Source organism: Triticum urartu, chromosome 6, assembly GCF_003073215.2.
Source record: "Triticum urartu cultivar G1812 chromosome 6, Tu2.1, whole genome shotgun sequence".
In the NCBI taxonomy this organism is placed as follows: Eukaryota; Viridiplantae; Streptophyta; class Magnoliopsida; order Poales; family Poaceae; genus Triticum; species Triticum urartu.
The window spans coordinates 136,126,519-136,198,607 of NC_053027.1; the positions used below are offsets into that span (position 1 = coordinate 136,126,519).

At 48.7% G+C, this 72,089-nt stretch overlaps 2 protein-coding genes across 3 annotated transcripts; one reads left to right on the forward strand and one right to left on the reverse strand.

Annotated features, from left to right (window-relative positions):
• The first annotated feature begins 19,335 nt into the window (after nucleotides 1–19,335).
• LOC125517272 (protein ALTERED PHOSPHATE STARVATION RESPONSE 1-like) lies at nucleotides 19,336–21,814 on the forward strand. Its single transcript, XM_048682453.1, has 4 exons — nucleotides 19,336–20,334; nucleotides 20,504–20,664; nucleotides 20,778–21,001; nucleotides 21,103–21,814. The coding sequence occupies exons 1-4, from the start codon at nucleotides 19,443–19,445 to the stop codon at nucleotides 21,719–21,721; spliced, it is 1,896 nt and encodes a 631-aa protein (XP_048538410.1). The 5' UTR covers nucleotides 19,336–19,442; the 3' UTR covers nucleotides 21,722–21,814.
• On the reverse strand, nucleotides 21,761–24,275 carry LOC125517273 (bZIP transcription factor RISBZ4-like). Of its 2 annotated transcripts, none has more exons than XM_048682456.1 (5): nucleotides 23,910–24,275; nucleotides 23,118–23,223; nucleotides 22,712–22,865; nucleotides 22,540–22,615; nucleotides 21,761–22,450 (listed from the first exon to the last, which is right to left on the reverse strand). In XM_048682456.1, the coding sequence occupies exons 1-5, from the start codon at nucleotides 24,069–24,071 to the stop codon at nucleotides 22,010–22,012; spliced, it is 939 nt and encodes a 312-aa protein (XP_048538413.1). In that variant the 5' UTR covers nucleotides 24,072–24,275; the 3' UTR covers nucleotides 21,761–22,009. The 2 variants fall into 2 exon arrangements, with proteins under 2 accessions (XP_048538413.1, XP_048538412.1); XM_048682455.1 differs by having other exon boundaries at nucleotides 22,712–22,868; nucleotides 23,910–24,272.
• Nucleotides 24,276–72,089: the final 47,814 nt, after the last annotated feature.

Below are 72,089 nucleotides of genomic sequence, written 5' to 3' on the forward strand. Positions count from 1 at the left end.
TTTTAACAGAAATAACAGGCACGCCTACCACGGGTCTATGTTTATCTTTAGCACAAGGTTTAGCAATTCTAGCAGTTTCACCTTCGAACTAAATAACATGCCCATCAATATTATCAGACAAGAGATCTTTAACAATAGCAATATTAGGTTCTACTTTAACTTGCTCAGGAGGTGTATAAGTTCTAATATTGCTTTTACGAACAACAATTGAAGCTTTAGCATGATCCTTTATTCTAATAGGGAAAGGTGGTTTCTCAATATAAGAAGTAGGAACAATAGGATCATTATAAGTGACAATCTTTTCTTCAACTTTAATAGGTGCAGCTACTTTTACTTCTATGGGAGGATGATATTTAAACCACTTCTCCTTAGGGAGATCAACATAAGTAGCAAAAGATTCACAGAAAGAAGCTACTATCTCAGAGTCAAGTCCATATTTAGTGCTAAACTTACGGAAAATATCGGTGTCCATAAAAGATTTAACACAATCAAACTTAGGTGTCATACCTGACTCCTTACCTTCGTCGAGGTCCCAATCTTCAGAGTTGCGTTTAATTCTATCCAATAAATTCCATCTGAATTCAATAGTCTTCATCGTAAAAGAGCCAGCACAAGAAGTATCGAGCATGGTGCGATTGTTATCAGAAAGCCGAGCATAAAAACTTTGCATAATTATTTCTCTTGAGAGCTCATGATTGGGGCATGAATATAACATTGATTTAAACCTCCCCCAAGCTTGAGCGATGCTTTCTCCTTCGCGAGGCCAGAAATTATATATATAATTGCGATCACGATGAACAAGATGCATAGGGTAATACTTTTGATGATCCAGCTTCAATCTTTTATAGTCCCATCATCTCATATCATCACATAGCCTATACCATATCAATGCGACTCCCTTCAAAGATAAAGGGAAGACCTTCTTCTTAGCGACATCATCGGGTATACCTGCAAGCTTAAATAATCAAAAACTTCATCCACATATATTAAGTGCTCATCAGGATGCTTTGTTCCATCTCCTGTAAAAGGATTAGCTAGCAGTTTTTCTATCATACCCGAAGGATACTCATAAGGAATTTCATTTTCAATAGGTTCAGTAGGTTGAGGAGCAACTCTTTGCTCTACTGGACGGGGTGAAGATACCCCGAACAAGCCCCTCAGAGAATTACTTTCCATAGTAACAAGTGACAGTAAATTTCAGCACACTATATAAATTTTTCCTTACCAAAATCCACCTACCAAAGGCGCTACACTCCCCGGCAACGGCGCCAGAAAAGAGTCTTGATGACCCACAAGTATAGGGGATCTATCATAGTCCTTTCGATAAGTAAGAGTGTCGAACCCAATGAGGAGCAGAAGGAAATGATAAGCGGTTTTCAGCAAGGTATTCTCTGCAAGTACTGAAATAAGTGGGAACTGATAGTTTTGTGATAGGATAAATTGTAACGAGCAACAAGTAACAAAAGTAAATAAAGTGCAGCAAGGTGGCCCAATCCTTTTGTAGCAAAGGACAAGCCGGAACAAACTCTTATAATAGGAAAAGTGCTCCCAAGGACACATGGGAATATCGTCAAGCTAGTTTTCATCACGTTCATATGATTCGTGTTCGATACTTTGATAATTTGATATGTGGGTGGACCGGTGCTTGGGTGCTGTTCTTACTTGAACAAGCATCCCACTTATGATTAACCTCTATTGCAAGCATCCGCAACTACAACAAAAGTATTAAGGTAAACCTAACCATAGCATGAAACATATGGATCCAAATCAGCCCCTTACGAAGAAATGCATAAACTAGGGTTTAAGCTTCTGTCACTCTAGCAACCCATCATCTACTTATTACTTCCCAATGCCTTCCTCTAGGCCTAAATAATGGTGAAGTGTTATGTAGTTGATGTTCACATAACACCACTAGAGGCTAGACAACATACATCTTATCAAAATATCAAACGAATACCAAATTCACATGACTACTCATAGCAAGACTTCTCCCTTGTCCTCAGGAACGAACGTAATTACTCACAAAGCATATTCATGTTCATAATCAGAGGGGTAATAATATGCATATAGGATCTGAAAATATGATCTTCCACCAAATAAACCAATTAGCATCAACTACAAGGAGTAATCAACACTACTAGCAACCTATTAGCAGCAATCCCGGACTTTGAGACAAGAATTGGATGCAAGAGATGAACTAGGGTTTGGAGATGAGATGGCGCTGGTGAAGATGTTGATGGAGATTGCCCTCTCCTGATGAGAGGAGCGTTGGTGATGACGATGGTGATGATTTCCCCCTCCCGGAGGGAAGTTTCCCCGGCAGAACAGCTCTACCGGAGCTCTAGATTGGATCCGCCAAGGTTCCGCCTCGTGGCGGCGGAGTCTCGTCCCGAAAAGTTCCTTCTTATTTTTTTCTCATCGAAAGACCTCATATAGGAGAAGATGGGCGTCGGAGAGCCACCAGGGGGCCCACGAGGTAGGGGGCGCGCCCTAGGGGGGGCGCCCCCCACCCTCGTGAGCAGGGTGTGGGCCCCCTGGCCTTCACCTTTGGCGTAGATTTTTCCTTATTTCTTTTAAGACGTTCCGTGGAGTTTCAGGACTTTTGGAGTTGCGCAGAATAGGTCTCTAATATTTGCTCCTTTTCCAGACCAGAATTCCAGCTGTCGGCATTCTCCCTCCTTATGTAAACCTTGTAAAATAAGAGAGAATAGCCATAAGTATTATGACATAAAGTGAAATAACAGTCCATAATGCGATAAATATCGATATAAAAGCATGATGCAAAATGGACGTATCAAGGAGCTCGTCCAGATCCAGCAAGGAATGGTAGAGGCAGGCGCCGGCGAGGGTTGCCTGAGGCATGGCGACGTCAGGCGGTCTTGCGGAAGAGGGAACGGGGTGAGAGGGAGCGCGAGGGGAAAACGAGAAGAGGAGAGGGAGCGGGATCGGCCTGGGAGGTCCTTCGGCGGAGCTTGACGGCGACGAGATCTTTGGTGGCCGCCGATGACTGACGGGGTGCGGCGCAGACGCGAGGTGGCGCTCGGGCGGAGGCCGTTGCCTCGATCCAGATTGGATCGAGCGTTGTGGGAGGAGCAGCGGCGCGCTTCGGGCGGAGATGGGCTTCCAGGGCCCCGATCTGGGTCCTGGCGGACCGCGCGGCGGCGCAGGGGTGTGGGAAGGCGCTGGCGACAGGTGGCGTGGCGCGATAGGCCGAGGGTGGCGGCGCTGGTGGTGGCTGGCAGCGGCTGGCGAACGGCGGCGTGCCAAGTGGCGGCGGGAAGCAGGCAGGCGCGGAAATTGAGGAGGGTAGGTGGATGGAGGTAGGTGGAGTCTAGTGGATGCCAAATTTGGAAGGAGGGTGTCCATATATAGCAAAATGGCTAGGGTTTGGGTCTAGGGGTTGTTTCTGGACCCTCCGATCTCGATCGAACGGCACTGGACGCGAGGAGGGGTAGGTTGGGCCTTGTGGGCTATGAAGAGGAGGTTGGTCTGAGATGAGAGGGAAGGAGTGCAGCCCGGCAACTGTTTCCGGAGACCGAAAACGTCCGACATTTGACCGGCTATACTGCCGCTATAGTTAATCGTTGGGGCATCAAACGGACTCCGAATGCGATGAAACTTGGCAGGCGACCTACTAACAACATAAAAACACCGCATGCCAACTTTCAACCCATTCTGAGAACATTTTCTGGCCACTTATAAAAATAATATTTCGGACATGCTGCGGGCGCGTGCAAGTGTGTCTGGGCTCAGAACGGATAACGGAAAGGACTGGGAGACCCAAACGGATGCAAGTTTTGAAAACATGATGATGCAATGTGGATGATGACATGGAAAGATGCAACACGCAAGCGAATGACATGGCAACAACAACGAATAATGGAAGACACCTGGCGCAACGGTCTCGGGGCGTCACATGGAGGCAGGAGTAAAGTTGTGCAGTTGGAGGCCGTAATACTCCAGAAACCCTTGGAGGAACGGATGAATTGGAAACCCGACACCTCTTAGCCGATAAGGGACGAAGCACACTCATTCCCCCCTGGATGGATTGGGGAAATTTTCAGCCTGAACCCCGCCATTGAAGGAGGTCAATCCAGCTCGAACATGGACTAGATCTGCGGGGGGAAGGAATCCCTATGTTTGCAGCTTCACCAGCTGACTGTGGGATACGGAACACCTCTCCCATTCGCCTTTTTCGGGAACGCCAGGGCGGGATGAAGAGCTGGGAGCGTCAGCCATATTGGAACAGACTATCCTAGCATGCTCAAAGGATTTCTCCGTGTGGTGCTGAATGGATCTGAGATCCAATCTCTTTAAATAGACACTCCTCCTTACATGGCCGTGGTGTTATGAGTAAAAACTCCCTGACCTCTCACCTTCGCTCGACATGTGGAAATTGAAGTTGTTGACACACATAAGCCAAGGGGTACGACATTAAATGGGAGGCCGAGTACATCACTTTGAAGTCATCGGAGGAAGAACCCGCCTTGCAATGCTGGAGACAATCTGCACGCCGGACACCTCATCATTGAAGTCTGGTTCGGGGGCTACTGAGGGAGTCCTGTACTAGGGGGTCCTCGGGCGTTCGGCCTGTTAGCCATGGGCCGGACTGTTGGGCTGTGAAGATACGAAGACCGAAGACTCTACCCGTGTCCGGATGGGGCTCTCCTTGGCGTGGAAGGCAAGCTTGGTGACCAAATATGAAGATTTCCTTCTTCTGTAACCGATTTTGTGTAACCCTAGATCCCTCCGGTGCCTATATAAACTGAAGGGCTAAGTCCATAGAGAATAATCATAATCATAGTCATACAGGCTAGACTTCTAGGGTTTAGCCATTGCGATCTCGTGGTAGATTGATACGTCTCCAACGTATCTATAATTTTTTATTGTTCCATGCTATTATATTGTCTGTTTTGGATGTTTATGGGCTTTATTATACACTTTTATATTATTTTGGGGACTAACCTATTAACCGGAGGCCCAGCCCAAATTGTTGTTTTCTTGCCTATTTCAGTGTTTCGAAGAAAAGGAATATCAAACGGAGTCCAAATGGAATGAAACCTTCGGGAGAGTTATTTTTGGAACAGAAGCAATCCAGGAGATTTGGAGTATACGTTAGGGAAGCTTCGAGGTGGCCACGAGGCAGCGAGACATAGTTGCATAATTATTCGACTACTCATTGATCTTCACTTATATCTTTCGGAGTAGTTTGTCATTTGCTCTAGTGCTTACTTATATCTTTTAGAGCACGGCGGTGGTTTTATTTTATAGAAATAATTGATCTCTCATGCTTCACTTATATTATTTTGAGAGTCCTTTAGAACAACATGGCATAATAAAAACTATCATAAAAAGTGCATTGAATACTATGAGAAGTTTGATACTTGATGATTGTTTTGAGATATGAAGATTGTGATATTAGAGTTATGCTAGTTGAGTAGTTGTGAATTTGAGAAATACTTGTGTTGAAGTTTGTGATACCCGTAGCATGCACGTATGGTGAACCGTTATGTGATGAAGTCGGAGCATGATTTATTTATTGATTGTCTTCCTTATGAGTGGCGGTCGGGGACGAGTGACGGTATTTTCCTACAAATCTATCCCCCTAGGAGCATGCGCATAGTACTTTGTTTCGATAACTAATAGATTTTTGCAATAAGTATGTGAGTTCTTTATGACTAATATTGAGTCCATGGATTATATGCACTCTCACCCTTCCACCATTGCTAGCCTAGTACCGCGCAACTTTCGCCGGTACCATAAACCCACCATTTACCTTCCTCAAAACAGCCACCATACCTACCTATTATGGCATTTCCATAGCCATTCCGAGATATATTGCCATGCAACTTTCCACCGTTCCGTTTATTGTGACACGCTCCATCATTGTCATATTGCTTTGCATGATCATGTAGTTGACATCGTATTTGTGGCAAAGCCACCGTTCATAATTCTTTCATACATGTCACTCTTGATTCATCGCTCATCCCGGTACACTGCCGGAGGCATTCACATAGAGTCATATTTTGTTCTAAGTATCGAGTTGTAATTCTTCAATTGTAAGTAAATAAAAGTGTGATGATCATCATTATTAGAGCATTGTCCCAGTGAGGAAAGGATGATGGAGACTATGATTCCCCCACAAGTCGGGATGAGACTCTGGAAAAAAAAAAAAAAAAAATAAAAAAAGAGAGAAAAAAGAGGCCCTAAAAAAAGAGAAGGCCCAAAAAGACAAAAAAAATGAGAGAGAAAGAGAGAAGGGGCAATGCTACTATCCTTTTACCACACTTGTGCTTCAAAGTAGCACCATGATCTTCATGATAAAGAGTCTCCTATGTTGTCACTTTCATATACTAGTGGGAATCTTTCATTATAGAACTTGGCTTGTATATTCCAATGATGGGCTTCCTCAAATTGCCCTAGGTCTTCGTGAGCAAGCAAGTTAGATGCACACCCACTTAGTTTCTTTTGTTGAGCTTTCATACACTTATAGCTCTAGTGCCTCCGTTGCATGGAAATCCCTACTCATTCACATTGATATCTATTGATGGGCATATCCATAGCCTGTTGATACGCCTAGTTGATGTGAGACTATCTTCTCCTTTTTTTTTCTCCACAACCACCATTCTATTCCACCGTAGCCACCGAAAACCAATCTAGACCCGTTCCGGCACCCTGCCGGAGGGGGGGATCCCTCTCCGGTGGCCATCTTCATCATCTCGGCGCTCTCCATGACGAGGAGGGAGTAGTTCTCCCTCGGGGCTGAGGGTATGTACCAGTAGATATGTGTTTGATCTCTCTCTCGTGTTCTTGAGGTGATACAATCTTGATGTATCGCGAGCTTTGCTATTATAGTTGGATCTTATGATGTTTCTCCCCCTCTACTCTCTTGTGATGAATTGAGTTTTTCCTTTGAAGTTCTCTTATCGGATTGAGTCTTTAAGGATTTGTGATCCACTTGATGTATGTTTTGGTGACCAACTTGCGAGTTCTGTGACCTCGTGAACTTACGCATAGGGGTTGGCACACGTTTTCGTCTTGACTCTCCGGTAGAAACTTTGGGGCACTCTTTGAAGTTCTTTGTGTTGGTTGAATAGATGAATTTGAGATTGTGTGATGCATACGTATAATCATACCCACGGATACTTGAGGTGACATTGGAGTATCTAGGTGGCATTAGGGTTTTGGTTGATTTGTGTCTTAAGGTGTTATTCTAGTACGAACTCTATGATAGATTGAGCGGAAAGAATAGCTTCATGTTATTTTACTATGGACTCTTGAATAGATCGATCAGAAAGGATAACTTTGAGGTGGTTTCGTACCCTACCATAATCTCTTCGTTTGTCCTCCGCTATTAGTGACTTTGGAGTGACTCTTTGTTGCATGTTGAGGGATAGTTATATGATCCAATTATGTTATTATTGTTTTGAGAATTTGCACTAGTGAAAGTATGAACCCTAGGCCTTGTTTCAACGTGTTGCAATACCGTTTGTGCTCACTTTTATCATTAGTTACCTTGCTGTTTTTATATTTTCAGATTACAAAAACCATTATCTACTATCCATATTGCACTTGTATCACCATCTGTTCGCCGAACTAGTGCACATATACAATTTACAATTGTATTGGGTGCGTTGGGGACACAAGAGACTCGTTGTTATTTGGTTGCAGGGTTGCTTGAGAGAGACCATCTTCATCCTACGCCTCCCACGGATTGATAAACCTTAGGTCATCCACTTGAGGGAAATTTGCTACTGTCTTACAAACCTCTGCACTTGGAGGCCCACTGTTGGGGAACGTTGCAGAAAACAAAAATTTTCCTACGGTTTCACCAAGATCCATCTAGGAGTTCATCTAGCAACGAGTGATTAGATGCATCTACGTACCTTGTAGATCGCGAGCGGAAGCGTTCAAAGAACGGGGATGATGTAGTCGAACACGACGTGATTCAAATCACCGATGATCTTAGCACCGAACGGACGGTGCCTCCGCGTTCAACACACGTACGGAACGGATGACGTCTCCTCCTTTCTTGATCCAGCAAGGGGGAAGAGAGGTTGATGAAGATCCAGCAGCACGACGGCGTGGTGGTGGATGCAGGGCGTCACAGTAGCAGGGCTTCGCCTATACTACGAGAGAGAGACGTAACGGGGAGAGAGGGAGGCGCCAGGGGGTGCGGTCTGAAATCCCTCCTCTCCCCCACTATATATAGGAGGGCCAAGGGGGGGTGGTGCGCAGCTAGGAGATCCAATCTCCTAGGTGCGGCGGCCAGGGGAGGGTTTCCCTCCCCCCCAAGGCACCTCGGGGTGCCTTCCACCACTTGGACTCCTCCTTGGTGGAAACCCTAGGCGCATGGGCCTAGTAGGGCTGGTGCCCTTGGCCCATGTAGGCCAAGGCGCACCCCCTACAGCCCATGTGGCCCCCCGGGACAGGTGGCCCCACCCGGTGGGCCCCCGGGACCCCTCCGGTGGTCCCGGTACAATACCGATAACCCCGAAACTTGTCCCGATGGCCGAAACAGCACTTCCTATATATAATTCTTTACCTCCGGACCATTCCGGAACTCCTCGTGACGTACGGGATCTCATCCGGGACTCCGAACAACATTCGGAGTACTGCATATACATATCTTCATAACCCTAACGTCACCGAACCTTAAGTGTGTAGACCCTACGGGTTTGGGAGACAAGCAGACATGACCGAGACGACTCTCTAGTCAATAACCAACAGCGGGATCTGGATACCCATGATGGCTCCCACATGCTCCACGATGATCTCATCGGATGAACCACGATGTCGAGGACCTAATCAATCCCGTACTCAATTCCCTTTGTCAATCGGTATGTTACTTGCCCGAGACTCGATCGTCGGTATCCCAATCCCTTGTTCAATCTCGTTACCGGGAAGTCACTTTACTCGTACCGTAATGCATGATCCCGTGATCAACCACTTGGTCACCTTGAGCTCGTAATGATGATGCACTACCGAGTGGGCCCAGTGATACCTCTTTGTTTATATGGAGTGACAAATCCCAGTCTCGATCCGTGTCAACCCACCCAGACACTTTCGGAGATACCTGTAATGCACCTTTATAGTCACCCAGTTACGTTGTGACGTTTGATACACCCAAAGCACTCCTACGGTATCCGGGAGTTACACGATCTCATGGTCAAAGGAAAAGATACTTGACATTTGGAAAAGCTCTAGCAAACGAACTACACGATCTTTGTGCTATGCTTAGGATTGGGTCTTGTCCATCACATCATTCTCCTAATGATGTGATCCCGTTATCAATGACATCCAATGTCCATAGCCAGGAAATCATGACTATCTGTTGATCAACGAGCTAGTCAACTAGAGGCTTACTAGGGACGTATTATGGTCTATGTATTCACACGTGTATTACGATTTCCGGATAATACAGTTATAGCATGAATAAAGACAATTATCATGAACACAGGAATATAATAATAATGCTTTTATTATTGCCTCTAGGGCATATTTCCAACAGTCTCCCACTTGCACTAGAGTCAATAATCTAGTTACATTGTGATGAATCGAACACCCATGGAATTCTGGTGTTGATCATGTTTTGCCCTAGGGAGAGGTTTAGTCAACGGATCTGCTACATTCAGGTCCGTATGTACTTTACAAATCTCTATGTCTCCATTTTGAACATTTTCACGAATGGAGTTGAAGCGACGCTTGATGTGCCTTGTCTTCTTGTGAAACCTGGGCTCCTTGGCAAGCGCAATAGCTCCAGTGTTGTCACAAAAGAGTTTGATTGGCCCCGACGCATTGGGTATGACTCCTAGGTCGGTGATGAACTCCTTCACCCATATTGCTTCATGTGCTGCCTCCGAGGCTGCCATGTACTCCGCTTCACATGTAGATCCCGCCACGACGCTCTGTTTGCAGCTGCACCAGCTCACTGCTCCACCATTCAACATATACACGTATCCGGTTTGTGACTTAGAGTCATCCAGATCTGTGTCGAAGCTAGCGTCGACGTAACCCTTTACAACGAGCTCTTCGTCACCTCCATAAACGAGAAACATGTCCTTTGTCCTTTTCAGGTACTTCAGGATATTCTTGACCGCTGTCCAGTGTTCCTTGTCGGGATTACTTTGGTACCTTCCTACCAAACTTACGGCAAGGTTTACATCAGGTCTGGTACACAGCATGGCATACATAATAGAACCTATGGCTGAGGCATAGGGGATGATACTCATCTCTTCTATCTCTTCTGCCGTGGTCGGGCATTGAGCTGAGCTCAATCTCACACCTTGCAAAACAGGCAAGAACCCTTTCTTGGACTGATCCATTTTGAACTTCTTCAAAATCTTATCAAGGTATGTGCTTTGTGAAAGACCTATGAGGCGTCTTGATCTATCTCTATAGATCTTGATGCCTAATATATAAGCAGCTTCTCCAAGGTCCTTCATTGAAAAACTCTTATTCAAGTAGGCCTTGATGCTGTCCAAGAGTTCTATATCATTTCCCATCAAAAGTATGTCATCTACATATAATATGAGAAATGCTACAGAGCTCCCACTCACTTTCTTGTAAACGCAGGCTTCTCCATAAGTCTGCGTAAACCCAAACGCTTTGATCATCTCATCAAAGTGAATGTTCCAACTCCGAGATGCTTGCACCAGCCCATAAATCGAGCGTTGGAGCTTGCACACCTTGTCAGCATTCTTAGGATCGACAAAACCTTCCGGCTGCATCATATACAACTCTTCCTTAAGGAAACAATTAAGGAATGCCGTTTTGACGTCCATTTGCCATATCTCATAATCGTAGAATGCGGCAATTGCTAACATAATTCGGACGGACTTTAGCTTCGCTACCGGTGAGAAAGTCTCATCGTAGTCAATTCCTTGAACTTGTCGATAACCCTTAGCGACAAGCCGAGCTTTATAGATGGTCACATTACCATCCGCGTCTGTCTTCTTCTTGAAGATCCATTTATTTTCTATGGCTCGCCGTTCAACGGGCAAGTCAGTCAAAGTCCATACTTCGTTTTCATACATGGATCTTATCTCGGATTTCATGGCTTCTAGCCATTTGTCGGAATCCGGGCCTGCCATCGCTTCTTCATAGTTCGAAGGTTCACTGTTGTCTAACAACATGATTTCCAAGACAGGGTTGCCGTACCACTCTGGTGCGGAACGTGTCCTTGTGGACCTTCGAATTTCAGTAGGAGCTTGATCAGAAGTATCTTGATCATCATCAATAACTTCCTCTCTAGTCGGTGCAGGCGCCTCAGGAACATTTTCTTGAGTTGCGCCATTTTCCAGTTCAAGAGGTAATACTTCATCAAGTTCTACCTTCCTCCCACTTACTTCTTTCGAGAGAAACTCTTTCTCCAGAAAGGATCCATTCTTGGCAACAAAGATCTTGCCTTCGGATCTGAGGTAGAAGATATACCCAATGGTTTCTTTAGGGTATCCTATGAAGACGCATTTTTCCGATTTGGGTTCGAGCTTTTCAGGTTGAAGTTTCCTGACATAAGCATCGCATCCCCAAACTTTTAGAAACGACAGCTTAGGTTTCTTCCCAAACCATAATTCAAACGGTGTCGTCTCAACGGATTTTGACGGAGCCCTATTTAAAGTGAATGCGGCAGTCTCTAAAGCATAGCCCCAAAAAGATGGCGGTAAATCGGTAAGAGACATCATAGATCGCACCATATCTAATAGAGTGTGATTACGACGTTCGGACACACCATTACGCTGAGGTGTTCCAGGTGGCGTGAGTTGTGAAACTATTCCACATTTTCTTAAGTGTGTGCCAAATTCGTGACTCAAGTATTCTCCTCCACGATCTGATCGTAGAAACTTGATTTTCCTTTCACGTTGATTCTCAACTTCACTCTGAAATTCCTTGAACTTTTCAAAAGTTTCAGACTTGTGTTTCATTAAGTAGACATACCCATATCTACTTAAGTCATCAGTGAGGGTGAGAACATAATGATAGCCACCGCGAGCCTCAACACTCATTGGACCGCACACATCAGTATGTATGATTTCCAATAAGTTGGTTGCTCGCTCCATTGTTCCTGAGAACGGAGTCTTGGTCATTTTACCCATGAGGCATGGTTCGCACGTGTCAAATGATTCATAATCAAGAGACTCTAAAAGTCCATCTGCATGGAGCTTCTTCATGCGTTTGACACCTATGTGACCAAGGCGGCAGTGCCACAAGTATGTGGGACTATAGTTATCAACTTTACATCTTTTGGTATCCACACTATGAATATGTGTAATATTACGTTCGAGATTCATTAAGAATAAACCATTGACCATCGGAGCATGACCATAAAACATATCTCTCATATAAATAGAACAACCATTATTCTCAGATTTAAATGAGTAGCCATCTCGTATTAAACGAGATCCCGATACAATGTTCATGCTCAAACTTGGCACGAAATAACAATTATTGAGGTTTATAACTAATCCCGTAGGTAAATGTAGAGGTAGTGTGCCGACGGCGATCACATCGACCTTGGAACCATTCCCGACGCGCATCGTCACCTCGTCCTTTGCCAGTCTCTGTTTATTCTGCAGCTCCTGCTGTGAGTTACAAATATGAGCAACGGCACCGGTATCAAATACCCAGGAGTTACTTCGAGTACTGGTAAGGTACACATCAATTACATGTATATCACATATACCTTTTGTTTTGCCGGCCTTCTTGTCCGCTAAGTATTTGGGGCAGTTCCGCTTCCAGTGACCCTTCCCTTTGCAATAAAAGCACTCCGTCTCAGGCTTGGGTCCATACTTTGACTTCTTCTTCCCAGCAGCTTGCTTGCCGGGCGCGGCAACTTCCTTGCCGTCCTTCTCAAAGTTCTTTTTACCCTTGCCCTTCTTGAACTTAGTGGTTTTATTGACCATCAACACTTGATGTTCCTTCTTGACTTCTACCTCTGCTGATTTCAGCATTGCAAATACTTCAGGAATGGTCTTTTCCATCCCCTGCATATTGAAGTTCATCACAAAGCTCTTGTAGCTTGGTGGAAGCGACTGGAGGATTCTGTCAATGACCGCATCATCCGGGAGATTAACTCACAGCTGAGTCAAGCGGTTACATAACCCAGACATAGTGAGTATGTGCTCACTGACAGAACTATTTTCCTCCATCTTACAGCTGAAGAGTTTGTCAGAGACTTCATATCTCTCGACCCGGGCATGAGCTTGGAAAACCATTTTCAGCTCTTCGAACATCTCATATGCTCCATGTCTCTCAAAATGCTTTTGGAGCCCCAGCTCTAGGCTGTAAAGCATGCCGCACTGAACGAGGGAGTAGTCATCGGCACGTGTCTGCCAAGCGTTCATAACGTCTTGGTTCTGTGGGACGGGTGGATCACCTAGCGGTGCTTGTAGGACATAATCTTTCTTGGCAGCTATGAGGATGATCCTCAGGTTCCGGACCCAGTCCGTATAGTTGCTGCCATCGTCTTTCAGCTTGGTTTTCTCTAGGAACGTGTTGAAATTGAATACAACGTTGGCCATTTGATCTACAAGACATATTGTAAAGATTTTAGACTAAGTTCATGATAATTAAGTTCATCTAATCAAATTATTAATGAACTCCCACTTAGATAGACATCCCTCTTCTAGTCATCTAAGTATAACATGATCCGAGTTGGCTAGGCCGTGTCCGATCATCACGTGACACGGACTAGTCAACGTCGGTGAACATCTTCATGTTGATCGTATCTTCTATACGACTCATGCTCGACCTTTCGGTCTTCTGTGTTCCGAGGCCATGTCTATGCACATGCTAGGCTCGTCAAGTCAACCTAAGTGTATTGAGTGTGTAAATCTGTCTTACACCCGTTGTATGTGAACGTAAGGATCTATCACACCCGATCATCACGTGGTGCTTCGAAACGATGAACTGTAGCAACGGTGCACAGTTAGGGGGAACACTTTCTTGAAATTATTATGAGGGATCATCTTATTTACTACCGTCGTTCTAAGCAAACAAGATGCAAAACATGATAAACATCACATGCAATCAAATAATAATAGTGACATGATATGGCCAATATCACATAGCTCCTTTGATCTCCATCTTGGGGCTCCATGATCATCCTGTCACCGTCATACTCATCGACATGTAAGTTGTGATTCCTATTACAATAGCATGAACATCTCATACATCACATATAGATCATTCATCATTCATCAGCCGCCAGAAGCCTCCGTAGCCACCGAAAACCAATCTAGACCCGTTCCGGCACCCTGCCGGAGGGGGGGATCCCTCTCCGGTGGCCATCTTCATCATCTCGGCGCTCTCCATGACGAGGAGGGAGTAGTTCTCCCTCGGGGCTGAGGGTATGTACCAGTAGATATGTGTTTGATCTCTCTCTCGTGTTCTTGAGGTGATACAATCTTGATGTATCGCGAGCTTTGCTATTATAGTTGGATCTTATGATGTTTCTCCCCCTCTACTCTCTTGTGATGAATTGAGTTTTTCCTTTGAAGTTCTCTTATCGGATTGAGTCTTTAAGGATTTGTGATCCACTTGATGTATGTTTTGGTGACCAACTTGCGAGTTCTGTGACCTCGTGAACTTACGCATAGGGGTTGGCACACGTTTTCGTCTTGACTCTCCGGTAGAAACTTTGGGGCACTCTTTGAAGTTCTTTGTGTTGGTTGAATAGATGAATTTGAGATTGTGTGATGCATACGTATAATCATACCCACGGATACTTGAGGTGACATTGGAGTATCTAGGTGGCATTAGGGTTTTGGTTGATTTGTGTCTTAAGGTGTTATTCTAGTACGAACTCTATGATAGATTGAGCGGAAAGAATAGCTTCATGTTATTTTACTATGGACTCTTGAATAGATCGATCAGAAAGGATAACTTTGAGGTGGTTTCGTACCCTACCATAATCTCTTCGTTTGTCCTCCGCTATTAGTGACTTTGGAGTGACTCTTTGTTGCATGTTGAGGGATAGTTATATGATCCAATTATGTTATTATTGTTTTGAGAATTTGCACTAGTGAAAGTATGAACCCTAGGCCTTGTTTCAACGTGTTGCAATACCGTTTGTGCTCACTTTTATCATTAGTTACCTTGCTGTTTTTATATTTTCAGATTACAAAAACCATTATCTACTATCCATATTGCACTTGTATCACCATCTGTTCGCCGAACTAGTGCACATATACAATTTACAATTGTATTGGGTGCGTTGGGGACACAAGAGACTCGTTGTTATTTGGTTGCAGGGTTGCTTGAGAGAGACCATCTTCATCCTACGCCTCCCACGGATTGATAAACCTTAGGTCATCCACTTGAGGGAAATTTGCTACTGTCTTACAAACCTCTGCACTTGGAGGCCCAACTGTTGGGGAACGTTGCAGAAAACAAAAATTTTCCTACGGTTTCACCAAGATCCATCTAGGAGTTCATCTAGCAACGAGTGATTAGATGCATCTACATACCTTGTAGATCGCGAGCGGAAGCGTTCAAAGAACGGGGATGATGTAGTCGAACACGACGTGATTCAAATCACCGATGATCTTAGCACCGAACGGACGGTGCCTCCGCGTTCAACACATGTACGGAACGGATGACGTCTCCTCCTTTCTTGATCCAGCAAGGGGGGAAGAGAGGTTGATGAAGATCCAGCAGCACGACGGCGTGGTGGTGGATGCAGGGCGTCACAGTAGCAGGGCTTCGCCTATACTACGAGAGAGAGACGTAACGGGGAGAGAGGGAGGCGCCAGGGGGTGCGGTCTGAAATCCCTCCTCTCCCCCAATATATATAGGAGGGCCAAGGGGGGGTGGTGCGCAGCCTAGGAGATCCAATCTCCTAGGTGCGGCGGCCAGGGGAGGGTTTCCCTCCCCCCCAAGGCACCTCGGGGTGCCTTCCACCACTTGGACTCCTCCTTGGTGGAAACCCTAGGCGCATGGGCCTAGTAGGGCTGGTGCCCTTGGCCCATGTAGGCCAAGGCGCACCCCCTACAGCCCATGTGGCCCCCCGGGACAGGTGGGCCCACCCGGTGGGCCCACGGGACCCCTCCGGTGGTCCCGGTACAATACCGATAACCCCGAAACTTGTCCCGATGCCCGAAACAGCACTTCCTATATATAATTCTTTACCTCCGGACCATTCCGGAACTCCTCGTGACGTCCGGGATCTCATCCGGGACTCCGAACAACATTCGGATTACTGCATATACATATCTTCATAACCCTAGCGTCACCGAACCTTAAGTGTGTAGACCCTACGGGTTCGGGAGACAAGCATACATGACCGAGATGACTCTCCGGTCAATAACCAACAGCGGGATCTGGATACCCATGATGGCTCCCACATGCTCCACGATGATCTCATCGGATGAACCACGATGTCGAGGATTAATCAACCCCGTATACAATTCCCTTTGTCAATCGGTATGTTACTTGCCCGAGACTCGATCGTCGGTATCCCAATACCTTGTTCAATCTCGTTACCGGCAAGTCACTTTACTCGTACCGTAATGCATGATCCCGTGATCAACCACTTGGTCACCTTGAGCTCATAATGATGATGCATTACCGAGTGGGCCCAGTGATACCTCTCCGTTATATGGAGTGACAAATCCCAGTCTCGATCCGTGTCAACCCAACAGACACTTTCGGAGATACCTGTAATGCACCTTTATAGTCACCCAGTTACGTTGTGACGTTTGATACACCCAAAGCACTCCTACGGTATCCGGGAGTTACACGATCTCATGGTCAAAGGAAAAGATACTTGACATTTGGAAAAGCTCTAGCAAACGAACTACACGATCTTTGTGCTATGCTTAGGATTGGGTCTTGTCCATCACATCATTCTCCTAATGATGTGATCCCGTTATCAATGACATCCAATGTCCATAGCCAGGAAATCATGACTATCTGTTGATCAACGAGCTAGTCAACTAGAGGCTTACTAGGGACGTATTATGGTCTATGTATTCACACGTGTATTACGATTTCCGGATAATACAGTTATAGCATGAAAAGACAATTATCATGAACACAGAAATATAATAATAATGCTTTTATTATTGCCTCTAGGGCATATTTCCAACACCAACAACGCCTACAAGAAGAAGGTTATGTAGTAGACATCATAGATCAACTCTTGTAATACTCATATTCATCAAGATCAATCAAACAGGAAGTTAGGGTATTATCTCCATAGTGAGGGCCCAAACCTGGGTAAACATCGTGTCCCTTGTCTCCTGTTACCATCGACCTTAGACGCATAATTTGGGACCCCCTACCCGAGATCTGCCGGTTTTGACTCCGACACTCAACGCTATATATTATTTCCCAATGATGTATGGCTATCCTATGATGTTTGAGTAGATCTGTTTTGTCCTATGGGTTAATTGATGATCGTGATTGGTTTCAGTTGCATGTTTTATTATTGGTGCTGTCCTATGGTGCTCTCCGTGCCGCGCAAGCGTGAGGGATCCCCGTTGTAGGGTTTGCAATATGTTCATGATTTGCTTATGGTGGGTGGCGTGAGTGATAGAAGCACAGACCCGAGTAATTGTGTATGGGAGTAAAGAGGACTTGATGCCTTATAATGCTATGGTTGGGTTTTACCTTAATGATCTTTAGTAGTTGCGGATGCTTGCTAGAGTTTCAATCATAAGTGCATATGATCCAAGAAGAGAAAGTATGTTAGCTTATGCCTCTCCCTCAAATAAAATTGCAATAATGATCACCGTTCTAGTTATCGATTGCCTAGGGACAAATAACTTTCTTATTGACAAAAGCTTTCCACTTTTATTACCTTGCAATTTATCCGTATTTTTATTCTCGCAAAGTACTCATAGTTTTATCCTTGCAAAATAGTTTCATACTTGTTTTCGGTAAAGCAAATGTCAAACGTGCATAGAGTTGTATCGGTGGTTGATAGAACTTGAGGGAATATTTGTTCTACCTTTAGCTCCTCATTGGGTTCGACACTCTTACTTATCGAAAGAGGCTACAATTGATCCCCTATACTTGTGGGTTATCAATTAGCGTTAGAAAGACCTAGAAATATCGAAAACCCTTCGAAAACCACACCAAAACCCTCTTATAAAAGTGACAAAATATCGAGCCATTAGGCAACTTTAGCCCGGACTCCAAGGCTACCTCAAACGCAACGCCTGGTCGAAGCGTTCCAGATCAACCACCCCAAGACCACCCAAGATTTTAGGGGTACACACCATCTTCTAGTTCACCAAGGAACACCCACCACTGGCGTTTTCACTATCATCAACATGTCAATTAAAATTCCTGGCCAACTTTTCCATCTTTGAGTGCCCATATGGGATGCAGGATGACCACCGAGTAGTAGCAATGAGAACCGACTTTGTCAGATCGACCCAGCCAGCCCACGTTAGGTTTCTTCCCCTCTAGCCATGAATGTGAGCACTAAACTTGCCGATGAGAGGTTGCAATTCCACCTTCCGGGGGCGTTGAATGTGCAGGGGGGATCGAGGTATTTGCCGGGGAAAGCGGACATCTTAGCTGGGAAGATCGAGAGGGTGTCAGCTAGGTCAATGTGCTCGCAACGAATAGGAAATACTTCAATCTTGCTGATGGTCGTTCTTAGACTAATGGCATCGGCGAAAACATCAAGGATGTGGCGGATGGCTGATAACTTCTCCTTGTTTGGGTGGCAAACATTCCAGCATCATCTACGTACAAAGGAGTTCTTAGTCTAGCATTACGAGGCTAAACAAGCTTAAGAACCCCCATTTCTGTAGCCATGTTGTGTATCTGTTGCAGCAGTGGGTCAATGGTGAGGATGAAAAGCATGGGTGAAAGCGGGTCGACATGACGAAGCTCTCAAGCATGGTGGAATGGGGGCGGAATCTCGTTAAGCAAAACGCTAGAGGTCAAGGATGACAGGAACAAAGAAATCCAGTCGCGCATATTCTGGCCAAAACCCAGAGCTTGCAACACCTCAAACAGGTACGCCCAATCAACTGAGTCGAAGGCCTTAGATATATCGAGCTTTAAGAAGTGGTTGGGTTTTTCTTTGTGTGCAAAGTTTCGATAAGATTCTAGACATGGAAGATTATTGTATCTCCATTGGAGATTCTTCCTTTCATCGGTCTGAGCCAAGAAGCAATGCTAAGATGCAACTTTCGCCAGTCTATCTATCAATAAAGAAGCACAGCGTGTGAAGCGTTACGACCATTTCTTGTCAGCGAGAGATTCTTTGCAAGCCTGAGCTCTTCCATGTTTCCCTCAGCTTCAGTTCACCTCCCCAGGGAATTCTTCGTTTCTTGCACAGACCCAACGCAACCAAAGCATCTCAAGACGTACTGATCCCTACTACAAGAACACGTAAACAGAACGAGACAGTAATCACGTCCGCCTCTCGTCCTCGTACCGACCGACCCAACGGCAGCAGCAAGCAATCTGGCCTGCCGGGACCGATGGGCTGCTCCTCGTCGAAGAAGCTCGACGAGGAGGAGGCCGTGAAGGCGTGCCACGACCGCCGGAGCTTCGTCAAGAAGGCGATCGCGCAGCGGGACCTCCTGGCCTCCTCCCACGTCGCCTACCTCCAGTCGCTCCGCCGCGTCTCGCTCGCGCTCTTCTACTGCCTCGCCGAGGACGAGCACCTCTACTTCCTGCAGGACACGTCCGCGCAGTGCACCCACCGCCCGTGCTCGCCGGAGAAGAGGGCCGTCCTCCTCGTCGTCAACCGCCTGAGGCAAGGAGGGGCGCCCGTGCACCCGCTGGTAGGGCGGTGGGACGGCGAGGCTGGAGCTGCCGAGGCCGCCGTGGTTGACGGGTTCTTCGGCGTGGATCCCCGGCTCTTCCGCCCTCCGGCGAACGACGTGCCGGTTTCCTCGCCGTCGCACCTGCCGTCGGCGTGGGACGTGTTCTGGGTCGACCCCTTCTCTTCGCTGCCGACCGATCGCGTGGGCTATGTAAATCACGGCGTCCAAGAGGCGAATGCTGATCAAGAAGATGGTGAGATGCCGGAGCTGGAAGAAATAAGCGAGGATGGCAGCAATGGAGAAGGCGAATCAGAGGAGGAGGAGGCGCCTGGTCATGAGCAGGCAGAGGCAGCGCAGGTGGTAGTGGAGCCAAGGGAGCGAAAAGAAAAGAAGAAGGTGGCGGGTGTGAGCAACAAGCTGAGGGTGCGGGCGAGCGCCGAGGTCGAGCAGCAGAGCACCCCCGGCCGATTCACGGTGTTCGTCGACAGGCCGCCGGCGAGCGTGGCGGAGGCCATGAGGGACATCAAGGGCCATTTCTCGAAGGTCGCCGAAACCGCCGGCGAGGTCTCGGTGCTGCTGGAGGTCGTCCCCTACCAGAAGAAAGGTACAGTCATCAGTCATGCAAAACCTCTTCCCCTACCTCAAGCCTGAACTTCTGAATTATACCCTGTCATGTCAATTGCTTTTCTATTCTTCAGACTAGAACAATGTGAATTATTCAGAACATGCCATAGAGCTGTAGCATTGATCATTGCCGTCTTGTACATAGACAGTTCGACCACCTGCTCCGAGAGGGGACGTCGAGGGGGACGACGGCGGCGAGCAAGTCGGCGCCCGTGAACCTTCGCCGGAGCCATTCCAACTCTTCCAGAGCCACAAGGAGAGCCTCGACAGGCTCTACGCGTGGGAGAAGAAGCTCTACGAGGAAGTCAGGGTACGTTCGACCGATCACACGCGCTTCTCTTCGAATTCAACTCCAACTCTCGTAGAATGATCATAAGTTCAGAACCAGTTAGGATGAAGTTGTGATATGAAATGTATTTCCAGGCAGGGGAGCGCGTCCGGCTGTCGTACGAGAAGAAGGTGGCGCAGCTGAGGAGCCAGGACGCCAACGGCGCGGAGCCGTTCGCGATCGAGAGGACCAGGGCCGCCATCAGGGACCTCCGGACCAAGCTCAACATCTCCCTCGCCTCCGTCGACGCCGTGTCCCGGCGGATCGTCGCCGTCCGCGACGATGAGCTGCTGCCGCAGCTCGCCGAGCTCATCCGAGGGTACGTGTGTTTATTATGGCGTGCTCGATCGGTTCCCCGGACAATGGTGACGCCGCAAGTGTTTGATCGATGTTTCTCGTCGGCGTCGCTGTGCTGTTCAGGCTGGCAAGGATGTGGCGCGTGATCGGCGACGCGCACCGGGTGATGAAGCGCACGGCGGACGAGGCGAGCGCGCTCCTCTCCTCCTCGGCCGCCGGGGCGGAGGGAGGCATCAGGGGCCCGCCGCCGCCGCCGGGGCCGACGCGCGCGGCCACGGCGGCGGGCGCGCTGGCGACGGAGCTCCGCGGCTGGCGCGCGGCGCTGGAGGCCTGGGCCGAGTCGCAGCGCGGGTACGCGGCGGCGCTCTGGGGCTGGGCGCGGAGCTGCGTCAAGGACGGCGAGGACATGCCGCGGCTGATCGTGGCCTGGGCCCGCGCGGTCGAGGCCGTGGACGTGGACGCGGCGATCCGGGCCGTAGAGGGCGTCGCGGCCGAGGCGGCGGCTATCGCGACGGCCGCGCGGCGCCGCAACAGCAGCGCCGAGGAGGAGCCGCCGAACGAGGAGGAAGGGAAGCGGAGGGTCTGCGTCGGGCTGGCGGCGGCGCTGGGCGCCATCGCCGAGGCCGCCGGCCTGGCCTCCGCGGCGTACCGCGAGCTGGTGGCCGAGATGGATGACAGAGAACGCGAGGCAGAAATGGCGGGAAGGGACGACGAGCCGTCCATCCAAAACAACCTACCGTAACCTGTAAATGAAATGGCGGGAAGGGAAGTGCACCGTGTGTAATCTGTAAATGATGAAGCTTACCGCCGACTGACAGATCACAGTTAACTGACATGGTCTCACCATTACATGTACTCTGGGTAGAAAGTTCTATTACATAGCTATAGGCACGGCGAAGACGCAGAGTTATTACCGACTGACGCGACACGAGAGGACTCTGAAAAACTCAAGTCCATCAAGAGTTTTCATCAGCTCAAACACTTTGATGTACGTAGGTAGGTACGCGGGCAGGGAGGGACGTGCATGGCTTCACTTGGACATGGCGCCGTTGGAGCTGGAGTCCCAGCCCCAGACGTCGACGGCGTCGCTGCCGCCGCCGTGCTGCATCCTGCTGCTGTGCTCGAGGCTCTCCAGGCTGGCCATGCTCTGCATCGGCGAGCTCTGCACCTGCTCGGCCGGGGACAGGCTCCCGAAGCAGGCGTCGTCGGGGCCGCCGGGGAGGAAGTCCAGCCCGGCCAGCACGTCCGGGACGCGGCACGGGTTCAGCGCCGCCGGGGACAGACCCAGGTGGCCCAGTCCGCACGACATCGCGCCGCGCGCCACCATGTCCTCCGCCAGCTTCACCTTCACCCGCAGCGCCTCCACGTCCGACTTGAGGATCCGGTTGTCCGTGACCGCCGTCGTGAACTGCTGGTTCGCGTCCGTCAGCTGCTTGAAGATCGACGCGTTGTCACCCCGGAGCTGATCAACCTGCAGTCCAGTCACCCACAAGCCATAATGAACTCAACTGAACCTTGAAAATTACTCCTAGTCAGTACGCACGCCGTAGCCTATCTTACCTGCGTCTCCAGCTCAACCAAGTGAGCTTGCTTCCTCTTCCTCGACCGTCGGGCCGACTCTCGGTTCGACACCATCCTGTAGTAATTGGCAAACAAGGGTTTATGATTTGAGCAGTGAATGAAGAACACAAGGGGAAAAAAAAGGCATAATGGTTCATGGTTGTTGATGTACCGTCTCATCCTTTTCACGTCTGTTGGGTTCGTGCCGTTGTCGCACAAGCCACCGTCGTCGAACATCGACTCGCTGTCGGAGTCCGAGCCGCTCGTGCCTCCGAAAGCTTGGCTCTCTTTGATGCTTAGATTGGTCGCCGACGTGGGACTCGCCGCTGCTGCATAGATAGAGAATTCAACAGAGCATGAGCAAGACACACTAGTCGTCTAGTCATGTGTTGTAACCAAGCCCGGTTTAGACGCAACAGCACCTACTATGTCTGCCCAAAAATCTGAATATCATGTGATTCAGTGTGCAGTTTAGTACTGAAAACCATGGCACACAACAATGAACCATTCTTCTTCTAAACACAATCATATGAACTCACTGAAAACTGTGGAAGAGGAACTATGTTGGATGCATTTACCATAGATTGACGACTGCGACTCGATTGTCGTGGAGACCGCGGGATGCCGTGCGCCGAGGTTCGGGGACTGAGACCACAAGTGATTCTGAATTGTTCCATTCAGGGTCTGCTTAGTTGGGAAAAAACGAAAGAAATTCAGTACAGTGAAAACAATCGCCCAAGTGGAGCTCTACATCAGAACATATCATGCATAGCAAAGCTGTATTGTTCGTTTGCATCTTCTAGTACTACATAGAATTCAGATGTTTGACAAAATTTGATAATTTTTTGGTTGAATTTCAGTCAAATTCGAACACAACTTTTGGTGTTGGCCGAATTGAAAAAGCCAAAATCACCATAGAAGCCACTGATTTCAGTTGATGACCGAAATTCGAATGAAAGAAAAGAAAGACTGAACACACACACACACACTCCTAACTTTGGCATATGGGAATCTTTCGTCCACCTCCAAAATATAGTTATTTTTTTAAATAGATATGATTTCTTTCTCAAGGATGTTAAGCGTGCATGTTGCCAAGAGGAAAGGCTAGGTCGCATCGCATGGCCCGCATCTCACCCACAAGCCGCAGGTGGTTCAATTAATTCTAGTCGGCAGGAATGATGCAAGCACCATCTCATGCCATCAAGGGGAAAAAATATATGCATATGTCGCGTATGATCATCAGAAATTCAGAACATGCCATGCCATAAGCATCCAAAAATTCCGTGCTATGCAGTACGCGCCACAGTTTCATCAGCTCCTCTGCTGCGCTACGTTAACAGGAGGAGATCGATCGAGGGCGACGGACTCACCGCGTCGGCGAAGCCGAAGGCGCCGGAGAGGTCGGCGGCGGAGAAGAGGCCGTAGGGCCCGTTGGCGGTGCCCACGGCGGCGGTGCCGGGCTTCTGCTCGGCGCCGAGCCCCCGCCCGCGGATGAAGGCCTCGAGCTCCAGCTCCGACGCGCACTTCTTCATCGCCGGTCGCTCGCTCGCTCGCTGCGCTGCCGCTGCGGAGAGGGGGAGGGAGCTGAGGTGAGCTGAGCAGAGCTGCGGAGGAGGAGTCTGGTGGGTGCTCCGGTACGTGGCGTCGGCGTCCGGTGCTTCCTTTTAGAGGGGAGATGCCGCGGTGAGGCGGAACGCTATAGAGAGAAAAAGCTCTTTTCGGCGGTCGATCGATCAATCGGATAGAAAAAAACCAAAGGAAAAGAAAGGTGGCTGGCTGGCTGGAAGGAGTGAAGTCGGGCGTGGAAAGCGGTTCGGCTCGTCTCTGGGGCGCCTTCTTCGGGGATATCTACGGCTCTGCCACTCGACCGGCCGTATCCAGGCCAGACACGCGGGACCACGGTTTAGGATCCTCGTCACCGCGAAATTGCGAGGCAACGCAAAGAGGAAGTGACGTCCGTGCATGGGTGTCGAGCTCCGGTGGGTTCTCTCTTCTCTGCTTCGAAGAAAATAAAAACATATCGTAGAGCATCTACAATCAGACTTTACAAAGTTTGCCCCACAATGTCTGGGATGCGTCCGCGGACAGCGCCCTAGTCACTCCTCGTTCCTCGCCTCACATTAGAACATTTCCAGCCGCGTCCCCAACAGACACCCCAGGACACTTTTTCGGCACCGGCGCCGAAAAAATAGCTCAGTCGCGCCTTCGGGAATCCGTTTTCCGCCGGATTGGGCAGAAATTGACGCCGACGTATCCAACTCGAACCGGGCGCGCTGGGGATCGCCTGGGGGCGCCGGACGGACCGTTTTGGCGCGAACTGTGATGGACCCGTCCTGTCAGCGACGCGCCGCTTCGTCGTCCACATCGCCTCATTTCCCGCGGGAATCAATGCTGAAAGGATCGATATGGTTGACTAAAGGGGGGTGAATAGGCAACTAACAATTTTTAGCTTTTATTTAGCAATTTAAACTTTGCATCAAAATAGGTTGTCTAGATATGTAACTAGATGAGCAACCTATATGATGCAACACGAATAGGAACACAAGCAAGCAAGATATATGAAACAAATAATCTACACAAGTAAAGGCACGAGATAACCAAGAATGGAGACGGTGGAGACGAGGATGTGTTGCCGAAGTTCCTTCCCTTTGAGAGGAAGTACGTCTTCGTTGGAGCGGTGTGGAGGCACAATTCTCCCCAAGAAGCCACTAGGGCCACCGTAATCTCCCCACGCCCTCACACAATGCGAGATGCCGTGATTCCACTATTGGTGCCCTTGGAGGCGGCGACCGAACCTTTACAAACGAGGTTGGGACAATCTCCACAACTCAATTGGAGGCTCCCAACGACACCACGAAACTTCAGCACAATGGACTATGGCTTCGCGGTGACCTCAACCGTCTAGGATGCTCAAACACCCAAGAGTAACAAGATCCGCAAGGGATTAGTAGGGGGGAATCAAATATCTCTTGGTGGAAGTGTAGATCGGGGTCTTCTCAACCACTCCCGAGCAAATCAACAAGTTTGGTTGGCTAGGGAGTGAGATCGGGCGAAAATGGAGCTTGGAGCAATAATGGAGCTTTAATGGTGGAAGAGGTGAGTCAACGGGGAAGAAGGAGATCCTTTATATAGTGTGGAAAAGATCCAACCGTTACCCACCAACCAGCCCGCGGCCAACGGTACTACCGCGCCTGGCCAGCGGTACTACCGCAAGGCCACGCGGTACTACTGCTTGCAACCAAGCGGTACTACCGCACGGCAGGGCGGTACAACAGTACCGTCCCACGGTATTGCCGCGACCCTAGCACAGAAATAGACGCAAGCTGGGGGCGGTACTACCGCGCCCCCATGTGGTACTACCGCAACGTAAAAGTCCCAGCCAGTGGGAAGGGAAACTACCATGCCTACTTTCGCAAATAAACGGAAGTAGCAAAAACCCGACACAGTAGTACTGCCGAGGGGCGGTACTACTGCCTGACCGCATAGCGCGGTACTACCGCACGGCGAAAGCGGTACTACCACGACAGGTGCAGATGTAAAAAATTACATCCGCTCCTACTACCGCAAAGGGGCGGCACTAGCCTGGTGGGCATCGGTAGTGCAGCTCCAGGGGAGCGGTACTACCGTGAGCACCAGCGTACTACCACGCCACCGCGCGGTACTACCGTGGATGCCTATGGTACTACCGTTGATCCAGGAGCGGTACTACCGCAACCACAATAGCAGCCAGTCAAAGGAGGCAGGAAAAACGGAGGAAGCTCCAAGGAAGAAGGAGGGGATAAAAGGAGACGTGTACGTGATGATTCCACCCAAACCTTTCCAACGCGGACCCCCTCTTAATAGTACGGCTTTCCTACGACTCAAATCCACCAAAAAGAAATGTAAAAGACGCCGTCTTCGCCAGTCTTCGAGGGGCACCCAATCGTCCTGTGCCTAGCAAAGAAGTGTCTGGAAAACTCATGGCACATGATTAGTCCGCAAATGCGTTGTCATCAATCACCAAAACACTTAGGGATAAATATGTCCTTACAATCTCCCCCTTTTTGTGGATTGATGACAAAACGGGATTTACACAAGGAAAAATACTATTAAGTAAAAGCAAACCCCTCCTCTCTATAATATAGACGGGCTCCCCCTAAATGTGTGCCACCTAGATGAGCACGAATACTAGGAACAGAGCTCCCCCTATATTATAGAGACAAGGCAAATTTATCACTAGACAAGATAGTACAAACATAAGATAACTAAGATAGATAGAGTGCATATGTCTTACACCATATGGAGGAAAGGTCTCGAAGGCACAAACCGAACAAAAGCAAACGAGGCAAACGAGGTCCAAACGACAAAGCAAACAAACACACCAAGCACGACACAACGCAAATCCCTACACTCTCTCCCCCTTTGGCATCGAGACGCCAAAAAGGCAGAGAGGACACCTACACACATGGGGTGGCTCAGGCAGAGAAGTCGTCCCACTGCTCCTCGTGCTCCTCGTCAGACTCAGCGGCGGGGATAGTCTCCTCGATGTCATCCTCTGAACTGGTCCACTTGTAGCCCTGCTTTGACATCCAGGCAGCCTCAGGTGTGATGACGTCCTCAGACCCGCCAGACACATCCTCTCCAAAGAGCCTCATCACCTTCTTGTCACGGCGGCGACTCTCCTTGTCAGTCACGTGAGCCCTGTACTGTCCCTTCGCCTGCATGCAGAAGAGAGTCTTCATCTTGTCCTTCAGCTTCTTGGCCCATGACGGCTCAGAGGAAGAAGTGGTGGACCTAGCAGCACGGTCCTCAGCAGCAGTCTCAGCAGCAGCAGCCTCCCCCTCACCAGCAGCCCTCCTAGCAGAAGATGCCTCAGCATGGGTAGTGGTGTTGGCCCAGTTGGGCTTGACGCGGAGGCTGATGGACTCATGGCGAATCCAGTCTGGAGCAAGGAACTCATCACCTGGATACGTCTTCTCCCAAGTGGTGGAGAGCAGCAGAAACAGGTACGGTCCATAGATAGGTACCTTGCGAGTGAACACCGCAAACCGAAGTTCACACCACATGATGTGTGAGACATCAAGTGGCTGAGTCTGAGAAGTACGTGCCTCTGCACACAAGAGCAACATGTCCACTAGATATGCATGAACCTTGTCCTTGTCGCCAATGCGTGGGAACAGAGTGTTGCGGAAGATGCGATGCATGATATCCAGAAAGGAGTTCAACACCCAAGATGACTTGCCATTGGGGAGTACCTTCTCAACAAGGAAGGGCTGAAGCTGGTTCTTGTTGGCAGACTCAGAATTGGCATGGGGGCGAACGCCAACGGGGGTGTGAAGCCCGTCATCAGGAATGTGCAGCAGATCCATGAACCCTTTCCATGTAGCAGACAGCTGACGGCCATTGGTCATCCAGGTCATCCAAGTCATCCTCCGCTCCTCCCCGGGATGAAAGTACACTGAGGCAAAGAACTGACAGATAAGCTCAGGGTCATAGTCAAGGTGAAAGGAGATCACCGGCTCAATAGCAAACTGCTCCACCAAGTCCAGAGCCTCTCCAAAATAGTCACGAAACTTGTCTTTCCGCAGGTGATGCATGTCTATCCACTTGACATCCACGAAGGTATTCTACTTGTTCTTGATCACATCCAGATAGATGAGAGCTTGTTGCTTGGTCCAGAACAACTCGGTGCCTCTAAGGATAGCCCGAGGATTCACATAGGGATTGATCTTCCGGCACTCGACATACTCAGTGGTTGAAATCTCGTCCATGCCCTTAGCCGGTTCCTTTTGCTTGCTGGCAGTGGTCTTGACATTGCGCTTGGGGGCATTGGAGCCCTCTGGGGCTTCATCTTGGGGGTTGCGCAGACGCTTGGAGCCAGTGTCACGACTGGGATTGGAACGGCGAGAGCCACCACCTGAGACACAGAACGCAAAAACACCCACAACAGCCAAGAGAGATTAATGCAAAGACCACAACAAAGCAAGTGAAACAAGTAGAAAGCACACATGATAAATGCCTAGAGAGAGATTTGATCCCTACGGTAGTACTGCCAAGAGCTGCGGAGCTAAGAGAGTAGTACGGCTCTTAGACGCGGTAGTACCGTGCAAGACATGGTAGTACCGGGTGTAGGAGCAGTAGTACGACCTTAGCACCGCGGCCGGCGCGGTAGTACCGCACGATACGGTAGTACCGCACCTGACGGGCGGTAGTACCGCAAGAGCGGTAGTACCGCACATCGGGCACGGTAGTACCGCACCGCGTCAGATCTGAACGGGTTCAAATCTGAGAAAGCCCGCGAAACCACGACGGTACTACGGTTGGACAAAGCTACCACAAGACAGCATATCAAGTATGTTTCCTACGCATCACGAGTCTCCTACATCCTACTCTTGCATAGATTTGGCCTAAAATCTCAAGAACGACAAGTTTCTCCCCAAAAGCCTAGAAGCAAGAGAACAACCAAGAAAAAAGAGGGATTTGGGGAAAAACCTTGGTCCATGGCAAGAGGAAGTGGTGGGGAACGATCCCACCGGTCGGAATCCGAGGAGAGTGGCCGGAGACGGAGATCCGGCGAGGGCCTCCGGCGCCGTTCTTGAGAGGGAGACACGTGGAGAGAGAGACAATGAATGGGTATGGGGAGTTGGAACTCCCCTGCCCGAGTCATAACCCCCACGCGCCCTTAACGGCGCGGTAGTACCGTGCCCAGACACGGTAGTACCGCATGGTGCGGTACTTCCGAGGTACCACACCAGAGCGGTAGTACCGTGCTGTGGCGTGGTAGTACCATGCCTCCCAAAGCGGTAGTACCGCGCCCAGACGCGGTAGTACCGTGGGCTCAAGAAGATGCACGTTTCGAGCGCGAAAAACTGGATCTTTGCACAAACCACTCCGAGCCAACACGACACCACAAGACCACGCAACACACAAAACCAGAAAGGCACACGACAAACGAACCAACCACGAGACACCACCTCTCCGAAAGAGAGGGCAGTGGCCGTAGCCACCTATGTTTGAGTCAATTGGTATGGCACCATGAAGAATTATCCTTGGGTCCATGACCAAAACTCGTCTTTGAAGCACAAGTACCATCAAACATGGCTAATGTGAAAGACTTGATTGATTTATGCATAATGGGGGAGGGAGAGTTCATTGAGAGAACATCACTCCCCCTATGTCCATGCCTACATCTAAATAGGACAACACGTTGAGTATGGTGGGGTGTGCAAGGGTTCAAGCAACATTGCTCGAATCGATGATATTTAGCTCATGCCTTAACTCGCGAAATCTTGCTTCATCCAAGGGCTTCGTGAAGATATCTGCAAGGTTATCATGAGTGTTGACGTAGTTGAGCTCGATCTCTCCTCGCCTAATGTGATCCCGGATGAAGTGATACCGGATCTCAATATGCTTCGTCTTGAAGTGTTGCACCGGGTTGAGAGAGAACTTGATGGCACTTTCATTGTCACACCAAAGAGGCACTTTGTCACAAGTGACACCATAATCCTTTAAAGTTTGCCTCATCCATAAGAGTTGTGCACAACAACTACCGGCCGCCACATACTCCGCTTTGGTGGACGAGAGAGACACACAACTTTGCTTTTTGGAAGACCAACTTACCAAAGAGCAACCAAGGAATTGGCACCCTCCGGAAGTGGACTTCCTATCCACTTTGTCTCCCGCCCAATCAGAATCCGAGTACCCTACAAGCTTGAAGTTTGATCCTCTTGGGTACCATAAGCCAAAGTTTGGCGTATGAGCCAAATATCGAAAGATTCGTTTGACCGCCACATAGTGACTTTCCTTAGGTGCGGCTTGAAACCGTGCACAAATTCCCACACTCAACATGATGTCCGGTCTAGATGCACAAAGGTAAAGCAAGGAACCAATCATGGAACGATATACCTTTTGATCCACCACTTCACCATTGGGATCTAAGTCAAGTTGGCACTTAGTGGGCATTGGAGTGGAAGCCGGCTTGACGTCACTTAGCTTGAATCTCTTGAGCATGTCTTGAGTGTATTTGGATTGATTGATGAAGGTTCCTTCTCTTCTTTGCTTCACTTCGAACCCTAGAAAGTGTTGGAAATATGCCCTAGAGGCAATAATAAATTAGTTATTATTATTTCCTTGTTCATGATAATCGTTTATTATCCATGCTAGAATTGTATTGATACGAAACTCAGATACATGTGTGGATACATAGACAACACCATGTCCCTAGTAAGCCTCTAGTTGACTAGCTCGTTGATCAATAGATGGTTACGGTTTCCTGACCATGGACATTGGATGTCATTGATAACAGGATCACATCATTAAGAGAATGATGTGATGGACAAAGACCCAATCCTAAGCCTAGCACAAGATCTTGTAGTTCGTATGCTAAAGCTTTTCTAATGTCAAGTATCATTTCCTTAGACCATGAGATTGTGCAACTCCCGGATACCGTAGGAGTGCTTTGGGTGTGCCAAACGTCACAACGTAACTGGTGGCTATAAAGGTACACTACAGGTATCTCCGAAAGTGTTTGTTGGGTTGGCACAAATCGAGACTGGGATTTGTCACTCCGTGTAAACGGAGAGGTATCTCTGGGCCCACTCGGTAGGACATCATCATAATGTGCACAATGTGATCAAGGAGTTGATCACGGGATGATGTGTTACGGAACGAGTAAAGAGACTTGCCGGTAACCAGATTGAACAAGGTATCAGGATACCGACGATCGAATCTCGGGCAAGTATCGTACTGATAGACAAAGGGAATTGTATACGGGATTGATTAAGTCCTTGACATCGTGGTTCATCCGATGAGATCATCGTGGAACATGTGGGAGCCAACATGGGTATCCAGATCCCGCTGTTGGTTATTGACCGGAGAGTCATCTCGGTCATGTCTGCATGTCTCTCGAACCCGTAGGGTCTACACACTTAAGGTTCGGTGACGCTAGGGTTATAGATATATTAGTATGCGGTAACCCGAAAGTTGTTCGGAGTCCCGGATGAGACCCCGGACGTTACGAGGAGTTCCGGAATGGTCCGGAGGTAAAGAATTATATATAGGAAGTGCTATTTCGGCCATCGGGACAAGTTTCGGGGTCACCGGTATTGTACCGGGACCACCGGAAGGGTCCCAGGGGTCCACCGGGTGGGGCCACCTACCCCGGGGGGCCACATGGGCTGTAGGGGTGTGCGCCTTGGCCTGTATGGGCCAAGGGCACCAGCCCCAAGAGGCCCATGCACCAAGACATAAGGAAAGGAAGAGTCCTAAAAGGGGAAGGCACCTCCGAGGTGCCTTGGGGAGGATGGACTCCTCCCTGGCCGCACCCTTCCTTGGAGGAAGGGCCAAGGCTGCGCCCCCCCTCTCCCTTGGCCCTATATATAGTGGGGGGAAGGGAGGGCAACCATACCTGAGCCCCGGCGCCTCCCTCTCCCTCCCATGACACATCTCCCTCCTCCCGCAGCGCTTGGCGAAGCCCTGTTGGAATCCCGCTACTTCCACCACCACGCCGTCATGCTGCTGGATCTCCATCAACCTCTCCTCCCCCCTTGCTGGATCAAGAAGGAGGAGACGTCGCTGCTCCGTACGTGTGTTGAACGCGGAGGTGCCGTCCGTTCGGCGCTAGGATCATCGGTGATTTGGATCACGACGAGTACGACTCCATCAACCCTGTTCTCTTGAACGCTTCCGCGCGCGATCTACAAGGGTATGTAGATCCACTCCTCCCTCATTGCTAGATGACTCCATAGATTGATCTTGGTGACACGTAGGAAAATTTTGAATTATTGCTACGTTCCCCAACAGTGGCATCATGAGCTAGGTCTATTGCGTAGATTCTATGCACGAGTAGAACACAAAGTAGTTGTGGGCGTTGATTTTGTTCAATATGCTTACCGTTACTAGTCCAATCTTGATTCGGCGGCATTGTGGGATGAAGCGGCCCGGACCAACCTTACACGTACGCTTACGTGAGACCGGTTCCACCGACTAACATGCACTAGTTGCATAAGGTGGCTGGCGGGTGTCTGTCTCTCCCACTTTAGTCGGATCGGATTCGATGAAAAGGGTCCTTATGAAGGGAAATAGCAATTGGCATATCACGTTGTGGTTTTTGCGTAGGTAAGAAATGTTCTTGCTAGAAACCCATAGCAGCCACGTAAAACATGCAAACAACAATTAGAGGACGTCTAACTTGTTTTTGCAGGGTATGCTATGTGATGTGATATGGCCAAGAAGAATGTGATGAATGATATGTGATGTATGAGATTGATCATGTTCTTGTAATAGGAATCACGACTTGCATGTCGATGAGTATGACAACCGGCAGGAGCCATAGGAGTTGTCTTTATTTATTTATAACCTGCGTGTCAACATAAACGTCATGTAATTACTTTGCTTTATTGCTAACCGTTAGCTGTAGTAGTAGAAGTAATTGTTGGCGAGACAACTTCATGAAGACATGATGATGGAGATCATGATGATGGAGATCATGGTGTCATGCCGGTGATGATAATGATCATGGAGCCCCGAAGATGGAGATCAAAAGGAGCAATATGATATTGGCCATATCATGTCACTATTTGATTGCATGTGATGTTTATCATGTTTTTGCATCTTGTTTACTTAGAACGATGGTAGTAAATAAGATGATCCCTCATAATAATTTCAAGAAAGTGTTCCCCCTAACTGTGCACCGTTGCGACAGTTTGTTGTTTCGAAGCACCACGTGATGATCGGGTGTTAGATTATAACGTTCACATACAACGGGTGTAAGACAGATTTACACACGCGAAACTCTTAGGTTGACTTGACGAGCCTAGCATGTACATACATGGCCTCGGAACACAAGAGACCAAAAGGTCGAGCATGAGTCGTATAGAAGATACGATCAACATGAAGATGTTCACCGATATTGACTAGTCCGTCTCACGTGATGATCGGACACGGCCTAGTTGACTCAGATCATGTAATCACTTAGATGACTAGAGGGATGTCTATCTGAGTGGGAGTTCATAAGATGAACTTAATTATCCTGAACATAGTCAAAAGGTCTTCGCAAATTATGTCGTAGCTCGCGCTTCAGTTCTACTGTTTAGTTATGTTCCTAGAGAAAATTTAGTTGAAAGTTGATAGTAGCAATTATGCGGACTAGGTCCGTAAACTGAGGATTGTCTTCATTGCTTCATAGAAGGCTTATGTCCTTAATGCACCGCTCAGTATGCTGAACCTCGAACGTTGTCTGTGGATGTTGCGAACATCTGACATACACATTTTGATAACTACGTGATAGTTCAGTTAAACGGTTTAGAGTTGAGGCACCGAAGACATTTTGAAACGTCGCAAAACATATGAGATGTTTCGAGGGCTGAAATTGGGATTTCAGGCTCGTGCCCACGTCAAGAGGTATAAGACCTCCGACGATTTTCTTAGCCTGCAAACTAAGGGAGAAAAGCTCAATTGTTGAGCTTGTGCTCAGATTGTCTGAGTACAACAATCATTTGAATCGAGTGGGAGTTGATCTTCCAGATGAGAAAGTGATGTTTCTCCGAAGTCATTACCACCAAGCTGCTAGAGCTTCGTGATGAACTATAATATATCAGGGACATGTATGATGATCCTTGAGATATTTGCGATGTTTGACACCACAAAAGTAGAAATCAAGAAGGAGCATCAATTGTTGATGGTTGGTGAAACCACTAGTTTCAAGAAGGGCAAGGGCACGAAGGGATACTTCATGAAACGGCAATTCAGCTACTGCTCTAGTGAAGAAACCCAAGGTTGAACCCAAACCCGAGACTAAGTGCTTCTGTAATAAGGGGAACAGCCACTGGAGCAGAATTACCCTAGATACTTGGTAGAAGAGAAGGCTGGCAAGGTCGATAGAAGTATATTGGATATACATTGTGTTGATGTGTACTTTACTAGTACTCCTAGTAGCACCAGGGTATTAGATACCGGTTCGGTTGCTAAGTGTTAGTAACTCGAAATAAAAGCTACGGAATAAACGGAGACTAGCTAAAGGTGAGCTGACGATATGTGTTGGAAGTGTTTCCAATGTTGATATGATCAAGCATCGCACGCTCCCTCTACCATCGAGATTGGTGTTTGCGTTGAGCATAGACATGATTGGATTATGTCTATCGCAATATGGTTATTCATTTAAGGAGAATAACGGTTACTCTGTTTATTTGAATAATACCTTCAATGGTCTTGCACCTAAAATGAATGGTTCATTGAATCTCGATCATAGTGATACACATGTTCATGCCAAAAGATATAAGATAGTAATGATAGTACCACCTACTTGTGGCACTGCCACTTAAGTCATATCGGTATAAAACGCATGAAGAGGCTCCATGTTGATGGATCTTTGGACTCACTCATTTTTGAAAAGTTTGAGACATGCGAACCATGTCTATTGGTGTATATGCATGAAGAAACTCCATGCAAATGGATCGTTTGGACTCACTTGATTTTGAATCACTTGAGACATGCAAATCATACCACATGGGCAAGATGACTGAAAGCCTCGTTTTCAGTAAAATGGAACTAGAAAGCAACTTGTTGGAAGAAATACATTTTCATGTGTGCAGTCCAATGAGTGCTGAGGCGTGTAGTGGATATCGTTATGTTCTTACTTCACAGATGATTTGAGTAGATGTTGAGTACATTTACTTGATAAATCACGAGTCTGAATTATTGAAAGGTTCAAGTAATTTCAGGGTGAAGTTGAAAGATCATCGTGACAAGAGGATAAAATATCTATGATATGATCATAGAGATGAATATCTGAATTACGAGTTTGGCATAGAATTAAGACATTGTGGAAATTGTTTCACAACTAATACAGCCAGGAACACCATAGTGTGATGGTGTGTCCGAACATCATAACTGCACCCTATTGGATATAATGCATACCATGATGTCTCTCATCGAATTACCACGATAGTTTATGGGTTAGGCATTAGAGACAACCACATTCACTTTAAATAGGGCACCACGTAATTCCGATGAGATGACACCGTATGAACTATGGTTTAGAGAAACCTAAGCTGTCATTTCTTAAAAGTTTGGGGCTGCGACGCTTATGTGAAAAGTTTCAGGCTGATAAGCTTGAACCCAAAGCAGATAAATGCATCTTCATAGGACACCCAAAACATTTGGGTATACCTCCTGTCTCAGATCCGAAAGCAATAAGGGATTGTTTCTAGAATCGGGTCCTTTCTCGAGAAAAAGTTTCTCTCGAAAGAATTGAGTGGGAGGATGGTGGAGACTTGATGAGGTTACTGAACCGTCTCTTCAACTAGTGTGTGGCAGGGCACAGGAAGTTGTTCCTGTGGCACCTACACCAATTGAAGTGGAAGCTTATGATAGTGATCGTGAAACTTCAGATCAAGTCACTACCAAACCTCGTGGGATGACAAGGATGCGTACTACTTCAGAGTGGTACGTGATCCTGTCTTGGAAGTCATGTTGCTAGACAACAATGAACCTACGAGCCATGGAGAAGCGATGGTGGGCCCGGATTCTGATAAATGGCTCGAGGCCATAAAATCCGAGATGGGATCCATGTATGAAAACAAAGTGTAGACTTTGGAAGAACTACTTGATGGTCGTAAGGCTGTTAGGTACATATGGATTTTAAAAGGAAGACGGACAATGATGGTAAGTATCACCATTAAGAAAGCTCGACTTGTCGTTAAGATGTTTTCCGACAAGTTCAAGGAGTTGACTACGATGAGACTTTCTCACTCGTAGCAATGCTAAGAGTCTGTTGGAATTATATTAGCGATTACTGCATTATTTATGAAATCTTGCAGATAGGATGTCAAAACATTGTTTCCTCGACGATTTTCTTGAGGAAAGGTTGTATGTGATACAACCGGAAGGTTTTGTCAATCCTGAAAGATGCTAATAAGTATGCAAAGCTCCAGCAATCCTTCTAAGGACTGGAGTAAGCATCTCGGAGTTGGAATGTACGCTTTGATGAGATGATCAAAGATTTTGGGTTTATACAAAGTTTATGAGAAACTTGTATTTCCAAAGAAGTGAGTGGGAGCACTGTAGAATTTCTGATGAGTATATGTTGTTGACATATCATGGATCAAAAATGATGTAGAATTTCTGGAAAGCATATAGGGTTATTTGGAAAGTGTTTTTCAATGGAAAGCCTGGATTAAGCTACTTGAACATTGAGCATCAAGATCTATAAGGATAGATCAAAACGCTTAATGGTACTTTCAAATGAGCACATACCTTGACATGATCTTGAAGGGGTTCAAGATGGATCAGTCAAAGAAGGAGTACTTGTCTGAGTTGTAAGGTATGAAGTTAAGACTTAAAGCTCGACCACGGCAGAAGAAAGAGAAAGGACGAATGCCGTCCCCTATGCTTTTGTCATAGGCTCTATACGGTATGCCATGCTGAGTACCGCACCTGATGTGTGCCTTGCCACATATCTGGCAAGAAGGTACAAAGGTAATCTAGGAGTAGATCACCAGATAGCGGTCTAAATTATCCTTAGAGGAATAAGGATATGTTTCTCGGTTATGGAGGTGATAAAGAGTTTGACGTAAAGAGTTACATCGATGCAAGCTTAACACCTATCCGGATAGCTCTGAGTAGAGATACCGGATACGTATAATGGAGCAACAATTTAGAATAGCTCCAAGTAGAACAGTTATTTGAAATGGCTCCAAATATAGCGTAGTAGCTGCATCTACAAGATGACATAGAGATTTGCGAAGTACATACGGATCTGAAAGATTCAGACCCGTTGACTATAACATCTCTCACAAGCATAACATGATCAAACCAAGAACTCATCGAGTGTTAATCACATGGTAATGTGAACTAGATTATTGACTCTAGTAAACTCTTTGGGTGTTAGTCACATGGGGATGTGACCTTGAGTGTTAATCACATATCGATGTGAACTGGATTATTGACTCTAGTGCAAGTGGGAGACTGTTGAAAATATGCCCTAGAGGAAATAATAAATTAGTTATTATTATATTTCCTTGTTCATGATAATCGTTTATTATCCATGCTAGAATTGTATTGATAGGAAACTCAGATACATGTGTGGATACATAGACAACACCATGTCCCTAGTAAGCCTCTAGTTGACTAGCTCGTTGATCAATAGATGGTTACGGTTTCCTGACCATGGACATTGGATGTCATTGATAACGGGATCACATCATTAAGAGAATGATGTGATGGACAAAGACCCAATCCTAAGCCTAGCACAAGATCTTGTAGTTCGTATGCTAAAGCTTTTCTAATGTCAAGTATCATTTCCTTAGACCATGAGATTGTGCAACTCCCGGATACCGTAGGAGTGCTTTGGATGTGCCAAATGTCACAACGTAACTGGGTGGCTATAAAGGTACACTACAGGTATCTCCGAAAGTGTCTGTTGGGTTGGCACGAATCGAGACTGGGATTTGTCACTCCGTGTAAACGGAGAGGTATCTCTGGGCCCACTCGGTAGGACATCATCATAATGTGCACAATGTGATCAAGGAGTTGATCACGGGATGATGTGTTACGGAACGAGTAAAGAGACTTGCCGGTAACCAGATTGAACAAGGTATCAGGATACCGACGATCGAATCTCGGGCAAGTATCGTACCGATAGACAAAGGGAATTGTATACGGGATTGATTAAGTCCTTGACATCATGGTTCATCCGATGAGATCATCGTGGAACATGTGGGAGCCAACATGGGTATCTAGATCCCGCTGTTGGTTATTGACCGAAGAGTCATCTCGGTCATGTCTGCATGTCTGCATGTCTCCCGAACCCGTAGGGTCTACACACTTAAGGTTCGGTGACGCTAGGGTTATAGAGATATTAGTATGCGGTAACCCGAAAGTTGTTCGGAGTCCCGGATGAGATCCTGGACGTTACGAGGAGTTCCGGAATGGTCCGGAGGTAAAGAATTATATATAGGAAGTGCTATTTCGGCCATCAGGACAAGTTTCGGGGTCACCGGTATTGTACCGGGACCACCGGAAGGGTCCCGGGGGTCCACCGGGTGGGGCCACCTACCCCGGGGGGCCACATGGGCTGTAGGGGTGTGCGCCTTGGCCTGTATGGGCCAAGGGCACCAGACCCAAGAAGCCCATGCGCCAAGAGATAAGGAAAGGAAGAGTCCTAAAAGGGGAAGGCACCTCCGAGGTGCCTTGGGGAGGATGGACTCCTCCCTGGCCGCACCCTTCCTTGGAGGAAGGGCCAAGGCTGCGCCCCCCCCCATCTCCCTTGGCCCTATATATAGTGGGGGGAAGGGAGGGCAACCATACCTGAGCCCTGGCGCCTCCCTCTCCCTCCCATGACACATCTCCCTCCTCCCGCAGCGCTTGGCGAAGCCCTGTTGGAATCCCGCTACTTCCACCACCACGCCGTCGTGCTGCTGGATCTCCATCAACCTCTCCTCCCCCCTTGCTGGATCAAGAAGGAGGAGACGTCGCTGCTCCGTACGTGTGTTGAACGCCGAGGTGCCGTCCGTTCGACGCTAGGATCATCGGTGATTTGGATCACGACGAGTACGACTCCATCAACCCCGTTCTCTTGAACGCTTCCGCGCGCGATCTACAAGGGTATGTAGATCCACTCCTCCCTCGTTGCTAGATGACTCCATAGATTGATCTTGGTGACTCGTAGGAAAATTTTGAATTATTGCTACGTTCCCCAATAGAAAGAACTTCAACTCTCCCATGGAGGACATCTCGAACTTTGAGGTCATGAGAGCGGCAAATTCCTCATTGAAAGCTTTGTTAGGAGAACCAAAGATAATATCATCAACATATAATTGGCACACAAACAACTCCCCTTTGACCTTGTTAGTAAAAAGAGTGGGGTCGATTAGCCCAACTTCAAAACCACGGTCTTGTAACAACTCGGTAAGGTGGTCATACCACGCATGTGGGGCTTGTTTAAGGCCATAGAGTGCCTTATCGAGTTGATACACATGATCGGGAAAGTAGGGATCCTCGAACCCGGGGGGTTGCTTGACGTACACCAATTCATTAATGGGACCATTAAGAAAAGCACTCTTCACATCCATTTGTTGTAACTTAAAATTATGATGAGAAGCATATGCAATCAACATGCGAATGGATTCAAGACGAGCAACGGGAGCAAGGGTTTCACCGTAGTCGATACCCTCGACTTGGGAGTAGCCTTGTGCTACCAAACGAGCCTTGTTGCGAATGATAATCCCATGGGCATCTTACTTGTTCTTGAATATCCACTTGGTTTCAATGACATTGTGGTTCCCCGTTGGCCTTGGCACCAATCTCCACACTTTGTCGCGCTCGAAGTTGTTGAGTTCTTCGTGCATGGCATTGAGACAATCCGGATCTTCTAGCGCCTCATAGACCTTGTGGGGTTCCACACAAGAGACAAACGCATGATGCTCGCAATAATTTGCTAATTGTCTACAAGTGCTTACCCCCTTTCTTAAGCTTCCAAGCACATTCGTCATGAGATGATCCTTGGTGGAGAGCCTGGAAGCAACCTTGGCGGCACGACGCTCTAATTCCTCCTCGGTGATGAGTTGAGGAGCGGTTAATTGATCATCTTGAGCGCCGTCATGAACTTGCTCTTGATCTTAAACTTGCTCGGGGGAGAGAACTTGACCTTGGGCATCACTTGGTGTGTCCACACCGTCTTGAGTATGATCTTGCCCTTGGTCTTGTTCATGAGGTTGAGGGCCTTCACTTTGTTCTTCGGAAGCATGTGCGCCTTGGGTTGGTGATGGCTCCACTTGAGTGGAGCATTGTCCTTCTCCTTCGGCCACAAGGGGTTCCTCAATGGGTAGGATGAAACCAACACCCATTTTTCTTATGGCTTGAGGAGGAATTTCATCGCCTACATCACAAGTGCCACTTTGCTCCACTTGGGAGCCGTTATTCTCATCAAACTCCACGTTACACGTCTCCTCAATAAGTCCCGTGGATTTATTGAGGACACGGTAAGCATGAGAGTTTGTAGCATAACCAACAAATATGCCCTCATAAGCTCTGGCCTCAAATTTAGACAACCGAACACCTTTCTTGAAAATGAAACACTTACACCCGAATACCCGGAAGTACTTGAGGTTGGGCTTGTTACCGGTGAGTATTTCATATGGAGTCTTATTCAAGCCCTTGCGGAGGTAGAGCCAATTTGATGCATGACACGCGGTGTTGATGGCTTCAGCCCAAAAGTTGTACGGAGACTTGAACTCCGCCATCATGGTCCTTGCCGCATCCATCAACGTTCGGTTCTTCCTCTCCGCAACACCGTTTTGTTGAGGGGTGTAGGGTGCGGAATATTGATGCTTGATTCCCTCGTCACTAAGAAACTCATCCAAGGTGTAGTTCTTGAACTCGGTGCCGTTGTCACTTCTTATTGTCAAGATCTTTGCATTGTGTTGACGTTGTGCTTCATTTGCAAAGTCAATGACGGTTTGTTGGGTCTCGCTCTTCCTCTTGAAGAAATACACCCACGTGTACCTTGAGTAGTCATCCACAATCACCAAGCAATACTTCCTACCTCCAAGACTATCGAAGGATGGAGGCCCAAAAAGATCCATGTGAAGGAGCTCCAAAGGCCTCTTTGAATAAATGATAGTCGTGGGAGGGTGAGCCTTCTCATGTAGCTTTCCTTCGATACAGGCACTGCAAGCAGGATCTTTAGCAAAACTAACATTCGTTAGTCCACGGACATGGTCCCCCTTGAGGAGACTTTACAAAGATCTCATATTGACATGGGCTAAACGGCGGTGCCAAAGCCATCCCACATCAACTTTAGCCATTAGGCATGTCGCGGTCTTAGTGGGTCGCTCCGAAAAGTTAATCACATATAGACCGTTCTCGACATGCCCAACAAAGACTACTTTAAGAGTCTTGCTCCACAAGAGGGACACGGTATCGATATCAAAGAAAGTGGCAAAGCCCATGATAGAAAGTTGACGAACGAAAAGTAAATTGTATGCAAGGGACTCAACAAGCATGACCTTCTCGATCGTGAGATCATGAGAGATGACCACCTTGCCAAGTCCCAATACCTTAGAAGATGAGGCGTCACCCCACTCAACATTGGTGGGCATAGATGGAACCTTGTGCACGTCCACCACCAAGTCCTTGCTTCCGGTCATATGATTTGTAGCTCCGTTATCGAGCAACCATGATCCCCCACCGGAAGCAAACACCTACAAGAGATCAATGCTTGGTTTTAGGTACCCATTTTGTAATGGGTCCTTTGATGTTAGTAACAAGGGTTTTTGGAACCCAAATAGACCATTCAATGTATTCATGAATAGAACCAACAAATTTGGCATAAACATGCCCATCACTAGCATGGCATAACACATAAGAAGGTTAAAATCGTCGGCTTTGTTGAGAGGGATGGCATTGCCCTTCTTGACATTGTTCTTCTTCTTCTCCTCAGGGGCACTCTCTCCCTCCCTCACAAAGGTTTGCATGAGGGGAGGAGGTCGTTTGGTCTTGTCATTCTTCTTCTTGTTCTTGGAGTCGGGCACGTACCCAACCCCTTCCTTGGCCACACCTCCTTTTTGGTTGATCAAGAGATCGTTGAGGTTCTTCTTGCCTTGTATGCAAGTCGCAAGACCTCTCTCAAGTTGCTCCTTCAACTTCGCATTTTCCTCAACAAGATGTATATGCTCACAACACGGGTTAGTAGCATTTGCATTATCAATTAAAACCATATGAGGAAAAGTTGATTTCTCCTTAGTTAGCTTCACTTGGAGTTGATCATGAGACTCCTTGAGACTAGCGTGAATACCCTTCAAGGCCTTGTGGGCCATGTCAAGTATATCAAACTCCTCTTTGAGTCTAGCAAGATCAACCCCGAGTTTGGCCTTCTCGGAATTTAGCACACGAGAAACAATGAGGGCATGATCATAATCTTTCTTTAACTTAGCATGATCAACGTTGTGTGACTCCTCAAGAGCCAAACGAAGACCATGCTCTTCCTCAAGAGCATTGGAAAGATCCGAAATCTCATCGGCATAGTCACGACTATGCCCTTCCATCTTAGAGATGGTGTCTTCATGAGCCTCGATCATGTCATTGGCCTCACCAAGTTGTTCCAAGAGAGCAACAAAGTGCTTCTTGGATTTTCCCTTGAGTTTGCCCATAAAGGCCTCAAACTCGTTAGCCTCCACATTATCTCCCTCAAGTTCATTAATGCTATCCATTGGGGAAGGATGATTAATGATGGTAGTTTTAATGTTGGAGGTTACCTTGTTGGTGGATTTAGCCATGATGCACTTGGCGGTGATGCTCTCGTTGGGTGAGTCAAAGAGAGACACCCGTGACGTTGTTGCAATGGCAACGGAGGCCATGGCAACCGACTCACCATCTTCATCATCATCATCATCCTCATTGTACTCTTCTTGCACAACCAAAGCCTTGGGAGGAGTCTTCTTGGTGAAGTTGTTCTTGTTGGGGAACGACTTGGCCTTGTCCTTTCGGATGAGTTTGCCGCCATTGTCTTCCCTCTTCTCATACGGGCATTCCGCAACGAAATGACTCACGTTGCCGCAATTGTAGCAAGTCCTTACACGTTGCTTGCCCCTTGTGCCACTCGAGTTGTTTTTGCTAAAATTGGGCCTCGAGTTTTTCTTGCTCCAAAATTGCCTTGAAGCAAGTGCCATGTGTTCATGATATGCATACTTCGTATCTTCGGGGTTGCTCTCCTCTTCTTCCTCTTCTTCTTCTTCTTCCACGGTGAGCTTGGCCTTCAATGCAAGGTTAGGCTTCTTTGCCCGTTGAGAATGGAGCACCGCATTGTCGACGGTCTTGTCCAAAATGTTCATGGCCACAAACTCATCCAACACTTCGCTTGAGGTCAAAGTGTGGAAGTCCGGTCTTTGACGAATGACGGAAGACATGGCCTTGTGGTAGGGCATCATTGCCTTGAGGAATTTGCGCTTGATCCAATTGTCATCCATGTCCTTGCTCCCGTGATCTCGTAGTGAGACCGCGAGTTTGGTTACTCTCCGATAAAGCTCACGAGGTTCTTCATCTTCCTTCATTGCAAACTCATCGGCCTCATCTTGTACCACTTCATAGTTGGAGCGTTGAATTCTTGCGCTTCCCCGGTAGAGAGACACGACACAATGCCATGCATCTTTGGCCAAGGCGAAGGGACGAAGATGAGGTAGGTCTTCGGGTGTGAAAGAACATGCGGTGCCCCCATGTTTGGTTTTGGAAATTGATGACAATCTCTATGGACTAATGGTTGCCTTGAGTTATATTTGAAGGTTTTGTCCATAGGCTTTTCTTGGAGTACATGTGTTGGTTTCAAGAAAAGTTTGTGTCGACCAAGGTGCTATTCAAGGAATTATCCAAAGATTGGTCATTTGGGAGTTGAGCTTGTTGCAAGCATGTCTTGAAGAAGAAGATTGTGTGATCATTCATGTTTACCTTCAAGACATCATCCAAACGAAGGGAGTTGGAAAGATTCAAGGTTGATCAAGACTAAGTCAAGAGTGAATCAAGTTGATCAACTCACAAAGCATAGAAGATGTACCGAGAGGGATCAAGTGATCCCATGGTTTGGTAAGCATTGTCCATTGTGCTTTGTGTACTAACCCATGGTCTATGTGAGAGTTCTACGTGGGGTTAGGTACATGTTCATGGGCTTGTGTCAAGAGGAAGATATCTCTCAACCCATGGAGAGGATGACATCAAGTGGTGATCGTCATCAAGATTGCCGTGTGCAAGTTCAAGTGGATCATCGCGAAGAGATCAAGTGCTTGAAGCTTGCCGGCCATTGTGGTGACAATGGACTTGTGAAGATGTGCCGAAGAGTGGCTCACCCATAGTGGTCTATGGGGGAGCAATCATCTAGTCTTCATCGTGCCAACACAATCAAGAAAGGTGGTCCAACTTGAGGAAGTCAAGATCGTCATCATCTAGCTCAAGTGGACCATGTGCAAGGCAAAGGTTTGCCCTTGATAGGTTTTCTATTTTACCGGTCTCATGATGGTAGTTGGGAGACCGGGTTATAGGATCGATTGCCGTACTATCAAGGGGGGCTCTCGATGAGTAGCTTGATCGTATCGTTCGTAGAGAGCTCAAACCATTGCATCCTTGCATCATCTTTCTTGGTTCTTGTTTGGTTCTCTTTGTGAGTCTTAGAGCTTATGGTCATCTTGATGACAAGCTTGAGTTCATCGAAAACGGAGTTCGCATGCTTCTTCTATGATGTTTTCGATGTTGGAGGTCTTGCCGGTTCTTCTCGGTTGAAGGTTTCACTCCTCTATTTGTTGGCATTCCTCCCCTGCCTCTTCTTACTATAACCAGTCGCTGTTTTGATGCTACTCGTCGTCTTGTTTTCAACAAGCTTGAGTTTGCTCAATTCGGAACTCATATGCAGAAGTTATGGCAGTTCTGATTTTCTTGAGTGTGTCTTTTCCTGGACCGAGCGGTAGTATCGCAGGCCACAGCGGTAGTACCGCTGAGGCTCACTAAGCGGCAGTACCACTCCTCGGAGCGGTAGTACCGCTTGATGGCCTCAGCTGCAGTACCACTGCGGCTCCGTGCTCCTACCACCTCGACCCTAGTGCGCTCTTTCTCGTGTCTGGGCCTTACGGCACTAGCTGCAGTATTGCGGTAGTACCGCTCCTCGGAGCGGTAGTACCGCTTGATGGCCTCAGCCGCAGTACCGCTGCGGCTCCATGCTCCTACCGCCTCGACTCGAGGGCGCATTTTCTCGTGTCGGGTTTTGCGGTACTAGCTGCGGTAGTAGTGGCAGTAGTGCCGCTTGTGAGCGGTAGTACCGCCCTGCCTCCGCGGTAGTACCGTTCTGGGTCCCAGCCCCAGCCCCTTCTCTTCTAGCGCGGCAGTACCGCTGTGGGGGAGAGGTAGTACCGCTTATGAGCGGTAGTACCGCCCTGCCTCCGTGGTAGTACCGCTCTCTGCGGGGCTGAGTGGGGGATAACGGTTGGTTTTTTCCCCTCCTGTAAAATGGGGTCTTCTTCCCCTTTGAACCTTATCCTTTGAGCTCGTGTTCTTCCCCCATTGTTGACCTTCTTCGAGCTTGCTAAACTCTCAATCCATCCATGGATTCTTGCTAGTTTTTGAGGAAAAAGAGAGAGGAGATCTAGATCCACATTTCCACCAATCACTTTCTCCTCTATGTGAGGGAAACCCCTTGGATCTAGATCTTGGAGTTCTTGGTGTTCTCTTTCTTGTTCTTCCTCTCATTTTCCTCCCTAGCATTAGTTGCTTCGGTGGGATTTGAGAGAGAAGGACTTGGGCACTCCGTGTGCCCTTGCCATTGCATTTGGTGCATCGGTTTGAGTTCTCCACGTGATACGTGGAAGTTACAAGTTGAGAAGCTTATTACTCTTGGGTGCTTGGTACCCTTGAGCTTGTTCCTCTTGGGTGCTTGGGCTCCCTAGACGGTTGCTGGTGTTCGGAGCTCAATCATTGTGGTGCAAAGCTCCGGGCAAGCATCGGGGTCTCCAATTAGGTTGTGGAGATCGCCCCGAGCAATTTGACGGGTACCGGTGACCGCCCCCAAGGGTTGCCAAAGTGTACGGGGTCGGTGACCGCCCCCAAGGGTTGCCATTTGTACGGGTTCGGTGACCGCCCTCAAGGGTCCCTTAGTGGAATCACGGCATCTTGCATTGTGCGAGAGCGTGAGGAGATTACGGTGGCCCTAGTGGCTTCTTGGGGAGCATTGTGCCTCCACACCGCTCCAAACGGAGATTAGCATCCGCAAGGGTGTGAACTTCGGGATACATCGTCGTCTCCTCGTGCCTCGGTTATGTCTTACCCGAGCCCTTTACTTATGCACTTTACTTTGTGATAGCCATATTGTTTCTTGTCATATATTTTGCTATCACATAGCTGCTTATCTTTCTTAGCATAAGTTGTTGGTGCACATAGGTGAGCCTAGTTGTTTTAGGCTTTGTGCTTGGCAAATTAACCGCTAGGTTTATTCCGCATTTGTTCAAACCTAAACCGTAATTATTTTAAAACGCCTATTCACCCCCCCTCTAGGCGACATCCACGATCTTTCAGGGTGGAATTGCATCTTGAATGATGAAGAGAGCATTCTCATTGAATTGATTGTTCGCGGCTTCTCGAGGAGTGAAGTTTCTTGGATCATGTGGATAGAAACCTTCTTCAATGATTCTCCAAAGGTTGGTGTTCACATGATTTAAATGACGTTTAAAGCAGTAAACCCAAGAATCAAAATCCTCATTTTTCACAATCTTAGGGGGAGGACCGGCATGATTCAAATGAGTGGAAGGAACCGGTCCACCATAAACAAGTGGTGGTTCCACATGGGCAAAGATGCCGGTGCCATTCTTGCCACTAGAAGAAGGAGTCTTTTCACTACTAGCTTCCCCCTTGTCGGGCATAGCATCCGACACCTTGATGGCGGGATCACCCACTTTCAACGGTGCGGTGGATAGTTTAAGCCCCTCAAGAAATTTAGTAAACATGCTTTCAACTTCGGTCGTCATGGAGGTTTTCAATGTCTCCAAGGCCACATTGAACTCTTCACGAGAGACCGAAGTTCCCCCATCGCCCGTAGACGAGATAGGATTCACACGGAGTGTTCCTCCGCACCGTCTACGGTATCAACCATACTCTTTGGACGGTAAAGTCCTTAATAAATAGACGAGGCTCTGATACCAATTGAAAGGATATGGTTGACTAGAGGGGGGTGAATAGGCAACTAACAATTTTTAGCTTTTCTTTAGCAATTTAAACTTTGCATCAAAGTAGGTTGTCTAGATATGCAACTAGATGAGCAACCTATATGATGCAACATGAATAGGAACACAAGCAAGCAAGATATATGAAACAAATAATCTACACAAATAAAGGCACGAGATAACCAAGAATGGAGACGGTGGAGACGAGGATGTGTTGTCGAAGTTCCTTCCCTTTGAGAGGAAGTACATCTCCGTTGGAGCGGTGTGGAGGCACAATGCTCCCCAAGAAGCCACTAGGGCCACCGTAATCTCCTCACGCCCTCACACAATGCGAGATGCCGTGATTCCACTATTGGTGCCCTTGGAGGCGGCGACCGAACCTTTACAAACGAGGTTGGGACAATCTCCACAACTCAATTGGAGGCTCCCAACGACACCACGAAGCTGCACCACAATGGACTATGGCTTCGCGGTGACCTCAACCGTCTAGGATGCTCAAACACCCAAGAGTAACAAGATCCGCAAGGGATTAGTAGGGGGAATCAAATATCTCTTGGTGGAAGTGTAGATCGGGGCCTTCTCAACCACTCCCGAGCAAATCAACAAGTTTGGTTGGCTAGGGAGTAAGATCGGGCGAAAATGGAGCTTGGAGCAATAATGGAGCTTTAATGGTGGAAGAGGTGAGTCAACGGGGAAGAAGGAGACCCTTTATAAAGTGTGGAAAAGATCCAACCGTTACCCACCAACCAGCCCGCGGCCAGCGGTACTACTGCTAGCAACCAAGCGGTACTACCGCACGGTAGTGCGGTACAACCGTACCGTCCCACGGTACTGCCGCGACCCTAGCACAGAAACAGACGCAAGCTGGGGGCGGTACTTCCGCACGCGCGGTACTACCGCGCCCCCCATGCGGTACTACCGCAACGCAAAAGTCCCAGCCAGGGGGAAGGGGAACTACCGTGCCTACTTCCGTAAATAAACGGAAGTAGCAAAAACCCGACACAGTAGTACTGCCGAGGGGCGGTACTACTGCCTGACCGCATAGCGCGGTAGTACCGCTAGTACCGCACAGCGAAAGCGGTACTACCGCGGCAGGTGCGGATGTAAAAAATTACATCCGCTCCTACTACCGCAAAGGGGCGGCACTAGCCTGGTGGGCATCGGTAGTGCGGCTCCAGGGGAGCGGTACTACCGCGCCACCGCGCGGTACTACTGTGGATGCCTACGGTACTACCGTTGATCCAGGAGCGGTACTACCGCAACCACAATAGCAGCCAGTCAAAGGAGGCAGGAAAAACGGAGGAAGCTCCAAGGAAGAAGGAGGGGATAAAAGGAGACGTGTACGTGATGATTCCACCCAAACCTTTCCAACGCGGACCCCCTCTTAATAGTACGGCTTTCCTACGACTCAAATCCACCAAAAAGAAACGTAGAAAAGACGTCGTCTTCGTCAGTCTTCGAGGGGCACCCAATCGTCTTGTGCCTAGCAAAGAAGTGTCTGGAAAACTCATGGCACACGATTAGTCCGCAAATGCGTTGTTATCAATCACCAAAACACTTAGGGATAAATGCCAAAGCTGGCGCGCTGCCGCACGGTCGCCTCCATTGATGCCGCCGCGACGGCCTGATCGCCTCCACCAACGGCGTCGTGCCTCGCGGATGCCACAACGCCGAAGGGCGGCGCGACTGGTGGGGGGTGCCCGGCCGCACCCTCGAGCACGTCCTCGACTACATCGAGGCCGGCAACACGCCGTGCCTCGAGTACCCCGCCGCCGCACCCCCGTCCTTCTCTCGCCGCCATGGCAGCTCGTGGATGCCGCGGCGGTTGTCGGACGCGACGACCTCCTCCTCCTCGAGCGGCTCGCCGGCGGCCTTCGCCGTCAAGCCTGAGCCGCAGGACACGGCGGGGGAGTCCCCGCTAGGGTGCCGCACCCGCAGCGGCGCCCTGACCATCCCCGAGGAAGGCCGCGGCGGTCGCATGCGCCGCGTCCGGCCGAAAACCGAGCCGGAGCCTCCCCTGCTCCCAGTGAAGCCGGAGCACCTCGCGATGGCCGCCGCCGATGAGACGGGCATGAGGTGGGCGAGGGAGGACTACGCCCGCGAGCAGGTGGCTCGCCAGCGCCGCGCCCTCGAGGAACTCAAGGCACGCCACCCCCGCCCCGTCCGCGAGGTGGACGGCGTCCTCTACCTCGACAGCGACGAGGAGGAGGCCGGGCCATCCCGCGTCGGCGACCCTGGACAGGGCTGCAACAGGGACGGCGGCGGGTGGCAGGGCGAGGACGATGACGACGACTACACTGACTTCTACAAGCGCCTAGGCATGTAAAAGTCGGACGGCGGCGAGGCGCGGCGAGGATGGCGTAGCTAGGCCGTGTTTGTTTTTTTATTTGTTTTTTGTACAAATTTGAATGAATGTCGCCGAGTTTGGATGAATTTCGACGAGTTTGTGCCAAAAAACGCCGAATTCGTTTAGCCCTGGGGCCGACCCGGGGGCGACGACTGGGAACGCAGTCGCCCGCACGCCGAAAATCTCGCCGGCTCGCCCCCAGAACGCGTTTTTTTGGCGTCCTGGGGGGGCGAACGGCTGGAGATGCTCTTAGAACCTTCGAATCACAACTTGATCAAATTGCATTTTTGCGACGTTAGTGGCAGGTCCCGTGGATGACGTCGCGGCGGAGGTCCTCGCCCAAGTCGGCAGGCGGCAACAGATCTGCATGACTTGCTGCCAGACCAAGTGGGTCTGGTCCGTGCCGCCCTCTGCCTCGTGCGACGAGTGGACCGCACCTATTACTGGGTTCTGCGAGGACGAGCACCCCAGCATCGTCCAGGATAAGCAGGGGTTGGAGGTGCCTGGCGCCATTGGCCACTCATCGCCTCTTCAAGGAGGGCACAGAGCATGAGCTACCCCTTTGGGCCATCGAGGAGCGCGGGGAGCTTAAGCGCACCCCCCCCTATCCATTCGTGGCAATCGTTGGGCGATACGTAGGGAGAGTTGTTCGTCGATCAACGTGGAGCTCAAATCCGACATGACGGCGAGGGCGTCCAAGCCGGATGGGCCCGGCCAAACTGCCGGGTCCGGGCTTGGTGGTGCGGGGAAGGGAACAGGCAGGAAGGGGACAAAACAGAGAGGAACTGTCGAGAGTGAGGCTAGGGTTTGGTCTGGGTGGGGAATGGGATGAAATTGACGGACCATTTCTAAAAACTTTTGAAAAAGTCAAACAATATATTTTTCCGACACATTTAAAACTTCTTACAGATTCTATCCAAAGTTAATGATTTTGTAGTACTCCCTCTGCTTTTAAATATAAAACCTTTTAAATATTTCGGTATGAACTACATACTGCTGTATATAAGCTTATTTTAGAGTGTAGATTCACTCGTTTTGCTTCATATGTAGTCTGGATTGGAATCTCTAAAGAGACTGGATTGAAATCTCTAAAGAGAGTTATATTTAGAAAGGGAGGGAGTATAATATTTGTGGAGATGGTGGGGGGTGGGGTTTAATGTTTGTGTTTCTACACTGTAACAAAATTATTGTAAACGAGTCTAGACACTCCGCATGACACAACGACCCTTTTCCTTTTGAGAAAATTTGTAAACCCTCCAATAGCTGCTTCACGTCTAGGTTCACGAAACACAGCTCGCTGGCTTCTATGTATTAGTATAAAATTAGGTCATCTATTTTGAAACGGAAGAAGTACCACACAGAAGCACACTCCGTTTCCGAAACCACTGTAGTAGTATGTTTTATGTCACCTTCCTCCACGCACGACCGACGTGTATCTTTTACGCCCCACCCCGACCCCACACGCACGTAACGCGATAGAGTAGAAACGATGCCGGTCGAGGGAGGGCATTCTGGGCATCCAAGTGCATTCCGATGAGATCGCCGATGCCCCCGCTACGCTGGCGACCAAACCGGGCCAAAAGACGAGGTCGGCGGGGCGAGCTGGACACCACGAGGCCGGACCACGACGTCACCGGTGCAAAAAGGCGGTGCACAGCAGCACAGGTGCGAACGAACCCGGCGACAGCGAGCGGGGCGTTCCCGACAATTCTCGGCCGCCGAGGAATGGGGGCTGACTCGGATCCGCACCGACCTCCGGGGCCGCCAGGGCCGAGCACGTGGGCACCCCCGTCCCCGGCCACCTGGTTTGTCTACCGCACCGTCCACTGACATGTGGGGTGGATCCGGTGGGACCGCGCACTCGGTGAGACGGGTCGGCTCGGGCGTCGCGGCGGGGGAGCGGGGCGGCCGTCGCATTGGCCACCACCGGCGGGAAGCAGGTACGCGCCAGCGTCCCCAGATCCTCTGCGGCCACGCGGACGCAGAGACCCCTGCTGCGCGCGCACGTGTTGCGAGGCTAGTGGAGGGAACCGACGGCGCGGTGCAGGCTGCGGAGGCTGGAGCCGCGACGGTGGGCCGCAGAGGATCCGGTGGGGGGTGGAGACGGGACGGGAGCGGTGGACGGGGGACGGGGGCGTCCGAGTCAGGTGACGCACTTGGCCGAGTTGGCTGCTTTGTCCTCTTGCCCCCTCTCACTCGCACCGTCGCACGTCTCACCAAACCAAACCCCTCCTCTCGCTCTTGTTTATTTTGGATTGGAGGTGCCTCGTGTGTCTCTTTCCTTAGCTGATGCTTCGTGGTCTAGAAGCCTTCGGCGACACGCATCCGACGCAGGCAAAGTGACAAAGGGAGCGTGAGTGTGTGTGACCGTCTGCCTAATGTAATGTTCCCGTTGATGCAAGCTCTATATGATGGTGTAAAATGAACACGGCAAGGGGTCCTTTGAATCTCAAAGGAATTCTATACGATTTTTCAAGGATTCAAGTCCTTAGGAATTTTTCCTACAATGGTCCTTTGCTTCATAGGATAAAATCTTTTGTACTATATTTTATAGGAAATCTAACATCCACTCTAACCTCTTTTTATAGTGTCTTTAACTTTTTCGTGGCATCAAACACTCATTGCTAATCCTATAAAGTTAAAGAGGACATGCCACTGATCATATACGTTTTCTATTCTTACATTTTTAGAATCCTGCGAATCATAAGAGGCCCTAAAGAGGTTGCGTCATTTAGTTGGGATCCGAAGGAGTAATGTTTTCCCCTCGCCATGCCATTCCAAGCTACTACTAAACGATTTTTTAAATCTGTATGTAGTCAAACTTTCCAAAACCAAGTCTAACAAGGTACAATCAGCAGGCTATAAGGACTAACATTTATATTTTTTATTGAGTTGGATGAAAGAGAAGGTGAGAGAGAAGGGAAGTGGGTTGTAGATCAATAGGCAACTACAAACATGAGCTCCAAGAAATATTGTGAGAGTGTAAAGTGAGTCATGTATTAATAAAATAGTAGTGCTTCTTAGTAACTAAGCTACTATACATGTTTATTTTTATAAAAGCTACTATACATGTTGGCTATTAAGTTGACTATATGTGACGGGGCAACATTATACATCCGATTACCGACTATATTATTAACCATGCTCTAAAGCTTGACCAACTTTACAAATAAAATAATATCAACATTCGTAGTACGAAATCAATACTGTTAGATGCATCATGAAATTAATTTTCATGCTATATAACTTTAATATTGCAGATGTTAATATTTTTAAGTATAAAGTTTGGTCAAATTTTGCGTAGTTTGACTTTAAATAAATCTTATATGCGGATTAAAAAGAAAAACAGAGGGAGTACTATTAGGAAGTTGTTAGCTTCTTTTGGCAAGGCGATGATTGTGCATTGTGCCCGGGAAAACAATGTTGTGGCATTGGTTGGCCGGAGCTAGTTTGGGGGGAGGGGACCTTTTGTGGAGTGGCATGATCATCCTCCTAACTTGTTGATCCCTTTCTTGGAATAGACATGACTATTGTTCAATAGATGTCTCCAAAGTTGAAAAAGGACTTCAGTGGTTCTGACGTCGTTTTTGTTGAAATATATTGTATGATAACAATGTGGTAGCAAAAAAATTGAGTAGAAAGAATAAGGGCCTCTTTGATTCGCAAGACTCTCAAAATGTGGGAATAGGAAAAATGCAGGAATAGAGTGTCATGTTCTCTTATATCCTATATGATTTGAAAGAGTGTTTGATAGCACAGGAAAATCAAAGGAATCGATCAAAAAGGTTTGAGTGGATGAAAGTATCATCAAAACTATAGTATAAATGAATCCTATGATTTTTTTAAGGATTTCTATCCTACAAATCAAACGACCATCATAGGAAAACAATTCCGAAGGTTCCAAATTCTTAGAAAATCGTGTGAAATTCCCATCCCTAAGCTTCAAGACCGAAACATGGGAATATTGGCTATCATCTCATCTCATAGCATCTGTAGCCGAACTCCTAAAACAGGCGCTCACATATACACACGCACAATCATCCCTATAAAAATAGGCACACGCTAAAACAACATCAGAGAACCTGAAATAAATATGGAAAATATATGAGCACCCGTGTCAAGTTTAATTTGAACACGAATGAGCAGTGGCGGAGGCAGGGGGTGCTGGCAGCCCCCCCCCCCTGTGCTCTCACAAATACAACTATATGTGCTCCTAATTGTCCATTTTTCAAACATAATTAGTAAGATTTAGAAGATTTGGCCCCGTCTAACATTATATAACATGTTTTTTTAGAACGAAGACAGGATCCAACAGGTTCAACACAGAACAACAAAGATAAAACGGCCGTAGCCAAGGTACGATACAGGCTACCGGCCGAAGCCTGCAAGTGGAAGATAAGCTACATAAAGCCATAGGCCGGTCGAAAAGGCCAGAACCTACGGCAGGCTAGTGGCGGGCATCAATCTGAATCATCCGAATCCGCTCCATAGCCTCCGTCATCCGATCCGCATCACGCCGTTTCCCCAACGGCGTCCATGTCTGAAGAAATAAGTGGCATTTGAAAATAATGTCAGCTGGGTGAGAAGGAAATTTGTGCTCTATAGTCATCTTACTGCGAGTGGTCCAAATGGACCACAGCAAAGCTCCCACGCAGCGCCATAAGACACGTCCGAAGCCACCCCTATGAGCGACTAGCAGAGCGCGGAGGTCCAAGGCTGAGCGGGGATTCCAGTTCTGACCGAAAACCTCCCTAACCGCGCTCCAAGCAAAGCGAGCGAGGTGACAGTTGAAAAATATGTGGTTGGCATCTTCATGATGACCACATAGCACGCAAGAGCTGTCGGGGGGCCCATTCCTACGAGTGATATTATTGGAGGAGGGAAGGCGATCGCGAAACATCTGCCACAGGAAGATTTTGATCTTTAAGGGAATGGAAGCTTTCCATAGCCCCCTAGCTATGTCCAGGGTCGGCCCCTCGGTCAGGTTGTTGTACAAGGATTGGACGGAAAACTTCCCCGAGCGCGAGAGAGCCCAGGAAACCGAGTCGGCCTCAAGGCGAAGGTTCACTCCCGCCAAATCAGCTACGAGCCCGTCCCAACAGGCTCGTTCGATATCGAGTAGGGGTCTTTTGAAGGAGACCGCAGGCGGGCTGGTGCGCAGCGCATCTGCCACTAGGATATCAACGTTAGTAGCAAGTCGATAGGCTAAGGAATGGCTTTTCCACAAGGGTTCCGAGCCCAACCAGTGGTCCAACCAAAACCGTGTTGAGGACCCATTGTTGACACAAAACTTGGCTCCTAAAGTGAATGCCGGCATAACTTTCTGGATCCCATTCCAAAAAGTTGATCCCTTAGCTTTGGAAGTTAGAAAATTCCCATCTGGGAAGTATTTGGCGCGAAGGATATCCGCCCAGAGCCCTTGCTCGTTTTGGGAGAGTTTCCAAATCCACTTGGTTAAGAGAGCGACATTCATTAGCTTCGAATTAAGAATCCCAAGTCCTCCAAATTTCTTAGGGCGACAGAGCGCGGCCCATTTGATAAGATGGTACATATTTTTGATCCCCGTTCCTTCCCAAAAGAACTTGGATCGGGGCGTATCAAGCCTGGCATGAACCCCATCAGCCAGCAAGAACATGCCCATCGTGAACAGAGGAAGGGAAGACAGGCTAGAGTTAGTTAGAATTAGTTGGGCCGCCGAGGAGAGGAAACGACCGCGCCAGGGGCTAACCCTATTTGCCACCTTGCCATACAAGGGCTCCCATTCCAGAATGGAGATGTGTTTATCCGAAATAGGCAGGCCCAAATACTTAATTGGAAATCTCCCTAGCTTACAATTAAGTAGATTGGCTACTCAAGAAGCGAGCAGAGGATCCATCCCAATGGCTATTACCTCGCTCTTAAGGAAATTGATCTTAAGACCGGAGATGATTTCGAAAGCGAGGAGGATAAGTTTGACCGAGGCTACGCTATGATCGTCAGGCTCAAAGAGCAGCAAGGCGTCGTCCGCATATTGGAGGTGGGTGAGTCCACCCGGAATAAGGTGAGAAACCACCCCGCGGATGTGTCCGGCGTCCTTAGCCTTATGGATCATGGCTGATAGGGCGTCCACAACAAAGTTAAAAATCAGGGGTGAGGAGGGATCCCCTTGCCTGAGACCTCGTTTGTTGCGGACGAAGTTCCCAACCTCTCCGTTGATCGACACCGCGGTCTGGCCACCCGAGACCAGATGCATGATGCGGTGAACAAAGCCTGACTCGAATCCCTTCCGAGTCAACACCTCGCGGATGAACTCCCAGTTCATGCGATCATATGCTTTCTCAAAGTCGAGCTTTAGGAGCACGGCATGATGCCCGGTGCATTTAAGCTCGTGGGTAGTCTCCTGCAACACTATCGGCCCTTCGAGAATGTTGCGACCTTTGAGAAAGCCAGACTGACTACGGTTTATAACGCGCTGCGCGACCGGAGCAAGTCTGGTCGCATACGCCTTTGAGCATATCTTGAAAGGTACGTTAATGAGAGTGATAGGACGGTACTGCTTGATAGTGTCGGCCCCTTTGACTTTGGGAATAAGGCTAATCACGCCATAGTTAAGGCGCGAGACATCTACCGTACCTAGTGCAAAACCATTGATAATCCCGTAGAATAGGTCTTTAAACATCGGCCAGAAGCGTCGGAAAAACGCGACCGGCCAGCCGTCCGGGACAGGCGCCATGTCAATCTTCATTGCACCCACGGCTTCGTCGATCTCCTCCGTGGAGAAAGTCAAAGCCAAGAGGTCATTTTTGGCTTGAGACACGCGGCCCTCTTCCCCCCCGAAGTCTGCCCGAAGTTGGAGGTGCTTTTCCTCATCTGTACCCAACAGATTGAGAAAGAAGTCATAGATATGTGCCACGATGTCAGCCTGACTAACAAAAAGTCCTTGATCAGATTGAAGTCTCAAAATCGAGCACTTCCGTTTACGACCGTTGGCAAAGGCGTGGAAATATCCCGTATTCGCATCGCCCTTGGTAACCCACTTGACGCCGCCCCGACGGCGCCAATATTCCTCCTCCTCCCTGATAATGGCGAGCACCTGGTTCTCAAGAGCGTAACGGTGGGCCCATTCGGCTTCCAGGAAGGGTCTGGAATCAGCTTGTACGTCTAGGGCTTTGATTTCAGCAATAATAGCTTCCCTAACGCGCTTCGCTTCGCTCCCATGGTTTGCACCCCACCAACGGAGGAAACCCCGAAGGGTCCTAGCCGCCGCGATCCAAGTGTCCAAGGGACCCCTGGAGCAGCCGACCGCAGCTCTGGCACGCTCCCAGCGCGCCATGAGCAAAAGGGCCCGAAGCCCTCTATCTCAAACCACCCAGTTTCAAAGAAAAAGCGGGGGCTGCGCTTGATCCGATCCTCCCCCGAGGCTAGGATCAGTGACACATGATCCGACCCAATACGCGTTTCCGCCACCAACGTACACATGGGGAATAACACTTCCCAGTCAGAGGTCACAAACACCCGGTCGAGGACACTGCGCACCGGCGACAGTTGCTTGTTGGTCCACGTGAATCTAGCGCCAGTCCTAGCGATCTCCCGCAGGGCGCATGATGCAATCGTATTATTGAACAAGTTCACTCTAGGCCAGTCAATGTTAGGATTATTCTTATCCGCTCCCGAACGGATAAGGTTAAAATCACCCCCAAGGACAATGGGTACATTGGCGCCTTGCTTAGCCCCAACCAAGCTTTGAATTTCTCCCAAGAAATCAGCCGCCCTAGAGTGGTTAGCCGGGCCGTAAACGCAAACAATTGCCCATGAAGCGAGCGAGATCCTGTGTTTAATCGTGATTGAAATGAAAAACGCGCCCACATCCCAGCTTACAACATCGCATACATCACTGTTACATCCCAATAGGAGACCACCAGAATGGCCTACAGACGGCACCCGGCCCCAAATAAAACGATGAAGAGGATCGTAGGCAGCCAAATCTCTATACGTGAAATCAGCTTTAATCGTCTCCTGAAGCGCAACCACGTCAATGCGCTCCCTAGCAATATATTCTTTAAGTTGGGTCCGACGACCAGCGTGGCCGCAACCCCGAATGTTCCAAAAAAGGTAGTGCATCTAAATAATACGATTGCGAAGGCGCACCCCCCTGGATGTCACCGGTTTTGCCACTCGTTTTTTAGCCGAGGCACGGCTTGTCGAGGGGATAGCCTCCACCTCCCTGGCGTCAGCGTTCCCACTCGCCACCACAGCAGACCCAACAGGGTCAGAGACGACCAGCGCCGTGGCAGAGGCCTCCCTGGCCTTAGCCAACGCGGCAGCTGCGGCCGAAGCCGCTTGGGCATCTTCGCGAGCACGAATCAATGACACTAACTCGCCGCTCTCCGCACCTACTTTAAAACCGTTGTCGTCTAGAATCGAGACAAGTTCCGGGTCCGTAAAGGCATTCAGAATCTTAAAGGAGGGTGGGGGATTACCTGAGGTTTCGAGATTCTTCTCCGCAAGACGAAGCTGGGCACTCTCCATGGAAGAAAGCTCACCCAACTGGGCCTTGGCCCGAGCACTTGGCGCGCGCTGGGCCACTGGAGAAGCTCGAGAGCGCCGTGCCTTGGCCGAGACGCCCACGGAGCCCAGAGCCGCTTGCAGGTCCATGCAAGCTGGCGCGGTTGGCGATGGAAGGGAGAGCACCGCAGCATTGGCCGAGGGCTTGCGACCCGCCGTCTTCTTGGGAGCGCGCCCGGAGCCCCCGCACTGTGACGGCTTGACAACGGGGTGTGCATGGATGGTTCGTTGAGCACCAGACCCGTGTCGGAGCCCAGCAAACTGGGGGAGGCCGGAGCACCCGAAAGCATGGGGCCAGCACCATCCCGCTCCTTAAAACCAGACTGGTCAAAAGCCCCCAGCAACGCGAGCGCTGGTGGCGGACCGCTCCCAGCCGTGTCCGCCGTCGCAAGAGCGCCCGGCGCCACCACTTCTCTGTCCTCCTTTAGCGCGTGGGAAGTGAGACCCAACTTGTCCCAAGTCTCAGTATCAATCGACGTGTCTGGCATGTTGTCCTCATTCTCCTCATCACGGCAGGCCATCTCCACATCTTGCTGGTGGCTGCCAACTGCGGTGACCGGCCCTCCCTGAGCCACGGTCGAACCCTACGGCAGCCCAGGCGCACCCCCGGTCCCCGAACCCGGCTGGCCCTGATTGTCGCTAGGGCGAGGAGGGGCCTTGTCAAAACCAGATGCCACAGATCCCTCGCCCGAGCGCTTCGGGAGTCTTTCCACCTCCACCTTGATGTCAAAACCCTCATGGTTGAACCACACTTGCACGTATCCATTCATCTTGTCGGGAGGTTTGCATCCAAACTTCATCCTCACCGGTCCCATCCGGATGAGGGAGAGCTCGTCCACCACAATGGGCCTGCCCAACATCTTCATTCCTTCCATCAGGCGATCAACACGCCGGTGCTTCTTGGGAATACCGTGGAGGCGGAGCCACACCTCCGGCATGGAGAGGGGCACAATGGTCTCCTGGATAGAATCGCGGACCCGCACCGTAATATCGTTGATAGAGAGAAACAGTTTACCACTAGACTTAGCCATGTGCAACAGATCCACAGAAGGGAAGATAACCGCAAAATCGTCATCCCCCACTTGAGAGACCTGCCAATCCCAGTCACCCGCAAACATGTGCTTCAGCTCCTGCTTGAGCACACGCAGCAACAGCCTCCCTGGCTCCACCGACAGAATGACCCCATTAGCAGCCTGGAGATCATAGCCCTCTGTCTCCTCTTCATCTTCAAAGTCCAAGCAGAAAAAACCTTCCCCCGGGATCGCGCTGCCCATGATCTGAAGGTGGAGATGCTTACCCCGCGTCGGGCAGAAGGCCGAGGCGTGCCCTTCCTGCTTACAGATCACGCAGAGGGGGGGGAGGTGCACTTGGCCTGGAAATGCCCTGTTTGGTCGCACTTGAAGCATTCGCCTCCCTCTTCTTTGACGGGGATGGGCGCGTCCGCCGACCCACGCGATGCATCCGGCAGCACCACCGCAAGCGGGGCAGCCGACGCCCGCGGCTTCTTAGCCAGCGGGTCCCGTTGGCCACCACCACAGAGGGGATGCTCCATCGGCTTGCGCTCCAGTTCACGCCACTTCAACCCAGTCTTGCGCTTCTTCTTGCGCTCCTGCTGACCCCACCAAGGAGGAGGAGGACCCCAATCCCCTCGCGCCCATGGGATCCAGAGCCATAGCCTTGGCCATAGCTACCCCCATAGCCCTGGTCGTAGCCTCCACCTTGGCCTTGCTCGTATCCACCTGTAACGCCCTCGATGCAGCTATATCTCCCACGTGTCGAAGCACGACTTAGAGGCATAACCACATTGAAAGCAATGTCGCAAGTGAGGTAATCTTCACAACAACCCATGTAATACAATAAGGGGAAAAGGATAACAACCTCGAGATATCTTCAGCACTCCGGAACAATTGAATATCGAGAAGTGGAATGATAATAAGGTGCACCGGTAAGAGAAGGTATTTGAAACGAGGAAAAGGGATATGATCAACACCAAAGCTTTAATTAGTTCCACCGGAGAAGAAAGAGAATGAATAATGATGAACTTGAGGTTCCGTTAGAATCTTCATGAGAATCACCGGATAAGAACATTGAAGGAAAAGAATGGAGAGACTTCCACCACTAAAATGATACTTGATGGAGAAATCTGAGTCCTTGAAGAAAACAAGGGAGGGTGGGAAAAAACAAAGGCAACTTGGAGACGGAAGAAATGAACACCGTTGAGAAGAACTGATACTTGATCTTGCGGATGTTGAAATGTTCGATCCACTTGAAAAGAAAACACGCCGGTTGGAAAGGATTGACATGACAATATCGATGATCATGAAGGATTTGTATTCACATCGGAGTATGAGAACACCGTTTAGAGAAGGTATGGAATCAACATTTGACTTCGAAGCAACTCGAATACCACAACTCAAAACAAAACAAAGGATTGGCTTGCAAAATAAGCCGGAACAAACATATGATAGAGATTTCGTCCGAAGTTTTCGTGGTGGGGCCTACACGGGCTCGATCGTACAACACCATCATGTACAAGGCAGTGCACATGACATACGAAGCGTCCCCGAGTCGGCATAGCCAAGGACTCTTTAAGACACAACGAGACCACTGTAAAACCAACCGTGGATAGGCGGACCACTAGACGTCGAACCCCAATTTCATATCATACATCTGTCGGAAAGATATCCCAAGAGCTACTTGATTTCCCACTTATAAACTCCCGAAACTTTCCCAGTTATGCAATCAGGTGTTGGGGATACAGGGGAAGCATAATATCTCACCCAAAACTAGCAAATCCTACATCCAGCTGTATCCATCCTTCAACACATAACCAAGAAACCTTCAGAAATCATCTACCTCAACCTTCGAAAAGCATCCGTTATACGAGTTATGGCAATACTCCCGAACTCCCGCCCCAGTACTGGGTGGCGTCGAGGTTATCTCACCAACAACTGCATAAAAGAGATTTTCGATGTCGGCGAACTAAACGCAGGTATTCCAGAACTGCAACGATAAAATTGTGACGACAACACCTCGGAGCTCAACTCCCCGGGACACTGCCACAACCCCTAAATGACAGGAGGCACCAAGAACAATTTTCTCATCACAAATCGATCGGAATGATTCCAAGATACCCGCGTGATCCTAAATTATTTTAGTGAAATTTGAGAAGAGAAGAGTCAAAACTCTACGTCAGGATGCCTTACCAGAGCGATGAAGGGACTGGGGAGTAAAAAGAATTCCTAACTCTCCGATATATAATTCCTAAATGACTCAAAACATTTTTCTAGACTCAACTCGTCAGCTAATTCAATCAAGCAGTGGGGGCTCCTAAGGTCGGGGAAGGCTCTGATACCAACTTGTAACGCCCTCAATGTGGCTATATCTCCCACGTGTCGAAGCACGACTTAGAGGCATAACCACATTGAAAGCAATGTCGCAAGTGAGGTAATCTTCACAACAACCCATGTAATACAATAAGGGGAAAAGGATACATAGTTGGCTTACAATCGCCACTTCACACAAATACATGAATAAAGCATTACATCATCCAAATGCAATCAGGGCCCGACTACGGAGCCAAAATAAAAAAAGACTACCCCAAATGCTACACAGATCCCAGATCGACCCCAACTGGGCTCCACTACTGATAAACTAGAACGAAACAACACAAAGGATAAGATCTTCATCGAGCTCCTCCTGAGCTTGGTTGCGTCATCTGCACGGTCTCATCGGCACCTGCAAGCTGGTTTTGGAAGTATCTGTGAGTCACGGGGACTCAGCAATCTCGCACCCTCGTGATCAAGACTATTTAAGCTTATAGGTAAGGTAAAGGTATGAGGTGGAGCTGCAACAAGCGACTAGCATATATGGTGGCTAACATATTCGCAAAAGAGAGCGAGAAGAGAAGGCAAAAGCACGGTCGAACAACTATGATCAAGAAGTGATCCTAGAACAACCTACGTCAAGCATTACTCCAACACCGTGTTCACTTCCCGGACTCCGTCGAGAAGAGACCATCACGGTTACACACGCGGTTGATGTATTTTAATTAAGGCCAACTTCAGGTTTTCTACAACCGGACATTAACAAATTCCCATCTGCCCATAACCGCGGGCACGGCTTTCAAAAGTTCAAATCCCTGCAGGGGAGTCCCAACTTAGCCCATCACAAGCTCTCACGGTCAACAAAGGATATTCCTTCTAGCGGGAAGACCCGATCAGGCTCGGAATCCCAGTTACAAGACATTTCGACAATGGTAAAACAAGACCAGCAAAGCCACCCAGATGTGCCGACAAATCCCGATAGGAGCTGCACATATCTCGTTCTCAGGGCACACCGGATGAGCAAGACATCGGGTAAGCCAGCCCAGAGTTTCCCCTGGTAGCCTCGGACATCGCTCAGTTGGACCAACACTTAGAGAAGCACTGGCCCGGGGGGGTTAAAATAAGATGACCCTTGAGCTGGCCGACTCAAGGGAAACAAAAAGGCTAGGTGGCAAATGGTAAAACCAATGTTGGGCCTTGCTGGAGGAGTTTTATTCAAGGTGAACTGTCAAGGGGTTCCCATTATGACCCAACCACGTAAGGAACGCAAAATCCGGGAACATAACACCGATATGACGGAAACTAGGGCAGCAAGAGTGGAACAAAACACCAGGCATAAGGCCGTGCCTTCCACCCTTTACCAAGTATATATATGCATTAATTAAATAAGAGATATTGTGATATCCCAACAAAACATCCATGCACCAAACATGGAACAAGCTTCAATCTTCACCTGCAACTAACAACGCTATAAGAGGAGCTGAGCAAAGCGGTAACATAGCCAAACAACGGTTTGCTAGGACAAGGTGGGTTAGAGGCTTGGTTCAACAATATGGGAGGCATGATAAGCAAGTGGTAGGTATCGCAGCATAGGCATAGCAAAAGAGCGAGCAACTAGCAAGCAAAGATAGAAGTGATTTCGAGGGTATGGTCATCTTGCCTGAAATCCCGCAAGGAAGAAGAACGAGTCCATGAAGAAGACAAATGGACGTAGTCGAACGGTTCCTCACAAACGCTACGTTACCGGAATCAACCCGAAGAAGCAACACCGGAAGAAGCAAACAACAAAGTAAACAAACATCACATAAACATGGCATGATGCACAATCAAGTATGATGCATGTCCCGGTTTAATGAAGCATGGCATGACAAAGTGCACAAGCAATCCTACAAATTAAATGGAGCTCAATATGCAACGAGTTGCATATTGACGAAACACCACATCAATTATTTAGTTCTCTCTCGGTTATGCACTCAACAATATTACATGTTGGTTAACATGGCAAGAGGTGAGGCATAACAAAACTACACCATCTAAACAATTTAAATGGGGCCCGATATAACAAACAACAAATCCGGTAAATCCCCATATGCATTAGTAATTTATTGCAACAACAATTTAAACATTTTAATTGTTATTATCATGATGCAGATGACATGAACAAGTTTATGCAATTTTTTATTAAAAGTTTACAAGAGCATTATGAAGCATTTTTTCACCGTAGTAGAAAGAAATGGGTGCCACGGCGACGATAACGAAACGGTGCCACTGCAACGTTCCGGTTCCGACAACTCATTGAGAACGTCGGTGCAAAAGAAAGTGTGGCGGGAGCATGCAAAAGATGGTGGGGTGATCCCGGTTACCGGGTTCCCACGAGTCAACGACGGCATGGCAACGAGGAGGAACCACTAACGTTCACGGGCGAAAACAACAACTAAACATGCATCTCATACAACACATGCTTTCGTCCACGGGTCATCGTCTCGGCGGTTATACCTTCCAGGTGCATTCTCGGAGCGGTTCGGGTTCGTAGAGGAAGTAGGCATTCTCGCGACGGTGGTGGTACAAGGTCGTCGTAGGAAGTAGTCGTACTCGCGATCTTGTCGGATCCACGGTGATGGTAGTGAAAACTTGGTGAATCCGAATTCTTCGGAGGTCGTCATCGAACTTGGTCAAATACATGACGTGGGTAGACGTTCACTCGACGGCCTTCGGCGACGATAGTTGTTCTCATTTCGTCATGGAACTTGGTGATTTCGGAGATGGTGGAAGACGAACTTGGCGGTCCTCGTTGACCTAGTAGTTGGCGTTTCCCGGTTCGGTGACCGTTTTCGGCATCGGACGTCGAGGTACTTGGCGGACTCGCATGGGGCAGCAACATGTAGTCGAACTAGGGTCTTAGTCCTGGCGATAAAAAGGGTACTTGCGGTCTTGATGAATCCGTAGTGGTACTGGGCGAGATCACGGCCACGGCAGTCTTTGAACTTGGTTTTCCTGTATAAGACTCCACGGGTCCTGGGAGGACTCGGCGATGGCCATGTTAATGAGGCGACCGTAGATGATGAAGCACGGAGCAATAGCTCGAGTCGCGGGAGCATCAGCTGTCACGGGCGGAGGTCGGGCTGGAGCTCCTGGCCGCAGCGGCGCGGCGCCCGAGCAGGGTCCAGCGGCAAGGCAAGGCGACGAGGAGGAGCCTGCGAGGGACCCTGGCGGGGAGGCGGTGGAGGACGGTGCGCAGCTGAAGTGAGGTCGGCGGCGCCGTGAGCCGGCAGGGTGGAGCCGAGGAGGACGTCCGGCGACGACCGGTGCTGGGGCTCCAGCGAGCTCTGGCCAAATCGGTTGGGACGAGCAGTGCGGGGGCTCCTGCTGGCCGTGGAGGACGAAGGATGCGGGCACGGGAACGAGGTAGGACTCGGCAGAGGAAGCGGGAGGCGGCCATGGCGCGCGGAGGAGAAGCAGGAGGAAGGCCATGGCAACGAGGAGGGGCGCGCGGGATCGGGCGTGTGCGGAGACGGCGGCCTCGCGGAAGAGGGAGGCTCAGGCATGGGACAGCTCTCGTCGGCGGGCCGGCGTTGAGGAGGGATCGGGTCGAGGCACGAGGAGCTCCTCTCCCTAGCGATGTGCGTGGAGGCGACGCAGGAGGGATCGATGGGAGAGGGAGAGAGCGAGAGATGGGGATCGGGCTGCGCGGACTCCTGGCGGCGCGAGGAGGTGGACGAAGGGAAAAAGAGGACCGAGGGGGATCGGGCTAGGTTAGAATTGGTGGGGGTCGGCTGGGCCTATGGGCCGGCGCGGGAGGTCTGTTGGCCTCGCTGCGGGTGGCCTAGGTGGGCTGGCGCGAGAGTGGGCCTAGGGAGGCCCAGTTGGGCTCTCTGCTCTCTCTCTCTCTTTAACTTTATTTCTAAGCATAAAACAAAATTGGAGAAGAAAAGAAAGATGGAGGGGGTTTGGGAAAGAATTAGCACACGCAAATAATATTCCCGGACTCGCAAAAATGCGTTGGTTCCAAGAAAAATATAAGAGGCATGATTGCAAGGATTTAATTCAAACTTATTTGAATTTAATTCAAATGGTTTGAACAAGGGCTAGGAATTAGAGGTGTCCAAAAATGTTCCGATTTTTGGTGGAGCTCCGGAAAATGACGAAAGAATTTATGGGCAAAGTTAAAGGCCAAGAGACGTGATGACTAAAGCATTGGGATTTTGCAAGTGTGTTAAGGTGAATTCCAAAAGAATGGAAATATTTATAATAGCTCCCTAATATCGGGAGGATATGTTATAAAGAGAATCACCATGTAAATTCCCTCGGTTTAAATGGACCGAAGATTCATGCAATTTATTTAGTTGAGCTTTAAAATGGGTTGCATGATGACATGATGCAATGCACATGATGCAGAGATGAATGCAACCGACGAAACAAATCAACAACGAATCTCGGAAACCCTGGAAGGCATCTGAAGCTCCGGTCTTGGGGCGTTACACCACCGCCCCCATCTTCACGCCCCGCCGCCCTGGCACGCTAGCCACGCTTCGCCTACTCCCTCAGCGCCTTCTCCCGCCGCCTCTCTTCGTTGGGGATCGGAGGATCCATCGGCCTCTTCTCCGTTCGCCGGTCGCCCATGGCTGCCACCGCAGCAAAGGAGCGAGTGAGTGGAGGGGGAGGGGGAAGGGGGGAGAGAGATCTGGCAAAGCGCCGAAATCGCCGCACCTCACTGGGACGGGCAGGAAACCCTAGTGAGGGGTCGCGCACGCCCCTGCGCAGCCATATAAAGCGACGCGGCCCGGGCTTATGGGCGCCTTTCTGGGGAGGCCGCGGGGAGCAAGGCCCAGCCGAGCCTGGCTCAGAAGCAAAAGCGACCCCCTGGCCACCCGTAACCCCATCGGAATCCAATCCCAGATGACGGTTGGGCCCTAGGGCCGCTTGAGGCCGGCCCAGGCCCAACGGACACGAGCTGGCCCACGACAGGCGCCTCGCCCCTCGGCGTCAGCCCTAGCGCCTCGGCCGTTTCCGCCACCCGCGCCGCCGCCGCCGACAACGCCGCCGACGAAGGAACGAGAGGGAGCGGCGGCCACTCCTCAGCCACCGCCAAGGCCGCCTCGTGGACAGGGGACGACGGGGAGGCGCACGCCACCTGCGGGCGCCCCGCCGAGGGAGACGGAGGTCTCCAGCACCGCACCGCCAAAGCACGAGATCCACATCCCCCCGGCGCAAAACGACGGCGAGGTCACCCCGACCGACGTCGGTCTCCGCCGCCACCCGAACGAAGTCATCGAGGGTCACGCACGCCGTCGGGGGAGCCAGCCGCGGCGAAGAGGTCCCGTCCTCCTCGTCGGACTTGTCCGTCGCCAGGGCCCAGAAGCGACCACCACACGGCCCCCGCCCCAGCTCCGTGGAGCGCACCGTCGAAGAGGGAACCAGAGCACCACTCGGTCCACGCCGGACCTGCACCCACGCATCGGCCGCGGCGAGATCGCTGGGGGCAGGGGCGGAGCCGCCCTCGTCACCTAGGACCGTCGCCAACGGCTCGCCCGAGTTTGAAACCATCCTCATGCAGGAACTCTCAAGGGATTATTCTAGGTCATCCCACTGACCATGTTCTCAAAACTATCATTAGATAACATGTTTGGCTCCCTTTATATTGAGTTTCTGGCTCCGCCACTGCAAATGAGCTGATTTCACCACAAGAAATCTAACCATCTTAGTTCATAGTCACTTTTTGATGCACTTTTGAAAAAAATCATATAATATACTGTAATATGTTTTCTCAACCCACAGCTATGTAGCGTGTAAGTGTACTCTGTTCACGAGGGAGCTTCTATTCGGCGCCTGTTGTACATCGCCCGCTTGGGCTGGCTTGCGAAGGAGCAGCGCAGGTAACGCCAAAAAACCATGCAGAAAGAGCCTTCCTATGAATCAAACTCGCGACGTTAATTCCTTATCAGATTTCAGCTAACCACTAGAGCAATTGTGGACTTGCGACTGGTAACAACGCCAAAAAATATGAACAAGTCTGGCCGCGCTATTTACTACACAATATCGTCTATTGCATCACTTAGAATCTGAATATTTGAAGAAAAATCATGAACTTGAAAAAGTTTGTCTATTTTCAAAAACCTTCATCATTTTTGAAAAAAGTTCACATTATTAAAAAAATCACAAACTTAAAAAAAGTTCATGATTTTGAAAAAGTTCATGACAAAATGAAAAAAGTTCATCGCTTTTGAAAAAAATCATCATTTTTACAATTTAATCAGTTTTGAAAAGGAGTTCATTAATTTTGAAAAACTATTCACAAAATCTTTGAAAAAATTAATCGTTTTTGAAAAACAAAGCACAAATTTGAAAAAAGTTAATCAAAATTAAAATAAAGTTCATGGATTTTTAAAAAATGGAAAAAATTCATCAAATTTAGAAAAAATAATCAAATTTCTAAAAAGGTTCATGTGTTTGGATACATTTTATCGAACCAGGAAGAAGAAAAATTAAAATAAGAAAACGAAAAAGGATAAAGGATAAAGAAGGAATAAATAAAAGAAAGAAAAACTTGATGGTTTCCAGATCCCGTTGTGTGGCGCGGTGGTTACACCTCGTACATCGATCAGGGAGGTCACGGTTTGATTCTCAACCAAAGCGCTTGTTTTTGTGGATTAACATAGAGATAAAACACTATATGGGCCGGTCTAGTGCCGGGGCGCTTTTGGCGCCCATTTATAAAATACGGAAATCACTAATTAAGAAGCATTTGTCTAAAAAAAACTAACTAAGAAGCACTATTTGCAAAAATCACTCCTATCTTTCCAGACCGCGACAACTGGCGCACATATCGTGATCTGAGAGTCTTTTTTTCGTAGATCCGTTTATTCAAAACATTTTATCTTTTAAACCGTGTGTCCAAATCTTAAATCGTTTTCACCATTGGATTACTCACGTCAAGATCTTCAAAACAATATCCTATGTTAATAGGTTTTAAGAAAAAAATTACACAAAAAAGAAAAAAACCCGAAACGGGAGTATTTTTTTCCTTTCCAAAAGAGTCACGACTGTGCCTTTTGTGGAAGGAAAAAAAACATATTTTTACGTTTTTGAGAGGCACGACCGTGCCACTCACGGAAGCAAACCGTGCCTCTCGCGAAAGGGAAAAACATGGTTTTCTTTTTTGCCATTTCCGAGAGGCACGGCCGCGCGCCTCGTGGAAGCAAATCTGTACCTCTCGCGAAAGTTTAAAAACATGTTTTTTTTGTTTTCCGAGAGGCACCTCTCGCGGAAGTTAAAAAAAACGCGTTTTTCCGTTTCCGAGAGACACGACCGTGTTTCTCACAGAAGTAAAACAAAACATTGTTTTCCCGTATGTGAGAGGCACGATCATACCTCTCGCGGAAATAAAAAAATACATTTTTTCATGCATTATTTTAAAAGCTAAGAAAGAGCAATGAAAAACCTGAAAAGCCAAAAAAACTCGAAAAAACCTTCTAATTAGTCGAAAACGCGTGCAAAAAATAAATAAAACAAAATCCGAAAAGAACGTCCAGAAAGCGATACTTGCGGACAGACGTGCTCTCAACTCATCCGAAGTGATACTTAGGGGCTCACAAAGGAATTTTTTTTTTGAAATGGAACACATCGATTCCATACTTAAACTGGCTCAGCTAATTTGCTGGCCCGTCGAACATTTACATCGTCAGGTAGGTCCTCAGACGACACATGCGAGACAGGCTGATGACTAGCACCGTAGGCCGCTAGAGCGTGCGCAAGATTATTACATGCCCGTAGGGCAAAAACGAAAGAAATACTAGTAAAATTTAGATAGGCAAACTGACGAATCTCCTTAAATAGCAAACCTTCAGGTGCACGGTCCGATTCAGTACCTCGTAGCGCCTTTACCAGAACCTGACAATCCGATTCAACCTCCACATTTGTCATTCCCCAATCTGATGCAGCATGCAGAGCTGCGAGACAAGCCTCGGCCTCCGCCCGCAGTGCGCTTGCCACATGAGGCAACCGGCCTGCACCGGATCCTCTGACATCCCCACACTGGTCACGAACCACGAAGCCCCACCCTCCTGCTCCATCTGTCATCGAAAAGGCCCCGTCAAAATTTATCTTTAGCTGATCGCCCATTGGCTTCCTCCATTCATGCACTGGTTTGACAGATGTGCCCGTACTTGGTTTACCACACATATTAAGAGAATCAACAGCCCAATGATTGATGTCGGCAGCAAGACTCCCCAAAGGGATGCTTTTTCCCCTACATTTAATTTATTCCTCCATGTCCACCAACGCCATAACAGGCAGACCACTAGAATTCGTTTGTTCTCCGTCAGCTTCAGTATAGCATGCAGAAATTCACTCGCGTCCTTGCATTCACACATGCACTGACGTTCACGTTCCAGCTGCAAACTACGCCACACAGACTTAATTGCCTTACATTTCAGGAACAAATGTGCACCATCCTCGTCTAGTCTTCCGCAACAGACACAAAGTGTATCACAGTCTATTCGTCTTCTCTTCAAAGATAGTTTCAGAGGCAAACTGTTATGAGCCAGGCGCCACATGAACTGCTGTATTTTTGGTTGGCACGGTTATCTCCAGATTTCTTTCCATTCCCAGTCCCGCTGTAATGGTGTAGAAGTTGACGGCAAACCTCCATCCCTATTCTGCACATATACTTTATAAGCTGATTTAACTGAGAACATACCCTTGCTATCAAAATGCCACGCATAGACATCCTCATGGTCAGTCTGGAGAGGTGTCGCTAGGATGATTTTGGCCTCGTCCTCTCTGAATATGGCTCTCACCAAGTCCTCATCCCAGGCTTGTGTATCTGGGTCTATCAGTTCACAAACTCTCGTGAGAAGACATTGTCCTCTATGCGTCAGTGGTGTTCTGATTTCATCTCGAGCAATCCAAGGATCTCTCCATATGTTGATTGATGCGCCGTCGCCAACTCGAACTATGAGGCCCTCCTTAAGTAAAGCAATTCCCTTTAAGATACTTCTCCATGTATAGGATATGCCCGGATGTGCTTCTGCATCTAGTAGTGAAGTACGTGGGAAGTATCTCGCCTTCAGTACTTGTGCACACAACGAGTCTGGGTTTTTCAGCATACGCCACGCCTGCCGTGCTAGCATAGCGATATTGAAACCATAGATATCTCGGAATCCCATCCCTCCTTCCCCTTTCGGTTTGGTCAATAACTCCCAACTGAGCCAATGCATTGTGTTATTCTTCTCTTGTTTTGCCCACCAAAATCTGCATATCATCTTTCCAATATCCTCACACAGGGTCTTTGTGAGATCAAAGCAAGACATTGCGAATGTCGGGATGGCTTGTGCACAAGCTTTAATAAGGATATCTTTCCCCATCTTTGACAGTAATCGCTCCTGCCACCCCTGTATCTTTCTCCATATCCGGTCCTTCAGGTACTCAAAATTTTTGGTTCGAACCTGTCCTACGTACACCGGAAGACCGAGATATTTCTCAGTTCTAGCTTCTGCACTTATATTCAGAACATGCAATACCTCCTGTTTCCTACACGATCTAGTGTTTTTACTGAATATAACTGAAGATTTTTCATAATTCACAACCTGACCCGAGCACTCCTCATATAGATGTAGCATATTTTGCAGATACGTAGCACTCTCAACTGAAGCTTTCATGAGGACTAGTGAGTCATCTGCAAACAGTAGATGGTTGAAACTCGGGGCATTATTGCAAATCCGGATTCCTTTAAGAGAACCATCAGCCTCGGCCTTGTTCAACAAGGAGGAAAAACCTTCCACACAAATAAGGAAGAGGTAGGGTGATATAGGATCACCTTGGCGCAGACCTCTTTGTGGCACTATCGTATCTGTGCATTCTCCATTCACTCTGAACTTATATGACACCGAGGATACACAAAGCATAATTTTATTTATCCATTGCTCCTGGAATCCCAACTTGTACATCATTCTCTCTAGGAAGTGCCACTCAATGTGATCATACGCTTTGCTCATATCAAGCTTTACTGCTGCATATCCTTCTTTCCCTCCTCTTTTATTTTTCATATAATGGGTGCACTCATAAGCAAGTAAGATATTGTCCGTAATCAACTGGCCCGGGACAAATGCACTCTGGTTCGGGGAAATAATGTCAGGGAGGATCTGCTTTAGGCGATTAGCTAAAACTTTAGAGACCAACTTATAAACCACATTGCATAGGCTAATGGGCCTAAGATCCTTCATACTCTCTGGGTTCTTGACTTTTGGGATTAGCACAACACATGTATCATTCCATCCTTCTGGCATAGGACCTCCATTAAGCACATTCAAAACTTCCGCCACCACCTCATCACCAACAATATCCCAACATTTTTTATAGAAAATAGAAGGCATACCATCTAGTCCCGGTGCTTTGAGATCACCAATACTCTGCAGCGCCTCATAGACTTCCTCCCTAGTGAACTCCATTGCGAGCGATTCATTCATGTGGGATGTTACTCGCGGTTCAATGTGACCCAAAAGTTGATCTAGTCGTGTCCCTGCATGAGAGGTAAAAAGATTTAAGAAATAGTTAGAGACTACTTCCTTCATCTCGTTCACATCCTCCACTACTCTCCCATCCTCCCTTCTTAGCTTCTTGATGCGGTTCTGCCTCCTTCTCTCTGTCGCGGCCGCATGAAATTTTTTT

What these genes read in the sequence shown, in the direction of transcription:
- LOC125517273 (XM_048682455.1), bottom strand. Translation starts at nt 24,071, where the DNA reads ATGAAGAAGTGCGCGTCGGAGCTGGAGCTCGAGGCCTTCATCCGCGGG. An exon ending in GACGTGAAAAGGATGAGACG is followed by an intron (nt 22,616 to 22,711) that starts GTACATCAACAA and finishes CAATTACTACAG; the next exon opens with GATGGTGTCGAACCGAGAGT. An exon ending in TGGTTGAGCTGGAGACGCAG is followed by an intron (nt 22,451 to 22,539) that starts GTAAGATAGGCT and finishes ACTGGACTGCAG; the next exon opens with GTTGATCAGCTCCGGGGTGA.
- LOC125517272 (XM_048682453.1), top strand. Translation starts at nt 19,443, where the DNA reads ATGGGCTGCTCCTCGTCGAAGAAGCTCGACGAGGAGGAGGCCGTGAAG. An exon ending in CGTCCCCTACCAGAAGAAAG is followed by an intron (nt 20,335 to 20,503) that starts GTACAGTCATCA and finishes GTACATAGACAG; the next exon opens with TTCGACCACCTGCTCCGAGA. An exon ending in CTCGCCGAGCTCATCCGAGG is followed by an intron (nt 21,002 to 21,102) that starts GTACGTGTGTTT and finishes TGTGCTGTTCAG; the next exon opens with GCTGGCAAGGATGTGGCGCG.